Source organism: Chenopodium quinoa, unplaced genomic scaffold (assembly GCF_001683475.1).
Source record: "Chenopodium quinoa cultivar QQ74 unplaced genomic scaffold, ASM168347v1, whole genome shotgun sequence".
NCBI classification, from domain to species: Eukaryota; Viridiplantae; Streptophyta; class Magnoliopsida; order Caryophyllales; family Amaranthaceae; genus Chenopodium; species Chenopodium quinoa.
In genome coordinates, this window is record NW_018745540.1 from 1,914,204 (window position 1) to 1,986,292 (window position 72,089).

Below are 72,089 nucleotides of genomic sequence, written 5' to 3' on the forward strand. Positions count from 1 at the left end.
AATTGGGGCTTACCATGGGTAAGAACACCATTAGAAGCCCTTACAAAGATTCACAACTGAGCCCATGAAGAAAAGAAATGAAAGAGAAAGAGAGAAAAAGGATAAGAGTGAAGGAAAACCCTTAAAAAAACAGAAGAAACCAAGCAATTGTAGCTAGGAAAAATCCTCCCAAGGGAGAAACCCTACAGGGAACCAGATTAATCTGAGGGTTATTTCAACTTAAGAGAAATAGAGCTAGAAAATCCAAAGTATAGTAGATGTAAAGGGTTCCCATAAAATCGGCGAAGTACAACCAATCCATTCCCAAGATGATATTGAAGTCGCTTAACCCAATTCGATGAGATCAGACAAAAACACCTTTCCCTTGATCTCTAATGGTACACCCTTAAAGGTTTTGGAACACTGCACTATTACTCTCGTAGGAATAACTATAGGTACATCTATAACATCTACGGTGTTCAAACAGTGTGATAGTTTTGAAACAATGACTTTTGAAATAAAAGAAAAAGTTGTACCAGAATCAAACAACACTTTAACAGGAACAAAGTTAATAGAGAAATTATCAGTAATAGCGTACTACGTGGTATTAGCTTCGTGCCTATTTATCAAATTCAGTTTTCCTGGAGCTCCACTTTTAATTTCACCTAACTATTCCCATTATCGTTGCTTTTCACCCCATTTTGCTGTGGCCCTTTATTTCCTGCATAGTTGTTGCTTCCTTGAAAGTTCCTTTCAGCCCCTCCTTGATTGTTGCCCTACTTGTTTGAGTTAGGATCCTTGGAGAAGCACTCATATTCCCTATTGCCCAACTTGTTGCAAGCACGACAAGTAACCAAGTTACCGTTGCAGTCTCTACCAGGGTGATCATTCCTAAACCTCTTACAGTTATAATGCCTTGGTCCTTTATTATTTCCCTAGTTAGAGTTCTTAGCTCCTCCATTAAAGTTTTGCCCACCTGGACAATTGTTACCATGCACTAGGCGAAAACATGGAATACGCACTTGTTCAAACCCCCCATTTTGCACCGGTTTTGAACTGGCCCTTATTTGGGGGATACTAAAATCCCATACATTTTGCATCGGTTCAAAACCGGTGCGAAATCAGACTTTTCGCACCGGTTGTGGGTGAGATCCGGTGGCAAAAACTACACTTTTTGCACCGGTTTTTGCTTAGAACCGATGCTAAAAGTCTTGCGCGCCTTAAATATAAAATACTTTTAGCATCGGTTCTGTCAGTGAATCGGTGCGAAAACCCTTTTTTAAAAAACTTTTTGGCTATAAATAATTATATTAATTTTCATAATAATAATAAAAACCTGCACATCCTGCATTAATTCTACCATCAATATATTATAATAACAATAATAATAATAATAATAATAATAATAATAATAATAATAATAATAATAATAATAATAATAATAATAATACTAATAACAATAATAATATAATAATTTGTAAATTGAAATAATAACAACAATACATAGATATTAATTAATAACCCCAAATGCAATACAATGAAGTGTCATATATATTTAAAACTCCTTATAAAATAAAAAAGTGTCATATTTACAAACAATACTAATTATTAATGTAGTTAACAAGTTCAAATTAAATTAAATGTGATGAAAGACGCCAACATGTCTCGAACTTCATTAAGTTCTTTGCTCGTCAATGGATCTCCTTTCTGTACCTTGCAAACCTTGGATAAACAAAAATTATTTTAGAATTAATTACTTAGGTTATGTATGTAAAAAAAACAATTACAATTTAAGTTAGGCAAAAATTTATTACGTAGGCCTATATGACTACTACTTCACCTATTTTCTACATTTCTTGTCAAATCAACTCATTCTTTCTCATAACATGTCAATATTACTTAGATATAGGCAGCTAAGGCTTGAAATCACATGAAAAGAGCAATTGAAGGGTTGTAGGACGCAATTTGATCCAAAATGGCATAAATAAGGCCTATATGACTACGACTTTGCCTATTTTCTACATTTCTTATCAAATCAGCTCATTTTTGCTCTTAGCATGTCATTATTACCTAGTTATAAGTGGCTAAGGCTTGAAATCACATTAAAAGAGCAATTGAAGTGTTTTAGGACGCAATTTCATCCAAAATGGCCAAAATAAGACCTATATGACTACTAGGATGCCTATTTTCTACATTTCTTAACAAATCATCTCATTCTTGCTCTTAAAATGTCATTATTACCTAGTTATAGGCGGCTAAGCCTTAAAATCACATTAGAAGAGCAATTCAAATGTTTTAGGATGCAATTTCATCCAAAAATGGCACAAATAAGGCCTATATGACTACTAGGATGCCTATTTTCTACATTTCTTATCAAGTCAACTCATTCTTGCTCTTAACATGTCATTATTACCTAGTTATAGGCGGCTAAGACTTGAAATCACATTAAAAGAGCAATTCAAGTGTTTTAGGACGCAATTTTATCCAAAATCCCAAATAAGGCCTATATGTCTACTAGGATGCCTATTTTCTACATTTCTTATCAAGTCAACTCATTCTTACTCTTAACATTACCTAGTTATAAGTGGATAAACCCTTAAACCACATTAGAAGAGCAATTCAAGTGTTTTAGGACGCAATTTCATCCAAAATGGCCCAAATAAGGCCTATATGACTACTAGGATGTCTATTTTCTACATTTCTTATTAAATTAGCTCGTTCTTGCTCTTAAAACGTCATTATTACCTAGTTATAGGCGGCTAAGCCTTTAAATCACATTAGAAGAGCAATTCAAGTGTTTTAGGACGCAATTTCATCCAAAATGGCCAAAATATGGCCTATATGACTACTAGGATGCCTATTTTTTACATTTCTTATCAAATCAGCTCATTCTTGCTCTTAACATGTCATTATTACCTAGTTATAGGCTAAGGCTTGAAATCACATTAAAAGAGCAATTCAAGTGTTTTAGGACGCAATTTCATCCAAAAGCCCAAATAAGGCCTATATGACTACTAGGATGCCTATTTTCTACATTTCTTATCAAAACAACTCATTCTTTCTCTTAACATGTCATTATTACCTAGTTTTAGGCGGCTAAGGCTTGAAATTACATTAAAAGAGCAATTCAAATGTTTTAGGATGAATTTTCATTCAAAATGCACTAAATAAGGCCTACATGACTACTAGGATGCCTATTTCCTACATTTCTTGTCAAATCACACGAAAAGAGCAAATGAACTAAGTCAATGGCATACCTCATCAAGCTGTAGTGTGTCTGTACAATGACTTAGTATGTCGAACATGAATCTCATCACGTATAGTCCACAATCAACTCCGTTATCTTGTTGTGCGCACTAGCATAGGAACAAAGTACATGAATCAAACATGCATAGAAAATTAGCAACATCTTACCATTTTTTATTACGAAAATCACAATGTCATGTAGCATTACCATCGGTGATTTCCATGTGGGACCTTGAGGAGCTCGACAATTTATCTTCTTCATAACACTATAGAATAGTAAGTTCAAACTTGATTAGTATGACAAATAAATGAGTTAGGTAATGATAATCAATACTAGGTAGCTTTATTTACTTTCGCATAATAGACTTCACGAGGAGCTTTTTTGGATGAGGCAATCGAGCTGAATTAAAAAGGAATATTGTGTTACTGGAAACACAAATCACCAGCAGGTCCAATGCAAACTACATAAATTCACAATACACAAACAAATCAATAATTAGCCGTGTACAACATATAATTAGGGGAAATAAATGAATTTGACATGGTCAGACCTACTCCTCAAAACATGGGGCGAATATAAACTTGTCTCCCGCACGCACTGATTCCTTGATACCCCGTTCAACATAGTACAACACGTCAGGGTAGTTGCCTAAGATTCTAGTAGTGGAGATCTGCTCGGGGCATAACCACCCTACTTGACATGGAGAATCAATCTCAAGTAAGTGCTCCTATAGTGCTCTGCATGCATGATAATAGAATATTAGTGGAAAAATAAACGACAATCACCACTAATCTGAATAACATAATTTAAGCGGCATTGAATTACCTCATGAATGTTTGAATGAGGGAAATGTTAAGCATTGAACCACTTAGAAATTCCTTCACATCTTCTTTCCTAAGCCATGCAACTGCATCCTCATCAAAGTGGAACATTGCCTTAGGTAGTGCAACTTGAATGGGAGTGTCACTAGGCAACATACTAACACGGTTTTGTAGAAAAGTTAAATCTTCAGAGAGCGTTTGAAGGACCGTGTCAACAAGAAGTGGAGTAGCTTGCATAGCTGAACCTCTCGAAGAGTTCTTCATCGACCCTTTTTCACTCTCCGACTGTTGTTCACTCCTCTTCTTTGGCATCGGTTGATCAATGCTTTTATGCTGCTCCACCCTCCTCTTTGAAGTTTGGCTTTTTTTTGAAATCTGATAAAACAAATCACGCAATTGGTTAAAAAAGAAATCCATCTAACTCTTGTGAAGATAACCGGGCATAGAGTAAAGAGTGAACCCAAAATAATAATTACCTAGTTCATCTACCTTACCTAAGCGCATGGCCACTGCACAAAGCTACCTTTTGCTGCCCAAAGTGTAGTAAACTCATCCTCCTCTACGGGGACTGGTATTAGGATGTCCTCGAACCCGGCAATCATAGAATTGATCCCGACCGAGTAATGTTGTGGCCTAAGCAGTCGCAAATGGATCTTACCTTGTTCGGCCGGTTATGCACTACCATATGCAACCACATGCAAAGCTCCAGATTCGTCCGGGTGTAGAAGTGCACAACGAGTCTCTTCGTACACCAATTTGAAAGATCACTTATTAGAACCAAACATATCACAAGGGGTCATTTCCTACACAATAGATAATGTACCCATATTCACTAAGCTAAAACTAAAAAAATCAACTGTAAATCTGGAAAATGATGAGGTGTTGGATTATCGAGCTCCCTCGAGTCCGCATGTGTAGGAATACCACCATGCAACAGGAAATTAATTACATCCACCTTAGATCCCACGTAACTCAATATGCCAAAACTAATAGATTTGAAACTACCTTATGTATATCATCGTCTCCATGTATTTCATCTTCTCTTTCTCCTTTTTGGTGACTACATAAGTCGACTAGTGTAGTCGAGGAGAACGGCAAGCTCGGTAAGTTCATTTGCTTCGCCCAAGCATTGAATTCACCTATAAGCTCGTTGCGCACTTGTTCCTTAATTGATGCCACTGTGGCAACCAAGTCATGAGGTGAGTTAACACTTGCTCAGGATCTTCCGATTTGGTATTTTGGACCCATCACCTTTTCCCATCCTAGAAATGTCCCTCCCGCACCTACTACCCGTCCTGGATGGTAGGGCTTTCCCAAAGCCAAGGTGAAAGGGTCTTTTTTTACACTTGGGACGACCTTGCCTTCAACCAGTTCTTTAGTGTGTTCAATCTGTAGCAAAAACAAAAAGGCAACGTGAATATAGTTTTTTTTGGGTAAAAAAAGGCAATAATAGCCAAACACCAACACAAACAAGACAGCTAAACGCAACAGAACAGAAACCAACAGCATCCAAACCAACACACAGCTTCACTCAGCAGACAGGACAGCAAGCAAGACCATAGCAAACCATAAGTGATATTCATGCAAAATCTTCATAAAGTTCACAAGTTCATAGTTGCTTATGAGCTTATCTGCCATTTGTTTAGTTTCCGGAGCCTTGATGACCCACTGGTTTCCTTGTCACGCGCATGCAGAGAACAAAAGAAACCACCAGCACGACTCACCAGCGTAGTGATCGTGGAATCAGAGGGTTCTTTGGAGGACCCTAGAAGCGAAGTGGGGTATACTCCTTCGTTGACCCACGTTTCCCTCCATTCACTAAATGTCTTGTTCCCCATACATTGGGTGTATTGCTTCATCCTTGCATTTCTGGAATTTTGCTCCCTCAGTTCCTATGTAAATTAGAAATGTTAGTATCATTACTTCAAAAAGGGTATATATATTATACAATTGTCATCAGATTTACTTAACTTACAATTGATTCCTTTTTACTTTTTTGAAGAACGAAAGCTTCCCAATCATCCTTCGATACACTTGGCCATTTTTGCCATGGGAGTTGCTCTTCCTCGATGACTTCATCATCATTGCCACCTCCTTTCTTCTTCTTTGGTTTTTTCACAACTGTCTTTGTGATCCAACCACGAACTAAGGTGGTCTTGAAGCCTCTGAATCTTTCCGCTAGTAAAGATTCAAACACCTTCGCTTGGCGGCATCGTTAGGAATATTAAACAGACTCTGCAACCACAAATAAAATCGATTATTAGTTTCCCCTTTTAAATAACAATAAAGAGAAGGTATTTATAATTGTGTAGATGTGCAAACAAAACACTTTCCCTTGTATCATTCCAAAATATGTCAATCAAGCCTGGAGATACTTCCCGCCAACCAAGTGTAATCGGGATTTTGCGCGCACAAATGCCAACGTGAACAGCATATTGACGACGCCATTTTCCTGTAGGTTGGCCCGCCTTGTCGTACTCCAGGACCATGGGACCGACGGGTTTCTTGAAACTTGTCGTCGGACCCCTCACCTTTTTCTTAGTCGGTGCCTTCACCCCTCCTCCACTTTGTCCTTGGCTTTGAGTGTGGGAAGTAGGGTTCTCACCAACCATCTCAGAAACTGCACTTTCAATAGGAGGCGCTTGTTCTGCTGAAATTTCAAATTCATCAAGCCTACGCTCCAACTTATCCTGAGCCTGATCTTCTGCCTCACCCAAATCAAGCTCCTTGTTCACATCATACAACTCATCCTCATCCTCAGAGGAATCATCATCATCATCCTCTACATCCTCGACACAAATACGGTCCTGATCGTCCGCCATGAGATGTAAACACCTGCCATAACAAACATAACACATTATTAGTTGTAATATAAATAAATTTGTAAGGTAAAGTTATAAAATCAAATATAAATTGCTGAATTATAATACAAATCAACATAGAAAAATGGACAAGTGTAGGTCATTTTTATTCCATATTTCAAATGTTTTAAAAGTTACTTCATTCATTTAAAAGAAAATGTGAAAAATGGGCAAGTAAGTTAAAACTTTCATTCATTTTCACCTAACCTATGATTTAATAATACTTTCAACGCCTACAATTTCAAAATTGCTGAAAAATAGTACCTCAATATAATATTCCTTCGTTGTGGTCTGATCGCATATAATTGGCTTGGTCGTCTATGTCATTTGGTACAACAGGTCTAGGAACAGTGAAAGGTGCCGAGTCATCAAACGCACAATATTCTTCCTCATCCTCGACATCACCAATGCCTAGGATTCTTCTTTTGCCGGCTAGCACAATAAACCATTTTGAATCAGCTGGGTCAGTTACGTAAAACACTTGCTTAGATGAATGGTTCCGCACTGTCAATCAGGTGGCGAAGATCTACAAGAGTAAAGTCATCATATTTGACCCTACGCCTGATATTATCAACCCATTTACACCAGAAAAGAGCAACAGTGAAGTTACAATAATCAATCTCCCATATTTCTTGAATTCGACCATAGTATGACAACTCTGCATCAACGGGTGATTTATCCTTAGTACATGCAAACTCCCTTGATGACGCCACAAGTGTTACACCACTGTTTTGGGTCGAGGAAGATTTCAAATCTTGACGCTCAGTCCAAAAACTGTACCCATTTATGTCATATCCCTCAAATGAGCGAACATCATCCCTAGGACCATAAGCAAGCCACCTTACTATATCATTGACACTCTCATCCATTCTACCCATCACTCGATCACGAAACCAACTCACAAACCTCTTATTATGCAACTACATCAATTCCCTTTCACCTTTCGATGGAAATTCATCATGCAAACTAGCCATGTGCTCATCTAAGTATGGGTGAACATCTGCAACATGGTGCAACACATATAGGTGTGCTTGTAATAACTTATCTCGGTCAGGTGACATTCGTTTCGACCTGATTGTGCCCTAACCATCAAGTCTCCCTTCATGTCAAGAAGTAGGAAGACCAGTAGGTTCAGCAATGGCTATATAGTCGGCCACAAAATTACCAATCTCCTCACCAACGATCCCTTGAATCATACTTCCTTCCGGGTGAGCCCGATTCCTTACCTTATTTTGAAATGTACCCATGTGTCTTTCAAAAGGATAGCACCACCTCATGAACACTGGACCGCACAGTTTAATCTCACGCACCAAATGAAGAATAAGATGCACCATTATGTCAAAAAATAAGGGTGGGAAGTACATCTCAAATTTGCACAGAGTCACAACCACATCCGCCTACGAAGCATCAAGTGTACAAGGATCAAGCACTTTACTGCATATTGTATTGAAAAATGAACAGAGGCTTGTAACAGCTTCCCTCACGAGCTTCGGTAAAATACCACGTATTGCAATTGGAAGGAATACTTGCATCAGAACATGACAATCATGGGATTTCATACTTGTCAGCTTCAATTCTCCATTTAAGGATACAAATCTTTTCATGTTAGATGCATACCCTGATGGAACCTTAATGTCGTAGAGACATGCATAAAACATCCGTTTTTCTACCCTTGACAATGTGTAGCAAGCCGGAGGTAAATAAGCCTTGTCATCCTTGGCTTTTCCCTTATTTCTTCTTCGACGCATCCGTGGCCTTTCCCTTTCCCTTGCTCTTCCCCTTTCCTTTTCTCAAACTCATTTCATCTCCCTTTTCCTATTCATTTCCCTTTCTAACCTTTTCCTGAGCCCACAATTCTGGACGAACCCCCATCTTTTCCAATTCTAACCGTGCACCGTTTTGATCCTTTGCTTTGCCTTGAATATTCATCAGCGTTCCCACAAGAGCATCACACACATTCTTCTCCATATGCATTACATCAAGACAGTGCCTAACGTCATGTTCTTTCCACTACGGAAGGTTCCAAAAGATTGATTTTTTTTTAAAGAAAGCAGTTGAGTCCGCAACTTTTTCTGTTTTCCCAAATACTGTTTGCATACCCTTAACTCGAGCATAAACCTCGTCACCAATCAATGGCCTAGGCGCAGTCCCCTCATCCTCTTTCCCATCGAAAGCCTTTTTCTGCCTACGGTACGGGTGATCACGCTTGAGCAACCTTCGGGTCTGAACGTACACCTCTTTGTGAGAATGATCAAGGCGCATGCTTGGTGTGTCTTCAATACAAATGGGGCATGCTTTTTTTCCTTTGTTCTTGTACCAAGAGAAGTTGCCATATGCAGGACAATCATTAACGGTCCACATAAGAGCTGCACGCAATGTGAACATCTCATTCTTATGAGCATCAAAAACGGAAACCCCTTCGTCCCACTTCTTTCTCAAATCGTCAACAAGTGGCGCAAGATAAACATCTATGTCGTTTCCAGGTTTCCTTGGCCCCGTTATTAGTATTGAAAGCATTACATACATATGTTTTATGCACAACCAAGGAGGCAAATTCTAGATCACTAAAAGTACCGGCCATGTGCTGTGTTGGGTACTATGAGTGCCAAATGGATTCAACCATTCCGTGCACAACCGAAGCCTTAAATTTATGACTTCATCACCAAATTCCCCAAACTTCATATCAATGTTCTTCCATTGCGGGGAGTCGGCTGGATGCTTCAGCATTTTGTTTCTCTTTCTTCCCTCTGCATGCCACCTTAAGTTTTTAGCGTCTTTTGTGGTTGAGAAAAGACGCTTAAACCTTGAAATGATGGGAAGATACAACAACACCTTAGCAGGAGGTCCCTTCGTACCAGCATTGCAACTTATGCGCTTGTAGCGCGACTTCTTGCATCGTGGACACTCCTCCAATTGTTCATATTCATTTCGATAAAGAATGCAATCATTAGGACATGCATGTATCTTCTTATACTCTAAACCAAATGGACACATGAGCTTCTTTGCATAATTGTAAGACATAGGAATTTCATTCCCGTCAGGAAACATCTCACTTAACACGGTCAACAAAGAAGTAAAACTATTGTCCGTCCACCCATGCTTCGACTTAATGTTAAACAGTGTTAGCACAGCTGATAGTTTAGAGTATTTTTTGCACCCAGGATAATGACTTTTAGATATAAAGACTTTTTAGAAGCCTCCGATAATGACTCAAACACGTCACCTTCAACACCACGCATCATCTCATCCACCCCTTCATCCTCAACCTCATCCACCTGATCATCCTCAAATCCATCCTCATCACCATTATCAATAATATATTCATCATTCATGTATTCCTCGTCCACATGAATCTCATTGCTTCTATCATGTACATCATTCCCAACAACATCCCCACTGTACTCTCCATCTTCATCGTGCCAAATCCACACATGGTATTTAAGCCTAAACCCACGACAAACTACATGATCTCTAATGATATCAACACTATTGACCACCTTCACATTATTACAATCAACACAAGGACAATAGAGGCAATCGACACCCATTCTGCGCTGATAAGATAAAGCCCTCTCGCAAAACTCTTGAACCCCATCAAGGAATTGCAATGTATCACGTCTACCATACATCCAACCACGATCCTTGTCCATTGAGTAAATTGTCTCTAAACATAGAAACATATTACGAATAATGTATAATTGCTACATATATTATATATGTAAATAAAATTCTAACACACATTATGCATATAATATTCTTATAGTAAAAAAAATGCATATATGCTTCCAAAGGGTCCTTATCGCTCCAACCTAACCCATCCTTGAACGTGTATTCTCACTAGTGAATATATGTCGACTTTCTAATTTTAAGGAAAATTCGGCAGCATTTCCCCCTAGTTCTCCAAGTACACGATGTAGATAATTACTTACCCACATATGTACCCAGAGAACATGGTGAGGAAATGATATGCCAAGATGTTCCTTAAAATTGAAAAAAAAAGACATACATTCACCACCTAAGTGAGAGTAAACGTTCAAGAACAGTCCTAACCAGGGACTATTCAAGACTTCTCCTAATGAGAAAGCCTTGAACGGGTATCTAGGCATATGATGATGCAAGCATTTATATATTGTTGTATTTATTTGTCATTAAACAATACACAAGTTGTAATAGCATGAAAAACTTTCATTAAATGAATAAAGAAAAAGGAATATAGATTAGAAAAGTTTATAATTCATACCACTATAGCAAGTACAATGGATGTATTCTTTCTAACTTTCCACTATATCTACAATATGTAGTCTTCAAGCAGCTAAACTTGTACTTCAATTCACATATGAATCTATAAAAAATTAAAAACAAAAAACAAAAACAAAAAACAAAAGTTAGTAAGTAATTAACAGCTACATACATTGCTAAAGTATAATGCATAAAGGTAAGAGTGCAAACAAGATTCAATCTCGAATTTGGTAAAAAGAATCATAAAGGTAAGAGTGCAAACAAGATTCAATCTTAAATTTGGTATCAAAGCTTATAAAAGTTTACCAAATAGGTATCTTCGCTTATAGGATGTGAGTTTATACCAAACGTATAATGGACACTTGAACTACGATAGTTGAATACACTTGCATTAGATTTGGAATAATTAATCAGAATTTTCGTGACTTCATCCTTACTTATGGCTTTAAAAGCAGCCTCTCTCACCTCTCACTAAGACAACATTATTTGGGTCCTCTTTGTGAGACATTAAATGTCTTGGAGTGGCACTTTTCAAGGTACACATTATATATAGCCCCCTCTCACACATTCCTCTCATATCCGTCACACATACTAAAAACAAATCAACAAACAAAACAATAAAAAGAAACTTCTTTTCTTTTATTTAAGTTTTACCTAAGCATAAATAAAAAAAATGAAGGGTAAGTTCTTCAAAGTATCCTTAAACAAGTGCAGGAAAATGAGCAGCAAAGTTATACATTCATCAGAGTATGAATGTGAGTCTTAGCTTGCCGTCAATGGTGTTTTTGGCCATCGTTGAGTTTACAGCAAGAAGCCGAAAAGTTCATCCCTAAGGATATCCCTAAGGGTCATATGGTTAGCTGGGAATGATTGTAATCCAATAATAAAAAAACAAAAAAAAAACGAAAATCAAACGTGAAGAAGCAGACTAACCCTAGAATTATGAAATTGAAAAACAAATCAACGAAAAACCCTAGATTGCGAAGGATTCGGATAGTTTAAGAAGACCACATTACCTCGAAGCTGCTTCAATGGAGGTGAGAAAGCTCAGATTCGGCTTCAATGGAGAATATAGAGCACGATTCAATGGAGGCGGAGGTGCTGCTTCAATGGAGTGAGAAAGGTGGGGCAACCACTTCAATGGAGAAGGTGAAAATTCGGGACTTAGGAAAGAGAACGAAGGCGAAAACGAGAGGGAAATTAAAACAGAACATGGAAAGAAAGAAAGAAAGAAGAAGAAAAGACGCAGCCCCTTTTTTAAAAAAAAATTTGGCACCGGTTTGAACCGGTGCGAAAACAGTATTTAGCACCGGTTTGGTCTGAACCGGTGCAAAATCCCTTCCACCCTTTTTTTTTAATATTTCCTAATTCGCACCGGTTTTAACCGGTGTGAAAAAGATGATTTTGCACCGGGTTATTAGGAACCGGTGCGAAAAGTACCTTCCCCAATCCCGCCCATTTCTTTTCCCATCGGTTTTCAAGAATCGTTGCAAAAAGTGCGCTGCGTAATTCATTTTTTCTACTAGTGATAGAAGTTACTGCTGCTGTTGAAGTTGTTGTTGTGGTGGTATTTCTGCTTCTTAAAATTGTTCTTGTTACCTTAATGGTTCCCAGAGCTCTGTCCAATCTCCTTTCTCTTTTTCTTTCCTTCCACCTCAGCTAACTCCTTCTTTTTCTTCAATTCTAAAGCATAGAGGTGTGCAAGACCTTCCATAAACTTCATCCAAAGTTTCAAACACTTGTCCACAGAGTTTTAGTTGGAGATCAGTAGCCAACCCACTCTCGAACTTCCTAGCTTTAGCTTTTTCTTTAGAAACAAATGCTTTGGAAAACCTTGACAGCTCAATAAACTTGGTATAAAACTCAGTTACTAACATCTCTCCCATATTTAAGTTAGAAAATTCTTCAGCTTTCTGTTTCTATAGAAAACTAGGGTAAAACTTGTCCCCCACCTTCTCCTGAAACATAGTCCAATTGAAACTAGGTAGTGCCTTAATGGTAGCTTCATTTTGTTACCACCAAAGGTCAATTACACCCCTGAGGTAAAAGGTAGCACAGCCTAGTTTAGAATTTTCTAGGCACCCTACTGCCCCAAACAATTTCTCAAACTCCCTTAACTAGTTTTCTAGCACAGCTGGGTCTAACTCTCCTTGATAAGTTGGTGGCTTGCTATGTGCCACCTTTTTGAACAATTCTCCCTGAGCATCCCCATTGTTGGTCGAGTTCCTTGCTAACTATTGGGCAACCGCGACCAACTGCCTTACAACTTCACTCAGCTCACCTCCTCCATCATTATTGTTTCGACTCCCTCCTGCAATCTTCCTTCTCCTAAATTGAAACAAGGGGTCTTTATTAATTATGGTCATGGTTAGCTCTCAAATTAGACACCCATCCTTCTAGCATATACCAATCATACTTACATATTTAATTTAAGCCACTAAATTGAGGTTGCAAAAATTACAACTCTCCAATTTTGCAGCTTGATCAACACATTTTTTTATTGCTAACCAACCATACATTTAATAAAGCATCACAAAAATAAATAAAAATAATTCCCATGGTTTCCAGAGTTTAGAAATGATTTGTTGGAAGATTTCAGTAAGAAACAGATCATTGGAGTAGTGATATGAAATTTGATAACAAAATTAATTATTCGGTAGTGAAATGGATCATTTGGCAAGGAAATGAATATAAATTTTATTTAAGAATAAAGGAATGAATGGAAAATAAATAAAATGAATTTGAATAACCTACGCAAATAAATAGATTTATTGATTCACTGTGGCCATGCCACTTATTACTGTACTGGAAAAGAAATAACTGTGACTACGGAAAAGAAACTAGAAATCCTGTATGAAGAAGCGAAACTACAAAAATTTAGTCCTTTCGAACATCATCCTTCGTGTCCTTTCATTGTTTATAGCTTCCAGGATCGAATTCAGGGTCATCCTCTGCAGCCATTGGTTCAGCTGTCTTTGGATTTTGCTCTACTTGAATAAACTCTTCATCTCCTCATCGTCAGATGAAATATCAATAATGATTGGGGTTGGTGGTGGATTTGGATTTGAGATTTCCATAATGGAACTGTCAACAATATGGTTACTCTCCTCCATTATTTCTCCTTCCTCTTGCCCTCCATTTGGTCCTGGTTGATTGCCCTGTGATGGAGAAGTGTTTTCTAATTGGTTGCTTGTAGAAGGGGAATTATTCCCTGCTTGGTTATCATAATAATAATTTGGATATAGAATCTATAAGCGTTCCCAGTGATATTTCTCAACTCAAACAAGGTAAGAAATCAAGTATCCACTGTCCATAATAGTCTTTATATTTAGAATAATTGGGGATGTCCCCAGGCAAGTAGAAATCAGAGAACTTTGTCTTGATAGTAAGATACAGGGGTTTATCAGGAAGACAGTGAATTATCATGGCTGAAACATGATCAGGAAGTATTTAATAACTAAACAATAGTGGTGTCAATTTGGATTCGGGTCAAGTTCGGTGAAGACGAGTCAGGTCAAGTCTATATTTAAACCTAAATCATGCTAAATTATTGTGTTTATGTGAGGCTAAATTCAAATCAAATATTTTTCGGATTGGGTCTGATTGAATGCGGTTTTAACACCCCTACTTAACAAGTCAAAATGTATAACTTTCTGTCTACTTAGGAGTATTTCTTAACAAAGGTAGTAGTACAAATGTACAATTTCCAGAACTGAAATCGTGCGCTGTATGTAACAACTCGATCGACGACCTAGCACTTTCAGTCGCCATGCTTGACTTTTCAATTTTGATATTTCCATCATCTTTATCATAAGTCACTCCCACGTAATATCAATTAATTTCCCTATTGAGTATTGAACTATTGACTTCCCCTGCACCCTTTATAACATAATTATCCACTTCTGAATCATAATCAACTCCTTAATTTTCCTCCTCTACTTGACAACTACAATGGCTACCTTCTCCTACCACCACCTCCTCATTTTCACTCTCGTAGCCGTCACCTCCGCCGCTCCCTCGTTCCGCCCGAAAGCCCTAGTCCTCCCCGTCTCAAAAGACCCCTCTAAACTCCAATACACAATCAACCTCACCCAAAGAACTCCTCCTGTCTCCGTCCCATTAACCCTCCACCTTGGCGGCTCATACTTATGGGTTGACTGCGATCGAAACTACGTTTCCTCCACCTACCGCCCCGCTCAATGCAACTCCGCGCAATGCTCACTCGCCGACTCCAAGTCATGCGGGACTTGCAACTCACCCCCTAGACCCGGGTGTAACAACGACACCTGCGGTCTTACCCCTGACAACCCCATCACTAACACCGCCACCGGAGGCGAGCTTGCTTCCGATGTGGTGCAACTCCCCTCCACCGACGGCTCAAACCCGGGCCGAGTGGTTTCAGTACCCAACTTCCTCTTCACTTGTGGTCCCACTTTCTTGTTACAAGGCCTAGCAAAAGGAGTCCAAGGTATTGCAGGATTAGGGAGGACTAAAATCTCTCTTCCTTCACAATTCTCATCAACTTTCAGTTTTGCTAGAAAATTTGCAATCTGTTTATCCGCATCAACCAACTTAAACGGTGTCGTTTTCTTCGGGGACGGACCTTATAGGCTCCTCCATTCACCTCAATCGATAGACGTGTCATCTAGTCTTATGTACACACCTTTGATCATCAATCCTGTAAGTACTGCGGCCGCCTCATTCGCAGGAGAGCCGTCGTCTGAGTACTTCATTGGAGTGACAGCCATCAAAATCGGAGAAAAAGAAGTACCCTTAAACAAGTACAAGGCCTTATTAACCATAGATAACAAAGGAAACGGTGGGACGAAAATCAGTACTGTCAACCCTTACACAGTTATGCATACTTCTATCTACAAGGCTGTAACAAACTTCTTTGTCAATGAGTTGAAGAACGTCTCAAGGGTTAAGGCAGTTGCGCCATTCCAAGTTTGCTACGACATGAAGTCGCTCCCCAGCACACGAGTTGGAGCTGGGGTACCGGCTATTGATCTAGTGTTGCAGAATGAGAAGGTGTACTGGAGGATGTTTGGGGCGAACTCGATGGTGGCGGTGAATGGCGATGTTATTTGCCTTGGTTTTTTGGATGGTGGAGAAAATGTAAGGACGGCTATTGTGATAGGAGGGTATCAAATGGAAGATAATTTGTTACAGTTTGATTTAGCGAGGTCTAGGCTTGGGTTTAGTTCGTCATTGCTGTTTAGCCAAACTACTTGTGCTAATTTCAACTTTACTTCTAGTGCATAATCATGAATATGTATAATTAAGTGTTGATTAATTAATTCCCTCAAAAAAAAAAAAAAAAGTGTTGATTAATTAATGTATGTTTTAAAGCTGCAATAAATAAGTTCGTAATACGGAGTAATGTATTACGAGTATACATACTACGATTAAAAATGGAAATTTCTTTATTTCTCCTATTGATTAACAAGTTTTGTTTCTCATGGAATATGTGTCAAGATCTGAGAGGTTCATCCAAAATTGACAGGCGGTATCTACCAGTGAAAAACATCACATTATTTTCCAAAATGTCATTATGAGAAACAAAAGTGTTTCTCATGAGGAGAAATTGGGGTTCCCTCATTAAAAATGATGTTTGTACGAAATTTAACTATTAATTCAATAATGTTGCATTGACTAATGATATATGTTGTCAATTTGTTATTTATTTCTATTCTAACTGCTCTTATCTGTTCAAGGTAGTTTTTTTTTTTTTTTTTTTTTTTTTTTTTTTTTTTTTTTTTTTTTTTAGGAAAATAACTTCAAGATATCTATTACATTCTTGATCGTTGAGTTTTTATTTCTCATTTGAGTTAAGTTTATACATTGAAAAAAATATTACAATTAATACATTACCTACTAGGGTTGTGGGAAAGGGTGGGGATGGGTTTAGGTCGGTCGGTGAGGTAGGGGGAGGTGGTGCGCTGGTGGCTACGTCGGCGGCTGTGGATCAAGGTGGAGAAGAAGGTGGAAGTGGTGGGGCGGTGGTGGGGCTACGGTGGCTGGGTAGTTTTAGGTTTTTTTTTAATTTTATTTTTTTTTGTTTTTTTTTTGTTTTTTTTCTTTTTTGGACAATAATAAAGCGACACATGGCTTCATGGCCTCACTTAACGAACCCCTAAATGGAATCATTTAAGTGGTGGTGAAATCCATTTTTTTTAAATTTGTCTGGTTTTAAAATAATTTTTTTTATGGGGGTGTTAAAAACTATTTTCAGGTTCTTGTCTGGTGTTAAAATCTAAAATATCCAAACGTAAAACTAGATTTGCTTGAAACCATACAAAATATACTCGCTCCGTCCCTTTTTATAGTTCTCATTTGTAATTTTGACACTATTTTTAATGTGAGAGAAACTTCTAAATTACTCTTAATATATAAGACATAACATAGTCACGTTGTGTTCTATTTGATTTGTCTCGATGAATAGATTATTAATATTCAATTGTTATATTTATTTACTAATAAGCAACTGATGATATTTATTGTCAAAGTGTTGCATTGGCAAACGTGAACAGTCCAAATGAAAACTATAAAAAGGGACGGAGGGAGTAAATGAGAATATCGTTCAGGGACACATGAAGTACAAATAAAGATAAATTCAGTCCTAAATTAATACAAAGTATATTAACCTTATTTTGTTACGAAATTAAAGGAACTTTTAACTCAACAGTCTACAAAAATGTCTATTAAGCCCCATTCACTTCATCTTATTTTTACTAAACTGAAATCATTTTTACTGAACTGGAATATTTTTGCTTAACTTATATGATTTTGACTGAATTGAAATTAATTTTACTAATTCTCTGTTATATTTCCTTTATAAAATTACTGATTTTTACTGAACTGAAATTATTTTTATTGAACTGAACTTATTTTTGCTGAACTGAACTTATTTTTACTGAATTGAAATTAAAATTACTAAATAAATTTGTTTTAAGGTAAAGTGAACAGGACCTTATTTATATCTTATTTATATTGTGTTTCTTCAAGTTAAGGGGCATACATTTTGGACAAAAGATCAAAAGATATTCTTGGTGGACGTATCTCCGTACCTCCAATATTCAGATAAATCATAAATGTAATTGTAACCCAAGCACACCTAAGACTTTTCCACACTCTATTATTTAACCATATATTTTATCAATAAACAATCGTCATCAGCAAAAACAAATAATTTGGACCTACATACAGCCCATAGAACTCACAATAAACGCAAGTGCAATCATCAAAGCGTAAGTTAGTTGACCACTTGACTCGTACCTTAAACAAGTTGCCACATTTTGAAAATTCTTATCATAAAACTTCAAACCAATTTTGCCGTACGGTAGGACCGCTAATGCCTATCCACACAAGCTATTAAAAAAATAAAAAATAAAAAAAGGCAAAATTGGCCGCAACACCTGAAATATAGATTAGGTGCATTGAGCACCCTAAACTTTGCGTAATAGCCAAAACAACATCAACTATGATGTAAGGTGCGACGCGTGTCTTAAATGAAAAATTTCGGCCGCTTATTTCACTAGAGGAAGTTGTTATGTTGTTATTAAAAAAATTTCCTCCAAAATTGTATATGATATCATCATAATATAATTTTTATTTTATTTTCAGCTATATTATTATTAGTATCAATTTGAGAAAACAGTCTATTCTCTCTAACATAATAGTTTAATTTTTCTTCGTTAGGTATCCCTTTGACCATTTAATTTTTCTATCAGCTCTATTTTTTTTTTAATGAAATTAGCTCTAATTTTTTTTATTTTTTTTAATGTTTAATGTATTATTTGATTGGGAATTTTTTTATTTTTAATTTCGCTATTAAAAAATAAGCAAAGTTAGAAAATTTTATTTATTCGAATCGTGCATCGCACGAGACTAATCTAGTATATATATATATGAATGAATCAAATAAGTTTAAGTTAGATCGAAATAAATCTAAATTTTCTGGTTTTTATTGGTTGATCAGAAGAAAATTAGTGTGACAGATTTTATAATTTTGGCTTTACATAAATCATATAATCAGATGTAGTGTTAGACTAGAAAATGTAACAGATATAGATCAAAATATTCTGTATCGTACACTTCAATTATGGAGGTAGTCTATTTTCTAGTAAAGAACGTGCTAGTTATCTCTAAGCATATCTAATCTACTCTATAATGGAATGTCCAAAACGTTAATTGATATGTTGATGTTTGATATATATCAAACTAAGGACATAAGTGACACATTTGGCGTTTGTTTGGTTAAATATATACTCTTTATTTAACACGTTAGCTGATACATGATTTCATACATTAATATTTTCGATCATCAATATATACATAAATATAAATTTGGAAAACATATTGTAGAAAATTTTTTCATAAAGGTCCTTTTAAGTTGTCGATTTTGTGTGAAAAATTCTTATATAAAAAAAATGTGGCAAAAAGTTTCTTATATCTCATTTAGGCTGTCATGAGCGACCTTTGACCGAATTCCGACAATTGACTTTTATTTCTCGACCTTTTCTTTTTTTTTTTTTTTTACCTTTTCCCTCCTATTCTAGATGACCCTAATTCTCCCCCCTCCCCATTTTCCTTTCCTCTCTCTAATTTGTGATCCCTAGTCATCATGAATGTAATACCCTGTATTTTTAAGTATTTTATAAATTATTCAAGTATTTATAAAAATATATTTTAAAGCTCAAGTATTTTAATTAAATATTTCAAAGGGCTAAAGTATTTTAATTGTTAAGTTTTATAAAAGTAAATTTTATTTTGGGCTAAATGTTTATTAATTACTTGGGCTCGTTTAAATAATCGTATGTAAACAATCCTTACATACTCCTATTGGACCTACCCTATGTTATTTAACCAAGCCCAATTCCTTTATTTGAACCTTTGTAGGTCAAATATTTCATAACTCAAGCCCACTTATTTATTAAGCCAAAACCTACTCTCTATTCTCTACTCTATAAATATTCCCCAAAACCCCAAAATTTCTAACAAAAAGAGTCTCAAAAATCAAATTTTTAGGGTAAGTATTATTCTCTCTCTTTTTTTCCTTATTTTTCTTTCCTTTCTTTCTCAAAAATCAAGCCATCCAGCATGCGTGGCTCGTAATAAGTCGTGTTTTGTGCGTATTTATTAGCTTATTTTTTGTTGGCTTTATTAGCTTAGTCGAATGTTTTAGTCCATTTTGGTGTAATTTGGTTTAGTTTCGATGATTCAATGCTTTTATGGGTAGTTTCGTTGTTTTTGATGTATTTCAGGATTAACGGAGCTAATTGAGTGGAACTGAAGCAAAACGTTGATGAAATACTTGACAAATATGACACCTGTTCACTATTATGCTCATAACTTTTGATATACAAATGATAATGGAGTGATTCAAATTGCATTGGAAAGTAGACTTGAAGACCTTTCCAACAATATATTACACGCCTCAAACGGAGCTTTGGATATGAAGTTATGACTGATTTAAAATGAGTGATACGCACAGCAGAGCAGGCACGTCCGTGCCAAGCAGTCAGGCACGTCCGTGCCTGGAAGACAGATTCTGCAGCGTTTTTATTTCTAGAAAGGCACGTCCGTGCCTCCTGGGATTCTTGTGCGCCAAGGCTTAGCCGTTTTTCTTATCTTTTTAGGCTCATATAAATACTTTTTAGCCTTGTTTTTCCTGACTATTCATTAAGCCTTATTTTATTTTATTTTTTTTATTCTCTCCTTAAGAACTAGTTCTCAATTATTACTTTTCAAGTTTTTGTAATTCAAGATTCAAGCTTTCTACTTTCAATTTTTATTCAAGATTTGGTATTTATTTTTCATCCTTTGTTATTTAATTATGTTTTCATTATTTATTATTATTTTTGTTTCTTTAATCATGTGTGAGTAGATTCTTTAATTCAAGATCTAGTGTAGCCCAAGTATTATTGATGCATGAATTAAATCTTTAAATTCTTTTTTAACTTTAACAATTGAATTGCTAAATTGATTGTGATTATGCCAATGCTAGGTTAGACGTAACTATAGTATTGCGATTATTCCATTGTTTTTATCACAGCGAGAGTTGGGTATAAACAGATTTGAGTAAATTAATTTAGGGTTTGATTCATAACACGAGAGTAGTTATGTTTGATAATTGGTAAGTGAGAGTAACGTGTTTAATGTCTTTAATATGCATGATACCATGAGAATAGGATTGATTGTATGTTAGGGAAGCCATTGATACTCGAGAGAGATCCTTGGTAATTATTAGGGTTTACTTTTCCCCGTTCGATTGATATCGTATGTTAAGGGTAGAATTACAATTGCATCGATAATAATTGTGGTGAAACTAGATCTTGGATGTTTTAAGTACTTGATTTAATCATCTTTTCGAATTCTTCTCGTACTTAGTTCCTTAGATAATTGATTATAATTGATTCTTGCTTAGTAGAAATTCGAGTCCATTTAATTATTCGTGAACCTTAGTCTCTTCGGATCCGACCCTTACTTGCCAGTCTACATTAGTATTGGTCAGTTAGGTTATTTTTGATAGGTACGCGACACGCCTATCAGCTCGCTAACAGCACGCATGCTGGGCCTTGCATGGGTGTCTCGCACCATCGCAAGCCCTAGCACAAGCGTACGCACTATCGCATGGCTAGGCCAGTGCGTGTGTGCGTGTGCGTGTAGGGCATCGCAGCAGCAACACTAGCCTCTCTCAGTGCGTATGCGTGCAAGCCATCGCAGCATCACAGCACCAAGCTTCGCATGCTTGTGCGTGTGGCTGGCGAGGCAAGGGGCCAGCATGCATGGCTCGCTAGCAGCACACGTGCTGGCTATGCGAGTGTGTGCGAAGAGTGACTAGGCAGCAGCACTACGCAACAGCTAGCCTGGGCTTGCGTGTGCGTGTGCGATGGCGAGGGAGGCAGGGGCCAGCACTTGCTAGCAGCGCCCGGCACCTAGCAAGCAGCATCGCAGGCATCACCCAGCACAGCAGCATGCAGCGCGCATGGCTGGCTGGGCTGATGCTTGCTGCCTTGTGCTGGCTAGCTGGGCTAGCTGGCAGTGCTAGCTGGCGTGCTAGCTGGCAGCAGCCCAGCAGCCCCTTGATGACCGATTTTGTGAGGAGTAGGGACCAAGGCTTGGGAAAAGCCTTGGGGAGCAAGGCAATGGTCCCCTCCCCCCACCTATTCATGGTCCTCACCTAACCCTCTCTCTCCCCTTGACACTTGTTGCATTGTGATTGCACTTGATTAATTATTTAATTTAGAATTAAATAAATTATCAAAATTGCACATGATCCTACATTGATCATGAACAAGGGTTTCAAGTCCCTTTTCCCTATAAATACCAAAGGTTTGGCTTTTGGGAAAGAACACTTGAGTGGAAAAGTAAAGGCAACTTCATTGTTGAGTATACCTTGAAATTCGTAAAACTCCAAGTTTATATTTTTTCGGGCCTCGACTAACCTTCGAGGCTTGGGACGCTCGGGTCGGGTTCGATGGTACGATCCCATCGGAGGCCTTGTATTTTCGGGGTTCAAGTAAGAGCTCATAGTTGAGCGAAGCACGCGTCAAAGGTATAATCTTTTATCCTTTATTATGCTATTAATTATGTTTTGCTTGTTAATTGCATTTATTATGGGGGCGGGTCTTGGCGGGTTTCATTCCGCGTAGTGTGGGTCACTACGAAACCCAACATCTCTCGCACGCACTGATTCCTTGATACTCTGTTCAACATAGTACATCACGTTAGGGTGGTTGGCTAAGATTCTAGTAGTGGAGGTCTGCTCGGGGCATAACCACCCAACTTGACAAGGAGAATCAATGTCACGTAACTACTCTTGTAGTGCTCTATATGGATGATAATAGAATATTGATGGAAAAATGAAGGATAATCATCAGTAATCTGAATAACATAATTTAAGCAGCATTGAATTACCTCATGAATGTTTGTATGAGGGAAATGTTAAGCATTGAACCACTTAGAAATTCCTTCACATCTTCTTTGCTAATCCATGCAATTGCATCCTCATCATTGTGGAATAATGCCTTAGGTAGTGCAACTTCAATGGGATTGTCACTAGGCAACAGACTAACACGGTGTAGAAAAGTTAAATCCTTAGAGATCGATTGAAGGATCGTGCCTCCAACAAGTGAAGTAGCTAGCATGGCTGAACCTCTCGAAAAGTCGTTCCTCGATGCTTGTTCACTCTTCGACCGTTGTTCACTCATCTTCTTTGTAGGTTGATCAATGCTTTTAGGCTTTCCACCCTCCTTCTCTTTAAAGTTTGGCTTTTATTCAAAATCTTATAAAACAAATCACGCAATTGGTTAGAAAAGAAATCAATCCAACTCTAAGGAAGACAACCGCACAACGAGTAAAGAGTGAACCAAAGCAGCCGAGACCGCAACTGCCCAAGCCGTAGCAGCCTAGACAGCAACAGCCCATGCCGAAGCAGCCCAAACAACCGGAACCCAGGCCGCAGCAGTCCAGGCAGAAGTTGTACATGCCATAGCAGCCTAAGCAGTAGCAGCTGCCGAGGCCGCAGTAGCCCAAGAAGCAACAGCCCTGGCCGCAGCAGCCAGACAACGGAGATGGGGGCCGGGGAGTCTTGAGTGAGTGCAGAATTTTTGTAATTTTTTTATTTTTTTTTAGGAAAAGTGAGTGTGCATATTAGTTATTCAACACAAAATCTAAAAATCTTACCTCGTTGATCAACCTTACCCAAGCACGTGGCCATTGCACAAAGCTACCTTTTGCTTCCCAAAGTGTAGTAATCCCATCCTCCTCTATTGGCACTGGTAGTCGGATGTCATGGAACCCCACAATCACAGAATTAATCCCGACCGAGTAATGTTGTGGCCTAAGCGATCGCAAATGGACCATATCATATGTCGGTTGTGCACTAGCATACGCCACCAAATGCAAATCTCCACTGTTTGATAGCCCCGGGTGTAGAAGTGCACAATGGGTCTCTTCCTACACCAATTTAGAAGATAACTTATAAGAACCAAACATATCACAAGGGGTCTTTTCCTACACAATTGATAATGTAACGAGATTCACTACGCTAGAACCAAACAAATCACCTGTAAATCTGGAAATTCATGAGGTGTTGGATTATCAAGCTCCCTCGTGTCTGCATGTGTAGGAGTACCAACCTGCAATAGTAAATCAATAATGCCACCTTAGATCTCACGTAACACAATATGCCAAAACTAATAGATTTAAAACTACCTCATGTATCTCATCTTCTCCATGTATCTGATCTGCTCCTCGTCCTTGTGGGTGACTACATGAGTCGACCGGTGTAGTCAAGAGGAACGGCAAGCCCGGTAAGTTCATTTGCTTCTCCCAAGCATTGAATTCGCGTACTATCTTGTTGCGTACTTAATCCTTAATTGATGCCACCTTGGCATCCAAGTCATGTGGTGAGTTAACACTTGCTCAAGATCTTTCTGATTTGGTGTATTCTGCACCCATCACCTTTTCCCATCTTAACAATGTCCCTCCCGAACCTACTACCCATCCTGGATGGTAGGGCTGTCCCAAAGCCAAGGTAAAAGGGTCTTTCTCTACAATTGGGACGAGCTTGCCTTCAACCAGTTCTTCAGTGTACTTAAGCTGTAGCAAAAACAAAAAGGTAACATGAATATAGTTAATGTTTTTGTATAGTGATATTTATGCAAAAGCTTCATAAAGTTCACAATTTCATAGTTAGCTTACAAGTTTATCTGCCATTTTTTTGGTTTTCGGAGCCTTGATGACCCATTTTCCGGTTTCCTTGTCAAGCGCATGCAGAGAACAAATGAAATCTCCAGTACGACTCACCAACGTAGTGATCGTGGAATTAGAGGGTTCTTTGGATGACCCTAGACGCGAAGTGGGGTATACTCCCTCCTTGACCAACGTTTCCCTCCATTAACCAAATGTCTTAGACCCCAGATGATGGGTGTACAGCCTCTGCAATGCATTTTTTGAATTTTTCTCCCACAATTCCTACATAATTAGAAATGTTAGTATCATTACTTCAAAAAGAGTCAATATATTATACAATTGTCATCAAATTTACCCAAACTTACAATTGCTTCCTTTTGACTTCTTTGAAGAACAAAAGCTTCCCAATCATTCTTCGATACGCTTGGTAATTTTTGCCACAGGAGTTGGTCTTCCTCGATAACTTCGTCATTTCCACCTGCATTATCCTTTCCCTTGCAAGCTTTCTTCTTCCTTGGTTTTCTCACAACTTTCTTAGTGATCCATCTACGAACTAAGGTGGTCTTGAAGCCTCTGGATCTTTCCACTACTAAAGATTCAAACACCCTTCGCTTGGCGGCATCATTAGAAATATTAAACTGACTCTGCAAGCACAAATAAAAGCGATTATTAGTTTCTCCTTTCAAACAACAGTAAGGTGAAGGTATTTATAATTGTGTAAATGTGCCAACAAAACACTTGCCCTTATATCATCCCAAAATATTTAAATCAAGCCTAGAGGTACTTGCCGCCAACCAAGTGTAATGGGGATTTTGCACGCACATATGCCAACTTGAACAGAATATTTTCGACGCCATTTGCCCGTAGGTTGGCCTACCTTGTCATACTCTAGGACCATGGGACCAGCAGGTTTCTTACAACTTGTCGTCGGACCCCTACCCTTTTTCATAGCCGGTGCCTTTACCCCCCCCCCCCCCCACCACCTATGCTGTTCATTTGACCTTGTCCCTCGCTTTGAGTTTGAGGAGCAGAATTCTCACCAACCATCTCAGAAATCGAATTTTCAATAGGAGGCACACGTTCAACTGAAATTTCAAATTCATCAAGCCTACGCTCAAACTCATCCCCTGAGCCTGATCTTCCAGCTCACCCAAATCATTCTCCTTGTTGACATCATAAAGCTCGTCCTCATCCTCAATGACATAATCATCATTATCCTTCATATCCTCTACACAATTAAGGTCCTCATCGTCCTCCATGAGATATAAACACCTGCCATTACAAACATAACACGTTATTAGTTGAAATAGAAATAAATTTTTTAGGTAAAGTTATAATCAAATATAAATTTATGAATTATAAATACAAATCAATATAGAAATGGGCAAGTAAGTTAACATATAGGTCATTTTTATTCCATTATAACCAAAATGACTCTCTAAGTCACCTAACTTGTGATTTTATAATACTGTCAACACTTAAAATATTATATCCTATCATATTTAACATGTTTTCAGAGTTACTTCATTCATTTAAAAGAAAATGTAAAAAATGGGCAAGTAAGTTAACACTTTCATTCATTTTCACCAAAATAAATCTTTAAATAACCTAACTTGTGATTTTATAATACTTTCATCGCCTTCAATTTCAAAATCACAAATAATAGTACCTCATTCTAATATTCCTTCGTTGTGGTCTGATTACATATAATTTTCTTGGTCGTCTATGTCATTTGGTATAACAGGTCTAGGAACAGTGAAAGGTGCTGAATCATCAAACACATTATATTCTTCCTCATCCTCAACATCTCCAATATAATGCCTAGGATTCTTCTTTTGCCAGCTAGCACAATAAACCATTTTGAATCGACTGGGTCAGTTACGTAGGACACTTGCTTAGCTTGAGATGCAAGGATGAATGGTTCCGCACTATCATTCAGGTGGCCAAGATCTACAAGAGTAATGTCATCATATTTGACGTTACGCCTGATATTATCAACCCACTTACACTGGAAAAGAGCAACCGTGAAGTTACAATAATCAAGATCCCATATTTCTTGAATTCAACCATAGTATGAAAACTCTGTATCAACGGGTGATTTATCCTTAGCACTTGCAAACTCCCTTGACGATGCCACAAGCGTTACACCACTGTTTTGGGTCGAGGAAAGTTTCAAATCTGGACGCTCAGTCCAAAAAGTGTACCCATTTATGTCATATCCCTCAAATGAGCGAACATCATCCCTAGGACCATAAGCAACCCACCTTACTGAATCAATGACACTCTCATGTCGAGAAGTAGGAAGACCAATAGGTTCAGCAACGACTGTATAGTCGGCCACAAAATTACTAATCTCCACACCCACGGTCCCTTGAATCATACTTCCTTCCGGGTGAGCCGGATTCCTTACTTTATTTTGCAATGTACCCATGTGTCTTTCAAAAGGCTAGCACCACCTCATGAACACTGGACCGCACAACTTAATCTCACGAACCAAATGAAGAATCAGATGCACCATTATGTCAAAAAATAAGGGTGGGAAATACATCTCAAATTTGCACAAAGTCACAACCACATCCGCCAGCAAAGCATCAAGTGTACAAGGATCAACCACTTTGCTCCATATTGTATTGAAAAACGAACAAAGGCTTGTAATAGCTTCCCTCATGTGCTTCGGTAAAATACCACGTATTGCAGTTGGTAGGAAAACTTGCATCATAATATGACAGTCATGAGATTTCATACTTGTCAGCTTCAATCTCCATTTAAGGATACAAATATATTCATGTTAGATGCGTACCTTAATGGAACCTTAATATCGTACAGACATGCACAAAACATCCGTTTTCCTACCCTTGACAATGTGTAGCAGCCGGAGGTAAATAAGCCTTTTCATCCTTGCCTTTACCCTCATCTGTCTTCTTCGACGCATCCGTGGCCTTTCCCTTTTCCTTTTCCTTTCCCTTGCTCTTCCCCTTTCCTTTTTTCGAAACAATTTCATTTTTATTTTCCTTTCCCTTTTTAACCTTTTCCCAAGCCTACAATTCTAGACGAACCCCCATCTTTTCCAAATCTAACCGTGCACCCTTTCCATCCTTTGTTTTGCCTTGAATATTCATCAGCGTTCCCACAAGAGCATCACCCACATTCTTCTCTATATGTATCACATCAAGATAGTGCCTAACGTCATGTTCTTTCTAGTACGAAAGCTTCCAAAAGATTGATTCTTTTTTAAAGAGAGTAGTTGAGTCCGCAGCTTTTTCTGTTTTCCCAAATACTGTTCGTAAACCCTTAACTCGAGCATAAACCTCCTCACCAGTCAATGGCCTAGGCGCAGTCCCCTCTTCCACTGTCCCATTGAAAGCCTTTTTCTGCCTACGGTACTGGTGATCGTGCCTGAGCAACCTTCGGATCCGCACGTATACCTCTTTGTGAGAATGTTCAAGGTGTATGCTTGGTGTGTCATCAATACAAATGGGGCATGCTTTTTTTCCTTTGTTCTTGTACCCAGACAAGTTGCCATATGCAAGAAAATCATTAATGGTCCACATAAGAGCTGCACGCAATGTGAACATCTCATTCTTATGAGCATCAAAAACGGAAACCCCTTCGTCCCACATCTTTCTCAAATCGTCAACAAGTGGCGCAAGATAAACATCTATGTCATTTATAGGTTGCCTTGGCCCCATTATTAGCAGTGAAAGCATTACATACTTACGTTTTATGCACAACTAAGGAGGCAAATTATAGATCACTAAAAGTATCGGCCATGTGTTGTGTTGGGTACTAAGAGTGCCAAATGGATTCATCCCATCTGTGCACAACCCAAGCCTTTAATTTCTGACTTCATCACCAAATTTCCCAAACTTCATATCAATGTTCTTCCATTGCGAGGAGTCAGCTGGATGCTTCAGCATTCTGTTTTTCTTTCTTCCCTCTACATGCCACCTCCAGTTTTTAGTGTCTTTTGGTGTTGAGAACAAACTTTTAAACCTTGGAATAATGGGAAGATACCACAACACCTTAGCAAGAGATCCCTTCGTACCAGCATTGCAACTCATGCGCTTGTAGCGCGACTTCTTGCATCGTGGACACTCCTCCAATTGTTCATATTCATTAGATAAAGAATACAGTCATTAGGACATGCATGTATCTTTACTCCAAACCAAATGGACACATAAGCTTCTTTACATAATAGTAACACTTAGGAATTTCATTCCCGTCAAGCAACATCTCACTTAACGCGGTCAACAAAGAAGTAAAACTAGTGTCCGCCCACCCATGATTCGACTTAATGTTAAAAAGTGTTAGCACGGCTGATAGTTTGGAGTATTTTTTGCACCCAAGATACAAAGGCTTTTTAGAAACCTCCAATAATGAATCAAACACGTCGCCTTCAACACCATGCATCATCTCATCCACCTCTTCAACCTCGGCCTCATCAACCTGATCATCCTCAGCTCCATCCTCACCATTATCAATAATATATTCATCATTCCCGTATTCCTCGTCCACACGAATCTCATTGCTTCTATCATGCACATCATTCCCATCAACATCCCCACTGTACTCTCCTTATTCACCGTGCCAAATCCACACATGGTATTTAAGCCTAAACCCACGACAAATTACATGATCTCTAATGATTTCAACACTATTGACCACCTTCACATTATTACAATCAACACAAGAACAATAGAGGCAATCAACACCCATTCTGCGCTGATAAGATGAAGCCATCTCGCAAAACTCTTGAACCCCATGAAAGAATTCCAATGTATCACGTCTACCATATATCCAACCACGATCCTTCTCCATTTAGTAAATTGTCTCTAAACATATCAACATATTATGAATAATGTATAATTGCTACATATATTATGTAAATCAAATTCAAACACACACATGCATATACCATTCATATATTGAAAAATGCATGCTTCCAAAGGGTCCTTATCACTCCAACCTAACCCATCCTTGAACGTTTAATCTCACTAGTGAACGTATGCCGACTTGCCAATTTTAAGGAAAATCCGACAACATTTCCCCCCTGTTCTCCAAGTACACGATGTAGATAATTACTTACCCAGATATGTACCCAGGGAACATGCTGAGGAAATGGTAAGCCAAGCTGTTCCTTTAAATCGAAGAAAAAAAAAGACATACATTCACCACCTAAGTGAGAGTAAACGTTCAAGAATAGTCCCAATCGAGGATTATTCAAGACTTTCTCCTAATGAGAAAGCCTTGAACAGGTATCTACACTAGTAGAAAAAATGAATTAGGCACCGCACCTTTCGCACCGGTTCTTGAAAACCGCTGACAAAAGAAATGGGCGGGATAAGCTAAATGACTTTTCGCACCGGTTCCTATAAAACCGGTGCGAAATCATCTTTTTCGCACTGGTGCAAACCGGTGCGAATTACAAACGAAAAAAAAAAGAAAAAGGGAGAAAAGGGATTTGCCACCGGTTCTAACCAAAACCTGTGCGAAATGTTAAAAAAAAAAACGATTTAAGGCTTTCTTTCTTCTTCTTTCTTTTCCCCCCTGCTTTCCCTCTTCGTTCTGCTCCTCTTTCCCTCCCATTTTCTCATCTCCTGCTCTTCCTCCCAGCTTTCCCTCTCCGTTTTCGCATCTCCCTCTCGTTTTCGCATCTCCTTCTGCACTCCGTTGGAGCAGCTTGCTCTCTCTCCATTGAATTGGTTTACGCGCATTCTCACTCCATTGAAGCAGCACCTCCATTGAACCAGCTCTGGCCTCCATTGAACTCACTTCGAGGTAAGATTTTTCTTGTGGTTGTGCAAATTCATTGATTTTCTTTCGCAATCTAGGGTTTGTCGTTGATTTTCTGTTCAATTTAGTAATTTTAGGGTTGTGGTAATATAGGGTTGGTCATTGAAGCGCGCACGGCTACACCTCCACCCTAACGGCCTCCTTGTCACGGCTACACCTCCACCGATTCTGAGCTTTCTCACCTCCATTGAACCAGCTTCGAGGTAAGATGATGGTTTACCCTTAGATAGGCGGACTAGGTTTAGACTATATATGTTCGGATGTTCTGCAAAGCATTGTTGTTTTAACGGAGTTTGATCTGCATTGATAATGTGTTCTTCTTGGCCCTAAACTGATTTTTAATCTTAAGAAAATGCGTTATCTGTTTCTGTGCATTACAACAAGTTTTCGATTTCTTCTATTACTTTCTTGCCTCATGGAGAGTTGACAGTTAATTTTGTGTATCAAGTAATCCTCCTGTAGTTACTGTCATATGGAGTACATCTTTTCCTTTGCTTACAGAGAATTCCCACATATATGAGGCTGATGAGGAGCATGGTTAAAATCTACTAGTAGGAAGCTAAGGATTAGCTCAACTTCAAAATTTCTCCCGGTTAAAACCGGGGTGGTCAGACTGGTGACTGATGAGATTAATACAACTCCATTAGCTCAGGGTCCCTGATAAGTTTAAGGCGAACCTGAACTTAGAGTGTGACAGCGACCAATTAACTACATGCATTTATTTTGTAACTATATTACTGTATATAATCTTGCTTTTAATTCTTACAATACTTGTCCATGATTCATGATTGTATATATATTAATCTAAAACTTGTATGTACTGTCATACAAATCTCAAGTCAAACTTCTCTTTCTTTTAATTATTTAAGATTATTTGGGGAAGAACAGAAAGAAGAATGGAGGTTCATCTTCCTAATTTTCCAAAAGATTTTAATGCGTCAGATTTTATCCCTAATCTTTACTCTGCAAAAACCATTTTGGGTATTTTTGCTGCTGCTTTAATTGTTGTTTTCTACTTCACATGGATTCTCTCAGGTATTATTTTTTTTCTACTCGATTTACTCTGTTTACATTCTATCATCACGCCTCCTTATATAAAATTTTGGTTCATATAGCCGACTATCATTGGGATTAAGGTTCTACTTCTTATTATTGATTTACTCCTTCAATATATAGTAATTACTTCAAATGATTTAATCTTTGTTGATGGGTTATTTGTTTTGTTATCTAATAAGGGGAACAAGTGTAAAAAGGAAACAATCGAACGTGAAACATAGTAAAAACTCCGTAACATAAACGAATGGATGTAGTAGTTGTTATTGTTGATTGATCTAACAAGTAACAACATGTCTGTAATTCTACAAGGACAAGACTAGATCCATTTTCCCCGAATTATGTAATTCTCTTGCTAATATCAATTAATTCAACTCCTTCAGTTAGTTTAAAGGGTGATTCTCACTTCACTATAATTTGAATACATTACCTTTTTTTTTCGATTTGCTAATATTTTTTATTTTATAGGGAAAGAGTACAGCAAGGGTGATTCCAGATATTTGTCTCTTGATTCAACAACAATAGCTCTTGAAGCAATTTCAATATTCGTATTTGGTCCAACCAACCTATTAGCTGCGTAAGTAACAATTAAGCAACATTTATCTTCTATCTGCTACGTAGTATACTTCTGTGGGTGTGGTCGTATGGAGCGGATATTTTTATTATTTTGTCTATAATTAATGCCGTGTTTTTAAACAGACTTTCACTATAGCTAACTTAAAAACTCATGCACATGCTATTTTCATCAATTAGTTAAATATTATATAATGTAGGCTAATTTAAAATGAGCGTATCAAATGGATGAAGTTAGTCTTAGCACGATATATGTCGTATTTTCTTGATAGTATGATGGGACAAATGGACAAAAAATCAATTTAATATTACCCGTTATTGTGGCTCCCTGAAAAAAAAAAAAAAAAAAAAAAAAAAAACCATTCTAGTCCAACTTTGTAGGTTGGATCCTTCTTGGAGGAGCTCAAGGCAGAGGAAAGGGTAGGGAAATATGAACACATGCATTCTTAGTAATTTTAACTTTGATAGATTCCTAGTCGCGATGAACTTGATTCGAATTATGCAATCAACCAACTAGACTGAGCTTTGCTACTGAATAATTCTTAATGGTATAGTCGTATGGTAGTTAGAGGTGTTAATTCGACCAGAAACCTAGGTCAATTTTATTGTTAATGCGCGATTTATATACTGCCATTTATTCAAATCTTTATGAATTGCAGTGGAGATGTGGATTCAGTAGTGCCAGTAACAGCTACTAGGTATTCTCTTGCACAGTTGAAGTTGAAAGTTAAAATCCCATGGTATCCATGGTATGTCAAGAAACAGGTTCGTAAAAAAAACGCGCTCTAACTTATTTCATAATCCGCATATAACAGAATTCCAAGTAAAAAATATATCATATGATATGCCTAATTGTTCTGTAATGTGTTTTTTTTTCAAGGTTGGAGGATGGACAGAGGTATACGAGGGGCTAACATTTGCGACTGTAAGAGGAGCAGGGCACGAAGTGCCGTTGTTCAAACCATGCTTTTATATATCCATGCTTTTATAGGATATCATTGCGATCGGAGGGACTGATACAAATGTTGTTGTCTTTGATCGACCTTCTGGACAGATTGTGTCTACACTAAGTGGTCATTCAAAGGTCTTTCTTATGCGTGGTTTTGCAATGCAAAAGCCATATGGACTAGTAAATGTTAAACTATTTACACTTCATTGCTTTTTTTGCAGGTTACCAGCATTAAGATTGTTCCACAGGATGAAAGTTCAATTATAACCGGATCTACAGACAAGGTACTATTCTAACAGTTGTGATACACACCCTTTAAGCATACATTACTTCATAAGTGCAGAGAGTCTCTTACAGTCATTTTATTAATGTAACATGTATTGCTTTAACTTTTAGTGATTTTATTGTTGTATAATTTTATATTACGAGATTTTTTTTTCTTTTTTCCTTGCACTTCAATCTTTTTTCAATTGTATCCTTCAATTTCTGATTTTTTTGTTGCCATTCTGATTGGAAGACACTGTAGTTGTGTGACTTGTTGAAACTGCAATTAGTTTAGTGCTTCTGACAATGTTTAAATTTCACTGCTTTGTAGTTGTCTTCCCTTAGCTTTAATCCTTTAATTCATTTTTCCTCTTTAATTTTTTGTTTCTTTCTATTAATTGGTTATTATTTTTAAATCCCTCCCTCCTTTGGCTCCCATTTGTTAGCTAACTTCTATAAAGCTGCGTTTATTTGTGATAGAAGTATTTTGTGATTTTTGTGTGGGTGAGTAGTTAGCTCCAGGAGATGAATATTAGAATTTATTCGTTTAAAAACAGAAATTGATTAAGGTATTATTTAGCATAATGTAATAGACTAACCCAGGGGTGGAGCATTATAGAAAATGACAATAGAATTCTGTTATGAGGTAGCTTGGGGAATAATTTGAGAATAAATTATAGTAGAGAAGGAAAGAAAGCAGATTATACATATATAGTAGTGATCAAGGAGATTGAAAAGAATCAGAACATTGCATTACCCCTACTAATCCAAGACTATTTGGGAGGCCATTTTTGGATGAACCAATAAACAATTTAATTTTGTTGTTTCAGAATGAATATGTTTACAAATTTTCTAATCATAAGGGATATGATATGTTAGCTAATTTTTTTGTTCCTTTCATGTAGGCAGGTTATGCCATTGTAGGTATAGGAGCACCATGGATAATTCATGGAAGAGGGATCATTGCAAATGGTTGTATCAGCTGAAGATCAATGCTCCTGTGTAGTTGTTTCTGTTCTGTTGATGTTAGCTGTCAGGCTGTGTCTGCTCAGCTTCTGTTGCTGTGAGCTGCTACAGTGTTGTGTCTGCTGTGCTGTGATGTCGAGTTTTCCTGTGTTGATGTGATGTGATGCGCTGCTGTGTTGGTGTTGATGTGTGCTTCCTTTTGCAGTGCTGTGATGCTGGTTTCTGGGGTGCTGTGATGTTGAGTTGATGTGCTTGCTCTGCTGCTTTGGTGTTGCGCTGTGTTTTGTTATTTTTGTAGCCTGTTGAGCTGCTTAGTTTGGGCTGTTTAATTTAGTTAGATGTTTGCTGTTTATATTGTTCATTAGAACAGGTTTTTGGAGTATTAGAAGTAAATTTCTGTAACTTTATATATATGTTAGTGTTTATATATCAATTTAAGTGAAAAAAATGCAAACAAAAAATAAAATAAAAAATAAAATAAAAAATAAAAATTAATTTTTTTGGGCATTTTTGGCACCGATTTTGGAAAAGAATCGGTGCTAAAAGTTTTTTTAAATTTTTTTTGGGGACTTTTGGCATCGGTTCTAAGTAAAATCGGTGCGAAAAGTTCAGTTTTTGCCACCGGTTTTCCCTAAGAACCGGTGCGAAAAGTCCTTTTTCCCACCGGTTTTGAACCGATGAGAAATCTATGGGGTTTTAGCACCCCCCAAATACAACTCGGTTCAAAACCGGTGGGAAAGGGGGGTTTGAACCGCTGGGGAATTCGTTTTTTTCGCCTAGTGCTAGGCATATGATGATGCAAGCATTCTATATATATATAGTTGCATTTATTTGTCATTAAACAATACACAAGCTGTAATAGCATGAAAAGATTTTATTAAATGGCCTGGATAAAGAGAAAGAAATATAGTTTAGTAAAGTTTATAATTCATACGTACACGAAAAGAGCAAATTGGCAACGGTTCAAACCCCTCCAAAGGCAACGGTTTTGAACCGTTGAGTATTTGAGGGTTGCCAAATCCCAAAATAATTGGCAACGGTTCAAAACCGCTGCCAACTCAAGCAATTGGCAACGGTTAACCGTTGCCATTAACCATGACGCCCTTTTTTTTTGTTTTTAAAAATAATTGGCAACGGTTAACCGTTGCCAATTGCTTGAGTTGGCAACGGTTAACCGTTGCCAAATACAATGGCGCGCTTTTTTTTTAAAAAAAAAAAATATTGGCAACGGTTAACCGTTGCCATTGACCTGTATTTTTTTTTTGCTGCAATATTTACCTGTATTTTTTTTTGCTGCAATATTGACCTGTATTTTTTTTTTGCTGCAATATTGACCTGTATTTTTTAATTTTTTTTGCTGCAATAATATTAATATTAATATTAATAATAATAATAATAATTATTACGATAATAGTAACAATAATTAGTATTATTAATAATAAAACATAAATAATAATAACAATCGCAAGAGATGATATAAATTAGAAAAATGTTTCATGTATAATACATAATAAGTAAGCTAAGGCTAGGATTGATGTAGTAGCTAGCTAGTAAACGATATTTACAAATTAAATGTGATGTAGGTCGCCAACATCTCCCGAATTACATGGACTTCCTCGCTCGTGTATGGTTGTCCCGTTTGCCCCTTGCAAAACTTAGAATACACAAAATGTTGAAGCACCGTGTCTTCAACTAATGGAGTAGCTTGCGTAGCTGAACCTCGTGAAGGGCTCTTCATCGACGCTTTTCCACTCACTAAGCCATGTTCACTCCAATTCTTTGGCCCCTCCACCCTCTTCTTTGGAGTTTGGCTTTTCCTCGATGGCTAATATGAAAAATCACACAAATGGTTAGAAAAGATTTTCATCCAACTCTTGGGAAGAAAAGATTAAAGCGTGAAATCTAAATCTTAATTACCTGGTTCATCAACCGTATCCAAGCAGATGGCCATTGCACAAAACTACCTTTTGTTGCCTAGAGTGTAGTGAACTCATCCTCCTCCACGGGCACAGGTATTAAGATGTCCTCGAACCCGGGAACCACAGAATGGATCCCGACAGAATAATGCTCAGGCAGGAGAGGTCGAAGATGGACCGTACCTTGTTCGGCCGGTTGCGCACTACCATAGGCAACAACATTCAAAGGTCCATCATATGATTCGCCCGGGTGAAGAAGTTCACAACGGGTCTCTTCGTGCACCAATTAGGAAGATACTTCATTTAAATATTCATAACTAAGTATCTTAGGTGTAATATAGGAGTTAATTCAAGCATTGAGCTAAAATCATGAAAAATGGGCAAGTTAGAACTCATTTAGGCCATTTTGAACCATAAATACTCTAAATGAACCTAAAACTTGTAAATTTTCTTTTCTTATATTGTTTCAAGCCATAAATATTCATAACTAAGTTTCTTAGGTGTAATATAGGAGTTAATTCAAGCATTGAGCTAAAATCATGAAAAATGGGCAAGTTAGAACTCATTTAGGCCATTTTGAACCGTAAATACTCTAAATGAACCTAAAACTTGTGAAATTGTTTTTTTTTATGTTGTTTCAACCCATAAATATTCATAAATAAGTATCTTAGGTGTAATATAGGAGTTAATTCAAGCATTGAGCTAAAATCATGAAAAATGGGCAAGTTAGAACTCATTTAGGCCATTTTTGAACCGTAAATACTCTAAATGAACCTAAAACTTGTGAAATTGCTTTTTTTATGTTGTTTCAACCCATAAATATTCATAAATAAGTATCTTAGGTGTAATATAGGAGTTAATTCAAGCATTGAGCTAAAATCATGAAAAATGGGCAAGTTAGAACTCATTTAGGCCATTTTGAACCGTAAATACTCTAAATGAACCTAAAACTTGTAAATTTGCTTTTTTTATGTTGTTTCAGGCCATAAATATTAATAACTAAGTTTCTTAGGTGTAATATAGGAGTTAATTCAAGCATTGAGCTAAAATCATGAAAAATGGGCAAGTTAGAACTCATTTAGGTGTAATATAGGAGTTAATTCAAGCTGCTGCAGTGCTGCACAGCTGCTGCAGCCTCCTCGCGTGATTCCCAATGAGAAAGAGAATGAGAAGGAGAAGGAGAAGGAGAAGGAGAAGAAAGAGAAGGAGGAGGAGGAGAAGGAGAAGGAGGAGGAGAATGAGGAGAAGGAGGAGGAGAATGAGGAGAAGGAGAATAAAAGAGGAGGAGGAGGAGGAGGAGTAGGAGAAGGAGAAGGAGAAAGAGAAGGAGGAGGAGAAGGAGAAGGAGAAGAAGATGGAGAAGGAGAAGGAGGAGGAGAAGGAGAAGGAGGAGGAGAATGAGGAGAAGGAAGAGCAAACAACAACAACACATCACATCAACAAAGCAACACCAACAACACAACACAGCTAAGAAACACCATTTCACAACCAACTTAACCATTTCATAATACAATCCAAAAACCAATATCATTATCCAAACAAGTAAGTAAAAAATCACCTGTAGAATAGGAAAGTCATGAGGTGTCGGAGTATCAAGCCCCCTTAAGTTCGCATGTGAAGGAGTACCAATCTGCAATAGTGTATTGATAGTGAAACATTAATTAGAACCGTACCCACGAAACTCAACATATCAAAACTTATAGAGTTGAATTCTAATCACGTACCTCCTCGCGTGCATTTATCTCCTGTTCTCCTTCTCTTCGTGGGTGGCTACTTGAGTCGGCCGGTGTTGTCGAGGAAAAGGGCAAGGTCGGCAAATTCATTTGCTTCGCCCCATGCATTGAACTCTTTGCGCATCTCATTGCGCACTTGTTCTTTAATTGATGCCACTGTGGCATCGAAGTTCTGTGGCGAGTTCACCCTTGCTCGGGATCTTCCAGATTTGGTATATTCGGGACCCATTACCTTCTCCCATCCTAGCAAGCTCCCCCTAGCACCTAATACCCGTCCCGGATGGTAGGGCTTTCCCATAGCCAAGGTGAAGGGATCCTTCTCTACCGTCGGGACGAGCTTGCCTTCAACAAGCTCTCCAGTGTACTCAAGCTGTAGCAAAAACAAAATGGCAACATGAAGTAAGTGTTTATATAAAGTGATATACATGCAAATGAATAAAGTAGTTCACTAGTTCATAGTTGCTTACTAGCTTATCTGTCATTTCTTTGGTTTCCGGAGCCTTGATGGACCATTTTCTGGTTTTCTTGTCCCGCGAATGCATAGAGCAAAAGAAATCCCCAGCACGACTCACCAAAGTACTGGTCATGGAGTCAGATGGCGCTGTGGAGGACCCTAGAAGCGCAGTGGGGTATACTCCTTCACTCACCCACGTATCCCTCCATTCATCATACGTCATTGCTCCCATATGATGGTGGTATTGCTTTTGCAATGCATTCCTGGAATTCTGCTCCCTCATTTCCTACATAAAAAGATATGTTAGTTTCATTACTAATAAAAAAGACGATAAATTACAACACAATTTTCATCAGAGTTCTTTAAACTTACAATTTCTTCTTTTTTACATTTTTGAAGAACGAAAGCTTCCCAATCATCCTTCGATATGCTAGGCCATATTTGCCATGGGAGTTTCTCTTTATCGATGACATCATCATCACTGCCACCTCCTTTCTTGTTCTTTGGTTTCCTCACAAGTTTCTTTGTGATAAAACGACGAACTAAGTCATACTTGAAGCTTCTGAATCTTGCCGCAAGTAAGGATTCAAACACCCTTCGCTTGGCGTACTCATTTGGAATGTGAAATAGACTCTGCAAGCACAAATAACAAACATTATTAGTTTTCCAATAACATAAGAATAAATTGAAATTGTTTATAAATAATCACATCAAAAAAAACTTACCCTGGTATCATTCCAAAACGTGTCAATCAAGCCTGTAGGTACGTCGCTCATACGAAGCGTAATGGGGATTTTGTGCGCACAAATCCCAACTTGACCAGCATACTGACGACGCCATTAGGCTTGCCCTACCCTGTCATACTCCAAGACCATAGGACCGACAGGTTTCTTGAAAGCCGTCGTCGGACCCCTCAGCTTTTTCTTCGCTGGTGCCTGCACCCCCCCTCCACTTTGATCCTCACGAAACGGCTCCATAATGGCATTATCGATTGGAGGCGCTTGCTCAACTGCAATTTCAAACTCATCTATCATTCTCTCCAATACATCTTGCGCCTGATCTTCTGGCTCACCCAAATCAGGTTCCTTGTTCACATCATACAGCTGGTCCCCATCATTAGATGAATCATCATCATTAGATTCAACATCCTCAACTCGAACACGGTATTGATCGTCCGCCATTAGATGTTAAAACCTGTCATTACAAACATAACACGTTATTAGCTGCTGAATTGTAAGGTAAACTTATAATCATATATAAATTGCTGAATTATAATACAAATAAACATAGAAAATGGTGAAGCAAGTTACTTTATACATTTAAAAGAATATAAGAAAAATGGGCAAGTAATTCAACAATTTCATTCAGTTTCACCTAAAATGTGATTTTTTAATTCTTTCTACGCCTGCAATTCAAACTAACAGAAAATATACAGTACCTCAATCTAATATTCCTTCATCATGGTTTGATCTCATGTAATTGGCTTGGTCGTCTATCTCATATGGCACAGCAGGTCTAGGAACAATGAAAGGTGCCGAGTCATCAAAGGCATCATATTCTTCCTCATCCTCGACATCTCAACGCCAAGGATTCTTCTTTTGCCGGCTAGCACAATAGACCATTTTGAGTCGGCAAGGTCAGACACGTAAAACACCTGCTTAGCTTGTGATGCAAGGATGAATGGTTCCGCACTATCCTTCAGGTTGCCAAGATCTACAAGAGTAAAGTCATCAAATTTGACGTTACGCCTGATATTATCAACCCACTTACACCGGAAAAGAGCAATCGTGAAGTCACAATAATCAAGCTCCCATATTTCTTGAATTCGACCGTAGTATGACAACTTTGCATCAACAGGTGATTTATCCTTAGCACTTGCAAACTCCCTTGACGATGCCACAACCGTTACACCACTGTTTTGGGTCGAGGACGATTTCAAATCTTGACGCTCAGTCCAAAATGTGTACCCATTTATGTCATATCCCTCAAATGAGCGAACATCATCCCTAGGACCATAAGCAAGCCACCTTACTGTAGCTGTGACACTCTCATCCATTCCACCCATCACTCGATCACGAAACCAACTCACAAACTTCTTATTGTGCAACTGCATCATTGCCCTTTCACCTTTCAACGGAAACTCAACACGCAAACTAGCCATGTGCTCGTCTAAATATGGGTGAACATCTGCAACATGGTGCAACACATAAAGGTGTGCTTGTAAGAACTTCTCTCGATCAGGTTACATTCATTTCGACCCGATTGTGCCATGACCATCAAGTCTACCTTCATGTCGAGAAGTAGGAATACCAATAGGTTCAGCAACGGCTACATAGTAGGCCACAAAATTACCAATCTCCTCGGCCACGGTCCCTTGAATCATACTTCCTTCCGAGTGAGCCCGATTCCTAACTTTATCTTGCAATGTACCCATGTGTCTTTCAAAAGGATAGCACCACCTCATGAACACTGGACCGCACAACTTAATCTCACGCACTAAATGAAGTATCAAATGCACCATTATGTCGAAAAACGAGGGCGGGAAGTACATCTCAAATTTGCACAAAGTCACAACCACATCCTCCTGTAAAGCATCAAGTGTGCAAGGATCAAGCACTTTCCTACATATTGTATTGAAAAACGAACAGAGGCTTGTAATAGCTTCCCTCACGTGCTTTGGCAAAATACCACGTATTGCAATTAGTAGAAAAACTTGTATCAGAACATGACAATCATGGGATTTCATACTTGTCAGCTTCAATTCTCCATTTAAGGATACAAATCTTTTCATGTTGATTGCGTACCCTGATGGAACCTTAATGCCATACAGACATTCACAAAACATCCGTTTTTCTACCCTTGACAATGTGTAGCAAGCCGGAGGTAAGTAGTCCTTCTCCTCTTTGGCTTTTCCCTCATTTTTCTTCTTCGACGCATCCGCGGCCTTTCCCTTTCCCTTTTTCGAACCCATTTCTTTTTCCTTTTCCTGTTCCTTTTCCTTACTAACCCTTTGCTGAACCCACAATTCTGGACGCACCCCCATCTTTTCCAAATCTAAACGTGCACCCTTTCTGTCCTTTGTCTTGTTTTGAATATTCATCAGCGTTCCCACAAGAGCGTCACACACATTCTTCTCTATATGCATTACATCAAGACAGTGCCTAACGTCATGTTCTTTCCAGTACGGGAGCAACCAAAAGATTGATTCTTTTTTAAAGAGAGTAACTGATTCCGCCGCCTTTTCAGGTTTCCCAAATACTGTTCGTACACCCTTAACCCGAGCGTAAACCTCCTCACCAGTCAGTGGCCTAGGAGCACTCCCCTCTTCCACCGTCCCATCGAAAGCATTTTTCTGCCGACGGTACGGGTGATCGCACCTGAGCAACCTTCTTGTCCTCAAATACACCTGTTTGAAAGAATGATCAAGGCGTCTGCTTGGCGTATCATCAATATAAATGGGACATGCCTTTTTCCCTTTATTCTTATACCCAGACAAGTTGCCATATGCAGGAAAATCATTAACGGTCCACATAAGAGCTGCACGCAATGTGAACATCTCATTCTTATGAGCATCAAACACGGAAACCCCTTCGTCCCACATCTTTCTCAAATCATCAACCAATGGCGCAAGATACACATCTATGTCGTTTCCAGGTTGCCTTGGCCCCGATATCAAGAGTGAAAGCATTACATATTTCCGTTTCATGCACAACCAAGGAGGCAAATTGTAGATCACTAAAAGTACCGGCCATGTGCTGTGCTGGGTACTAAGAGTGCCAAAAGGATTCATCCCGTCCGTGCACAAACCAAGCCTTAAATTTCTGACTTCATCACCAAATTCCCCAAACTTCATATCAAGGTTCTTCCATTGCGGGGAGTCGGCTGGGTGCTTCAGCATTCTGTTTTTCTTTCTTCCCTCTGCATGCCACCTCAAGTTTTTAGCATCTTTTGGTAAAGAGAACAAACGCTTAAACCTTGGAATTATGGGAAGATACCACAACACCTTAGCAGGAGGTCCCTTCGTACCAACATTACAACTCTTGCGCTTGTAGCGGGACTTCTTGCATCTTGGACACTCCTCCAATTGTTCATATTCATTTCGGTAAAGAATACAATCATTAGGACATGCATGTATCTTCTTATACTCCAAACCAAATGGACACATGAGCTTCTTAGCGTAATAGTAAGACTTAGGAATTTCATTCCCATCGGGCAACATCTCACTTAACACGCTCAACAAGGAAGTAAAACTACTGTCCGTCCACCCATGCTTCGACTTAATGTTAAAAAGAGTTAGCACGACTGATAGTTTGGAGTATTTTTTGCACCCAGGATACAAAGGCTTTTTAGAAGCCTCCGATAATGACTCAAACACGTCACCTTCAAAACCACGCATCATCTCATCCACACCTTCATCCTCAAATCCCTCCTCAGCACCATCATCAACAATATGTTCATCATTCTTGTATTCCTCGTCCACACGGATATCATTGCTTCTATCATCATGCACATCATACCCAATAACATCCCCACTGTTCTCTCCTTCTTCACCATGCCAAATCCACACATGATATTTAACCCTAAACCCACGACAAACTACATGATCTCTAATGATATCAACACTATTGACCACCTTCACATTATTACAATCAACACAAGGACAATAGAGGCACTCGAAACCCATTCTGCGCTGATAAGATGAAGCCGTCTTGCAAAACTCTTGAACCCCATTAAAGAATTCCAATGTATCACGTCTACCATACATCCATCCACGATCCTTCTCCATTAAGTAAATTGTCTCTAAACATGGCAACATATTACGAATAATAATGTATAATTGCTACATCTACTATATATATAAATCAAATTCAAACACACACCATGCATATAACTTTCATATACATACACAAATGAATATATGCTTCCAAAGGGTCCTTATCACTCCAACCTAACCCATCCTTAAACGTTTACTCTCACTAGTGAATGTATGTCAACTTTCCAATTTTAAGGAAAATCCGGCAGCATTTCCCCCTATTTCTCCAAGTACACGACGTAGGTAATTACTTACCCACATATGTACCCAGAGAACATGGTGATCGAGGAAATGGTAAGCCAAGATGTTCCTTAAAATCGAAAAAAAGACATACATTCACTACCTAAGTGAGAGTAAATGTTCAAGAACAGTCCCAACCAGGGACTATTCAAGACTTTCTCCTAATGAGAAAGCCTTGAACGGGTATCTAGGCATATGATGATGCAATGCAAACATTTCATATATTTATTGTTGTATTTAGTTTGTCCTGGAAAAACTTTTATTAAGACAATAAAGAGATAGATATATATATATAGCTTATTAGAGAAGTTTATAATTCATACCAATACAATGGATAATGTATTCTTTTTAACTTCGCACTTGAGGTATATATGTAGTCTTCAAGCTTAAACTTGAACTTCAAATCACATATGAATCTATAAAAACGCAAAAAGAAAAAACAAAACAAAAAACAAAAGTTAGTAAGTATGAGAAATGGATAATAAGAAAAGATAGGGCCATATATATAATTAAGGAACTAGAGAGAAAATGGGGCCACACCAACCACAAAAGGTAAAACACAAAAAGGACAAATATAAGCTACTTCAAACAATTTCTATATTAATTAGGGCAAACAAATAACCAGAACTTGGGACATATTCCCCATAGGAACATCATCAATGGAGAATTTCAATACTCCTAGCCTCAACATTGAGGGGCACTACCTAGCCTCAAACAAGAAGGGACCTTCTAGGAAGGGTACTTCGAGCAAGGACTAGGACATTAAAAACACCCAAAACAAGAATAAAACAAAACCAAACACCAACCAAACAGCCCACAACCAAGACAGCAGCTGGACAAAAACAGCAGCTACAGAAAACAGCACGTTTAGCATAAAGGCAGAACCGAGACAACAGAAAAACAGCACAGCTCAAACCAAAGAAGCAAGCATAGCAGCAGCCTGCAGCAACCTCAGCCCACCCACAGCAGTCTGCAGCAACCTCAGCCCACCCACAGCCAAACCAACCAAAATCTCTCCATAATAATACTATGAATTATTCAATCAAATAAAACTTTCCATCAAACCTTTTTACATTGAACAAAACATGCTATAAGCTTTTTACCTAAACTTCATTCACAAATACCACACACGCAAGCATTCTAAACTTATCATGCACTTTCGAGTATTGTCTGCCAGCATTTTCTACCAATCATGCACTTCTGAGTATTAATAATCACTGGTCAAGCAAATTTAGGCAAGCTTTGAAGAACGAAATTCAAATTACTTGACATAAGAACTTACATTTCCTATACCCAAGTATATATGTGGATGGAGGGTCGTTGTGGAGGAGGGCCGTACGTGCGCTTGTAGTTGAGAAACCTTATATTTCAACATACTAATTACAATTACTAAAATGCAAAACAAATCCTCAAAAAAAGGCATGAATGTAAAGGAATTCAATGGAGTAATTGAAACCTAGGTATACTAGGTAGCTTACCTCGAAGATGCTTCAATGGAAGGGCGGCAATTGCGTATGGAATTGAAGGTACTAGGTGGTGCGTATGGCGGCAGTTGCGTCAGGTGCTCCAATGGAATAGCAAGAAGAGGGAAGCAATGAAGAGGGACGAAGAGAAGAGGGACGAAACAGAGAAGCGAAGAGGGAACGAATTGAATGAAGAGACGTTGGAATTGAATGAAGCAGTATACCCGGTTTTTTAAAAAAAAAAATTGGCAACGGTTAACCGTTGCCAACACTTAACATTTTATTTTTTTATTTTTTTTAATACCGTTGCCAACTCTAACTTTTTTTTTTTTTAAAAAAAAAAAAATACTCAATTGGCAACGGTTAACCATTGCCAACTCTGAAATTTAAAATGGCGCTCATTTAAGTTGGCTAAGGTTTTCATAAAACGTTGCCATAGGGGGGTTGCCTATCTCTTTTTTTCTACTAGTATACCAATATATCAATTACAATAAATGTACACTTTCTAATTTCCCACTTGAACTAAATATTAAGTCTTCAAGCTAAACTTGTGCGTCACATATGAATCTATAAAAAAACAATTAAAAAAAAAACCAAAAGTTATTAATTAATTAATACCTACATACATTGCTAAACTATAACACATCATTCATCATACTAACAATTACTAATCACTAATTTGTTTAAAATTTAGAGTAATTCATGTAATTTCACTAATTTATTCGCTAATTTTTAACACAATTGCTAATCACTAATATATAACACAATTGGTAACCACTAATTCATACAAAATCAGAAATTCGGGAATTAATATAATTTTTTTAAGCTAAATTCAACCACATTATATTTTACATACCAAAATTCAACTAACTAATAAGGTTTATAATTGTTCCACATTAAAATTCAACTAACAAACAAGGTTTATTTTACATACCACATTATATTTTATATACAAATCTCTAATTTATTCAAAATTACCCATTAAAATCAATTAAAATTCACAAATTTGGGGTTAAATTATAAGGAAACCCTTACTTTTAGTTTGCTCATATGCCCAATAATTGTTCAAAATGCAAAAGAAAATATAGAGAATTGAAAATAATTGTTCCAAATGGCAAAAATATTACCTACTTACCCTAGGTGGAAGAGGTGACAATATCCACCATAATTGGAAGTGGAAGTGGAGGAGAGATTGTGGGCAGAGGACGGCGGCCGGTGGAGCGACGAGGAGCGGCGACTGTGGTGAACCTCGGGGCTGCTCCTATGTCGCTGCTAAGAGGAGAATGAAGAGGTAATTGGTCGCGCTCTGGTGCGGTGGTGGAGGGACTTCGAAGATAGGTGCGTGGCGGCTCTGGTGGAGGGGGTTCCGGTGCAGGTGGCGGCTCAGGTGGAGGGGGTTCCGATGCTGTGAGAAGGGAGAATGAAGAGGAGGGAACGAGAAAGAGAAAGTGGGAAATTGGAAAATGAATTCCAACAGGAACAAAGAGAAAGAAGAAAGGGCGGGGGTTTTTTTTTTTTTGCTTTTTTGTTTTTTAAATTCGCACCGGTTTGGTTTGAACCGGTGCTATTGCTATTTTATTAAAACCTGCCTATTTTTTTCGCACCGATTTTTAAAAACCGTTGCCAATTCCTCGGTGCTAACTTATGATTTTCTGCTAGTGATAAGAAGGGTAAAACTTCTCCCTCAAGGCTTCCTTAAACTCATCCCACCCAATGTTTTGTCTTTTCAGCAACTCATCCTTTCTTTGGGCCCACCATAAGTCAGCTTCCTCCCTCAGATAGTAAACACCATTGTTCGCCCTCAGCTCGCTTAAGCAATTGATAGCATCAAACAACTTGTCAAACTCCCTAATCCAGTTTTCAAGACTGGTCGGGTCCTCTTTCCCCAAGTAAATAGGTGGTTTGGCTGAAGCAACTCTCTAAAAAACTTCGCTATAAGAGTTAAGGTTAGAGTTAAGGTTTCCTCGGTCCGGTCCGGGGAATCTTCCGGGGACCTGAATTGGGTAATTATGAGGACCGGGGACCGGACCTGAATTAACAGGTCCGGTCCGGGTTTGGACCTGAATGGACCTGTTTTGTGTCTTTTTCGTTTTTTTTTAATACAAAACCTGTTGGACCTGCATATGGACCTGCATATGGACCTGTTTTGTGATTTTTAGATCTGTTGCATAATTTAATAATTACATACAAACCAAAATTATCAATTACAAAACTACATAAAGTCCATAAAGTCCCGATTCTCAAACACCAAAAATACAAATGAGTCCACCGAAAATACAAATAAGTCCACGAAAACTCATAAAATTACATAAATTCTCTTAAGTCTCAACTCTCAAGTACTAGGAATACATAAATTCTCCAACAAGTTGTTTTCCCTTTGATCGCGTGATTCACACTAATGAGTCCACGAAAACAACTTCATCGTCTATATCGTTAGATTCACCACGTTGCACCTCTAAATAAAATACAATATAGAATATATTAATGATTGATAACAATGAAATAATAAATTTGGTGTAACAAAATTTCAAATACATAAAATTATTACTACCTTTCTCTATTTCTTCTAACTCTTTCAAATTTTCTTCCACATCAACAATTGGCACTTCCTTAGCTCTAAGCCAATCTTGTGTGCAAAGTAACGCTTGAACCATCTTCAATACAAAAATATTACACAAATATGTATAAACAAAGTCATATTAAGATATAAACAAACTTGATTTTATAAAATAAAAAGATAACGATGCATTACCTTAGGAGTTAAAGAACTCCGAAATGGATCTAGAGTACGACCTCCCGTACTAAAAGCAGATTCCGATGCAACGGTCGACAATGGGATGGCTAGTATGTCACGTGCCATGCGATTAAGAATCACATAACGCTGGCCATTCTTACCCCACCATGTCAATGCATCTTGTTCTTCCTCCTCCGGCCCTAATTGATCATTTAAGTACCTATCCAACTCACTTATCGCATACCCACTTGTCCTCTTCAATCGTTTTGCTCTTTCTTTTAGTTTCCTCACATAATCGGAACCCACTCCTTTACTATTATCAATATCCATTGACATATTATCTCCACAATCTGGAATATTAGAAGTTGCATACATTTTTCTATATTCCTCAAATAAAGAGTAAGCGAACTCCTTCACATCATTAGCAAGTTTTGTACCCTTTTCCGGTCCATGCATAGAAGCAATTTCTCCTAAACCTTTATTAGCTGTCACATAATGGGAACCAGAAATTCGTTTAGTTAACAGATAAAACCCCTCTAGAAACAAAACCAACCTCTCCACTTTTTCCCAATCTTCGGGTTCGGGAGGCCTTTCATTGTCATTCAAATCCTCTCCATCAGGAAGAGATAACCCACTAAAAACACGTCGAAACTTCAAAGCCGTTTCCAACATTATGTATGTGGAGTTCCAACGAGTGGGGACATCAAAGGATAAAGAAGATTTTGAATCTATGTTTGCTTTTTGCACAAGATCTTTGAATCTAAGTATTCTTGCAGGGGAATTCTTAACATATTTCACAGCATTTCTAACTCTATCAATGCACACACCATGTTCTCTAATACCATCCCACACAATTAAATTAATGATATGAGCAATGCATCTAACATGAAGATTTTTTCCATCATTTATACATCCTGTTCTTCTAACCATTCTACTCAAGTGTGCACAAGCAACATCATTTGAAGAAGCATTATCAACAGTGACAGTAAAAAGTTTATCATCAATACCCCAATACTCTAAACATGCCTCAACTGCTTTTCCAATAGCCTCTCCTTTATGACTAGAAATTGGACAAAAATTTATGATCTTTTTATTCAATTTCCAGTCATTATCAATGAAATGAGCTGTAAGACACATATAATTAATTCTTTGTATTGAAGTCCAAGTATCAGTGGTCACGGAAATTCTTTGACATGTCTTAAACATTTCTCTCAATTTCTCTTTTTCACTATAATACAACTTTAAACAATCACGAGCAATGGTAACACGAGATGGAATGTGAAATTGTGGACATGCAACTTGCACAAAGTGCCTAAAACCGGGTTTTTCTACATGCTTAAATGGTAACTCATCAACAATAATCATGTGATTCAATGCCTCTCTAACATCATTCAAGTTAATAATCCTACTCCCACACTTTAATTCACTACTCTCATGTTCTTGATCAAAATACAATTTAGTTTGCTTTTCTTTGCCCTTTTCTTTTTCTATATTAATAGGATTACCGAGATATGATTCTGCATGGTTTTTAACATTTTTTGAACCATTAAGATTACCATCAGCAGCAAAAGTTTTAGGACAGAACTTACATTAGCTCGTAGTTTTCCATTCTCGACGTACTCTAAGTAATATTTCCAATACTCAGCTTTCCTCTTACTTTTTCTGTTCCATATATATTCCCGCCCCGCTTTTAGCTTCTTATCAGGAGGCAAAGTAGATTGCAATTCTTCCATATCCTTTTCAGAAAGTGGTTGTGACGTTTGTTCAGAAAAAGAAGCAGACCGTTTGGATTGAGAGCTCTCCATCTACAATATAATTATATACAATATAAGTAATTTTAAAGTAACAATTATATACACATACCATTTTATAAAAAAATTTAAGAGCAACTTACATTGCAAGAATAAGAATCCGTGGTTCCTTGACTTCCTTCACTCCCTGCAAGAATAAAAACAAAAATAAGAACCCCTGAACTACACACAGGTTAGCCAACTTATTTAATCTTAATAATCTGAGTCCATACTTTTAGCAGCCTAGCAGGAATAAACACAAATTTTAAAGTATAAGTTAGCTTAAAAAGTGTCCATATATACACATTAGAAATATCAATACACATTAGAAATACTTTCAACTTTCTGAAATTTATGTTAAGAAAAAAATGAGAGAACATTATAAACCTTTAACTTCCATTTAAAAGGTTTCAAAAAAAAAAAAAAAAAAAAAAAAAAAAAACTACAGTGAAGAGGGTTTAAGTATTTCATACAAGTTTTTCAAATGTAAATAGAGTTTCTTGTCCAATTCTCCTTGAATTCATACCTTATAAATTAGTTTAAATTATTTGAACTAATAATGTTTATTATGATCTATTGGAACAGGATAAGGAGAATCCATCAGGAAATTTCAAGGAGATGTATAGACATATTTGTAAAGGTGCATGGACTTTCTCAACACTAGATCACGGTTGGCAAGTCTCTGATTGTACTGCAGAGGGGCTCAAGGTAATTGAATACACATTTTCTATCATAAACAATACTCATCTAGCCATTTCTTAACCCTCGAGTTTTCATCTTTAGATGAGAACACCTAACAACGTAGCAAAATTAAAACAGCCCCATCCCTAACCCTTACCCTACCCAGATCCACCACTGCCCACACAATACAACACAACCAGCTTCATTGGCAGCCCCACCCCTAGCCGCCTTCCCTGACACTCCAACCATGGAATCCACCCCACAAATTCCATTCCCGCCGGAATAACCTCACTCAACCACTCCAAAACCCCCTCCAATCCAAAACACCACCCAGCCACCCCGAAAACCCATCTCCACTCTCGATGACCCTACCAGCCACCACGAAAACCCCATCTCCACTCCCGACAACCCCATCAACATTCACAATTTTCCATCCAGCCATCCCAAAAACCCCAGCTCACCACCCCAACCCACCCCACTGCCACCCCTTAACCCTTAACCCCCACACACCAGAACCGTACCACCGTAACCCCACCATAACCCCATCCCAACCCACCCTACCACACAAATTTTCGCACTAAATTAATCTTAATAATCATAATAAACACAAAATTTCGAACTAAATTTCGCACTTGAACCCTAAACCCTAAACTTCTTAATTCTTATGAACCCTAAACTCAAAAAAACCAAAAAAAAAAAACAGAAATTCGAAAGAGATGAACTAAAAATAAGAAATTCAACATGCAAACATCAAACAATCATTAAAAGCAATTGAAAATTTGAAACAAGAATAAACATATAAATTCTCACACTTAATTTATTATTTCGAATTAAAAATACCAAAATTATAAGCAAATACTTACCAGATATTATCGGTGTGCATCGCCTGAGAGAATGAGGGAGGTGTCGGCAGTGGGCGGTGGCCGGAGCGAGTTGGGACAGCCGGACAGCCGCGTTGAGAAGTTGAGATTGAGGGAGGCTGAGAGAATCAGTTTGGGCTTAGGGAGTTAGGGTTAGAACTTAAAAATATGAAAGAGATTGAGGGAGGCTGAGAGAATCAGATATTTTCTTGTTTTTTTTTTTTTTTTTTTTTTTTTTTTTTTTTTTTTTTTTTAATTACGATTTTCCCGGGTTTCAGGTCCGCACCTGAAAACCCCGGGTTTGACCGGGTCCGGACCGGGACCGGGAACCTGGATTTTTAAGAACCGGGACCGGACCTGAATCAACAGGTCCGGGTCAGGTCCGGTCCGGTTCAGGTCGGTTCAGGTCCGGTTTCAGGTCCGGGCCAATTTTTGTACACCCCTTATAGTTTTACTGTATACATTAAATACAAATTTTTAAAAATTACATGGCTACCAATCTACACAACAACAACAACAAAAAAAAAAAAAAAAAAAAAAAAAAAAAAAAAACAGCAATATCGCCCCGGAGCAACAACATTTATGAGAAGCAACGACTCAAATCGACTACATTAGCCATGGATTTTCCTGCTAAACATAAAAGTACAATAAACAAAAATTGATTAGAAATTCCTTTAAACATAAGTAAAATTGAACAAAAAAAGTACCAAAATCTGACGAGAATGAACTTGAGTGCTCAAGGTTCAAGTTTTAATGAGAGAAATACACACTGAATTTTACTATGAAATCCAACAGCACAACATGTGGATTAAAAGAGCAAATATTTCTTCAAACAATAAAAAATCCAAGGTCAACAGCTACATATCTTAGAATGTAAGATTAAAAGGCCAAATGCAAGTGACATGGATTTTGTTGAGAACAAGTTTAGATCAAAGAATACATCAGTCCTAAGAAACTGTTGGAACAGGAAAGTATGTCTCTCAGACAAAGTTGAGCTCAATAACAATGATACACCTTGAGATTTTATCATATTAGAAAGATTAATGCAAACACAATTACACCGTCTATTCCACGCCTAAACTATTATACATGATCAGGGTAATTGCCAAAAAACTAGTCAACTAAACATGGTGCTCATATACGCGACATCAATAAAACCTTGATCCAACTCCAACTAAAGTTCACTTAATAAAAGTATGTAAAAAGACGACATTTCTTTCACTAAGCAAAAATTGTTTAAATTTCTTCTATTAGAGAATGCATAAATATCATACAAGGCCGATATCAAAATAAGATACTAAACTCACTGTTTCTCAACCAGAAAAGCACAACCCTCTGACTGATGACTAGTAGAAGATCCAACTAAAGTATATATTGGTATAATGCAAAAGAATCCAAATGACTAGCCTTCTCCTAAAAGTATCAAATAGCATATGCTTGGAAGGATGAAGAAATGTAATCTCATTTTGTATGTGTGTCATGATGATTCCATTTAGAAAAACAAGTACAGTTAAAATGTAAACCACATTCTCAAGCACACTTCTACTCTGATCATAATAGGAAAAGCCACATTGGATACTGTTACTGTTAATTCTTGATGCCTGGAATTTGAAGTAAGAGACCTATTATTAATAACAAGGCAAGAAATAATGAGAACAAAAAGAGAAAAAGAAATGAAAATACTTACAACAGCAGAGTCAGAATTAATAAAATGACCATTGTCAGAAACATAACCCCTAGGGGAACCGCCTTCTTCAAAGCCTTCAGGAACTAGCGAAGGCGGTTGGCGTGGGGAATTGTAGAGCACTCTGCATAATAAGAAAAGGAACCCTAGCTTATATCAGAAGAAGAATCAAATAACCAGATCTGTAAAATTAAGAAAGAATGAATTGTAAAACTGAAATAATAATATTGATTTTGATCATTGAGCAAAGAACTTGTTGTCTTGGGGAGCGTTGAAGCTAAATTCATACCCAACAAACTGATACATCAGCAAAATCAGAAACTTAAGTTAATAGCAATAATAACACCAAAAAAAAAAAAAAATAAATAAATAAATAAATCAGAAAATTTAAGGACAGAGTCAATTAATTTTGTAATTATTGCATTACTTGAGTTCGTGGCAATTTTACACATGAATGCTAGATTCTGACCTTGATATTCTCCGCTAGTTTATCCACTGCATTCTCACCAAGGAAAAATGGCTGTTATGTGACAAGGAAATAGAAAATAAGGATAAACAAGAAGAGGATCATGGAAGCAAGAAGCAGCAAGTATACACTTCATAATCTACCAAAAGACCAACCTGCCCACAAAGAAGTTCTGCAAGAATACAACCAGCACACCAGATTTCAATTGATGATGCACATTCTGTAGCCCCGAATATCAGTTCTGGTGCTCGGTAAGTTGAGCAATAGGAGATGCACAACATATGTGATATGTCAATGTCAGCATGTCATTCAAGCATCTGTGCTTGCATATGGGTTCTTCACTGGCTGACCCCGGCAAAAAACTCATCATACCTAGATCAATCTCTAGCTAGCTACAAATTTCAAATAATTGGCAAACAAATACAAGATCACCTTTATAGCCATCATATTATATACTCCAAGAGCACAGTGTGACTCGTGACAAACCTAGGAGTCTAAGCATTGGGCAAAGTTACTGGAATGTATCTTTTAAGTGATTTGAGGACAAAAATATCATTTAACATCCGGAAACAACTTATTTCAACTTGCTCATAAAAGAAAAACAGATGCAATAGAACAAATGAAACTAGATTCCTAAAGAGGAGAAAAAAAAGGTCATTTTTATACCTGATATGTGTATAATTTAACAATAATGCAAATTTAAATTATAGCAAACCCTAAAAAGTTGGAATTGATAGTCGATGATGAACAAAAAAACAAAATAGCAATTTACTTGAGAAGCAAATACAATGGACAACACAAAGCTCGGAAGCTGCTTCAATGGAGAGGAGATGGAGAAAGAGTGCGGTGCAGTGAAAATTGAGCAAAATGGGCACATCATTCTAAACACTAATTAAATCCTACTGCCACAATGAATTAAAAATCGAAACAAATCGTTTATAGTGAAATTAAAAACTTAAACAAATCAATTACAAATCATTACCTAAAATTAAAAATTATGAAAATAAAATTAAAAGCAAACCCTAGATTGTGAATTGATAGTCGATGATGATTTAAGAGAGAGAAAAAAAAAACAACAATGTACCTGAGAATAAAGCTGATTCAATGGAGAACAAAAGGCTCAGAAGTCGTTTTAAGGGAGAATTTAATGTACGGCTTCAATGGAGAATTATGAATACGGCTTCAATGGAGAATTCAAAGTACGACTTCAAGAAAGGAGAGGATTCAGAATATTGCTCCATCGGATAGGAGAGGAAAGGATTCATAGTGAGGCTTCAATGGAAGGCGGGTTCTCGAGGATGGAGAAGGCAGGTTGCAAAAATGGGGGAGGTTGGAGCGAAAATGGAGAAGCTGCAAGGCATTCCTTTATGTTTTTTTAATCCAACGAGAGAGATGGTCAATAATATAGAATTTCCAATCGACTTGTTTTAGTAGCGGGCCTCTCAATGTCTGTTGCGAATAAATGTTCTATTATTAATTAAATTGTTATTAGCAACGGGCCTATCTATGTCAGTTGTAAATGGAATAATATTTGCAGCTGGCATTTATTAGGCTAGTTGCTAATATAAAATTTTACTTTTACACACCAATTATTAGCAACGCATATAAATATGGCAGTAGCTAATAACATATTATTTGCAACTAATATTATTTTGGCCAGTTGTAATTAGTGTTTTAGTAACTAACATATTTAACGCCAGTTGCTAATAAGGTGCCGCTAATAGCATTTTTTCCATTAGTGAACCACTCGTAGGTCTGCTTTGTTCAATGATTGGGTGAATGAGTTGAATTTAATTGAAGTTGAATTTTCTGGCGCGGCTAATACATGGGCAAGGGCCGGATTCCAGAAACTCGTCTTGATCGAACTCTCTGTAATGCTTCGGTGGGCAGTAAGATTTGAAAAGGCATCAATGAAACATCTTACTGCAATTCATTCTGATCACTGTCCAATCTTTATATCTCCAAACGATTTTGCTCCGCTACACTCTATTCATCGCCCTTTTCGCTTTCAGGCTGCTTGGATGTCACATGAGAACTTTCTTGACTTTGTTAATAAGTCTTGGGATAAAAATATTTCTCTCATGCCTGCTCTCTCAAACCTTTCTAGTAAACTTCAAAACTAGAATCGTGATACTTTTGGTAACATTTATAAACATAAAAGGGTGTTATTGGCTAGAATAGGTGGAATACAGAAAATTCTAGCTACTCGTATGGACTGTGGCTTGATCAAACTTGAATCAAAGTTAAGAAGAGGTCTTGATAAGATACTTGAGAGGATGGAAACAATGTAGTATCAAAAATCCCGGACTGAGTGGTTAAAAAATAGGAATGGAAACACTACATTCTTTCATCTAAGTACTATTGTGAGACGTTGGAAAAATAAAGAAGCGGCCTTGAAAGACAATGAAGGGCAGCATGAAATATCCGAAATTAAGGATCATATAGAGGACTATTTTACCACTCTTTTCACGGAAGAAGGTGAGCCTGATAGTTTTGATGTCCCATATGATATATTCCCAAAATTATCTTCGAGGGATTGGACCTCGTTGACAAAGTATTACTCAAAATTAGTGATCGATCTTGTGGTTAAAGTGATGGCAGCCCTCAAAGCTGCCGGACCAAATGGGTTTCAAGCACTTTTCTACAAGAAAAATTGGGAGCTCATTGTAGACACTGTCTATGATACAATTCTTCCTGTTTTGGAAGGAAAAGGTTTTCCTAGTAACCTTAATGACACCTTTATTGCTTTAATACCGAAGGTGGATCACCCTGAGTTAGCTTCCGAATTTCGCCTGATTGATTTATGTAATGTTGCTTATAAAATCATAACCAAGGTGATAATCAATCGGTTAAAGCCCGTACTTCCTGTTTTGATCTCTAATACTCAAGCAAGTTTCGTTCTGGGGCGGCAAATCACAGATAAAATTGTTATAATGCAAGAGGTTATTCACACAATGCGCCAGAAACAAGGAGTTAAAATATATATAGCTATCAAAATTGATTTTGAGAAGGCATACGATAGACTCAAATGGTCTTTCTGAAAGGAATGGTGTCCTTCCAACAAGTGTATCATTCTGATAGAGGGTTTAGAATTATTACAGAGCTAATTCTTTAGTAAGGTCAAGTGATCGGAATGCCTAGGTGGAGGCCGCTTCCGATCATTAATATTAAGGTATAATTAATATTACAACTTAATCTTAACTGAACCATTCGGGTCGAACCCAATCGAACAACCGATCCGAGACGACGAATTAATCCGAAGGATTTAATGAGTCGACGGAGTTTTACGAATACAGACGTCGGATATCAAGCCTAGGGCGTCGAAACCGAGCGTCGCAAAATCACAAGCGACAAGTACGAGCATAGCCGTAGCTAGGCTAGGCTAGCTCATCGCAAGCTTAGGCGCACCATGTGTGTACTAGGCGCACCATGGTGTGCTAGGCGAGGCATGAGTGCCTAGGCGCCATCGCAGCCCCAGCACCACGCACAACACCATCGCAGTGCTAGGCACGTACGTGTGTGCGTGTGCGCGTGCACCATCGCCCAGCATGCGTGGCTCGCTAGCAGCACGCATGCTAGGCCTTGCTTGCGTGAGGGGCTGGCTGGCATGGTTGTGCGTAGCATGCGAGTATTTGTGAGGCAATGCGTGGGAGTGATAGGGCCAGCATCAGCATAACGTGCTAGCAGTGCCTAGCACTAGCACGCACCAGCGCCTAACACTAGCACGCACCAGTGCCAAGCATCGCCCAGCAGCAGCACGCACTGCCTGGCTGGGGATGTAAGGCTGCTGGCTGGTGCTAGCTTGCAGCGCTAGCTGGCAGCCAGCACAGCCCTCCTTGAAACCGGTTTGTGTGTGGTTGTGAGGACCAAGCAAAGCCTTGGGGAGCAAGGCTATGGTCCCCCCTACCTAACCTTGGGCGTCACTCATTAGCATGTAATTGTGCCACTTGTCGCGTTGTGATTGATTTAAATATTTATTTAATTTGGAATTAAATAAATTGTTGAATTTACCAACTCTCCCACATTGGTGGGACATTGGAAATCAAGGGTCCATTTCCCTATAAATACCATAGGCATGGGTATTAGGAATAAACATCCTTGAGTGGAATTAAAAGGCAACTCTTGATTTGAGTAAACCTTGATTCTTAAAACTCATAGTTTTATTTGTCCGGGTCTCGACTAACCTTTGAGACTTAGGACGCTCAGGTCGGGTTCGAGGGTACGATCCCGTTGGAGACCTCGTGTTTTCGGGGTTCAAGTAAGAGCTCATAGTTGAGCGAAGCACGCGTCAAAGGTATAATCTTTTATCCTTAATTATGTTTTAATTATGTTTTGCTTGTTAATTGCATTTATTATGGGGGCGGGTCTTGGCAGATTTCTTTCCGTCCAGTGACGGTCACTACGAAACCCAACAGCGGTGTCGGAGTCACGCTCCTTTTAAGTTTTGCAATTATTGATTAATTAAGGTGTTTAAAAGTAAGATTTAAATTCTGGTTTTGCTTTTCTAATTAGATTAGAAACTCGTTTTAATTAATTTTAAAACTCGTATTTTTTATCGATTTGGCTGTCGAACCCTGATTTTGGCTCAAAATAGTGATTTTTGGGTGGAATAGACATTCTGAAACAGATTCAACCCACTTCGAGAGCTGTCCAGAAGCCAAATTCGAACCAGAAACCCAAGTTTTTGGGGTTTTTTTCGTTTTTCAACGAAAATTTTAAATCTTTTTAAGCCTTGATTAATGCAAGCATTACAAGGTTAGATTAAATGCATTATTGCTCCCTAATCTACTGCTATTTTAATTATCCTTAAGCATAATTATGGAGTTTTAATTAGTGCTTGAGTTGATATGCTATTTTTCGCTCAAACTTGTTTTTTCACAATTATGCAAATAAATTGCATCAATGTGTGAATGTTTGATGTGAATGTGTAATTTTAAGTTCCCAAGTATGTTAAAGTTCTAATCTTTAAAGGTTTAAATGATTGGAACTCTAACCCTAAATTCCATATTGAACTAAGTTTGGATTTTTCATTTTTGGTTGATTAAAATCCATGAAGTTCAAATACTTGTGAGTAAAATTTTGATTAATCTTCATATTGGAAGATGTAATCTTGGTATTTTACACAAGTATGAAAGTTGGAATTTTTTTTTTTTATCATTAGATGGTTAATTTATTTTTCCAACTCCCATTTGTGAAATCCATTATTAATTTGCATATTGGCTAAATTAATTATGGACAAGCTATTTCAATTTTAAGCATAAAGGAAGACCTAAATTATTTCAAAAATGAATTTTTGGATAATTTAGGCTTGTGCATCGTTAAAATTGAATTTAATTAAGTTGGACTTATTTTATTTTCATTTTTGCCCTTAAATTAATTCTAAAATAAATTTAGATTAATTTTATGTCACACGTAAATCGGGATTAAAATCCCGAGAAATGGCACGCAAATCAAGGCAAAAACACCCAAGCGCCACCAAGGCTAGCCGGGCTGCCTAGCAGCCCACATGTGGCTACCTATGGTGCGCACAGGGGTGTGCCTTGAGGGGCTGTTGTGTGGCAGTGGGACATGCGTGCTGCCGTAGTGCTAGGTGCATGGCAGGGCTGCTGGAGTTGCTTGTGTGTGCTGCTGGGCAGCGAAGCAGCAAGCCCCAGCCAGCCTGCCACACGCTACCATGCACCAGCTAGCAAGCTAGCATGCGCAACATGCGTAGCAAAGCTGCTAGTGCTGGCTGGCGCAGCATGCTACGCTGGGTGGATGCTGGCACACAGCACAGCAAGCGCAGCACATGGGCTGCCTAGCAGCCATGGTGCGCACCCACCAAACAATTGTGTGGGCTAGTTTGCTTGATTTTGAGCTATGTAATTTTTGCAAAAATTTTGCCGTTTTAATTAACTTGTGTAATTATTTTTACGAGGTTAAACCTCGATTTTTCCGGCTTTTGCAAAATTTTGATTTTGACAAAATTATGGGTTGTGCCGACTTAATTAATCGGATTAATTAAGTATGGATGCGGAATTTATTGGGAGCTTAGTTAATTACGTGAGCAATTTGCTTTTAGAAATAATGGATTAAACAAATTTGACTAGTTTTAATTAGGCGCGTTAATCGGATTAACCACCTAAGTTAGTTACTAGTTTTGCGTGTTTAATTGTGTATTTCGTAAAATGCATGGGCCATTCACAAATAGTGAATGGGTGAATGAAAGATTGTTTTCAAAACAGGTTATTGAAAATGGCAAATAGTGGGTTTCGACTAGGATAGAAAATACGGACTGCATTCCGTTATGTATTTTGGTAAATCTAAATACGGTCTGCGAACCGTTAAGTAATTTTGTACTTTAGTTTAATCTTAGTCGTACTAGCTAATTATTTTATTTTGGCCAAAATGTCTCAAGACGACGTTTCGATGAAGACGAGCCAAGATGAAGACCCATAAAAATTGAAGATTTCAAGGGGTCATGCTAGTTGCCAAATGCATCAATTTATGCTTTATATATATATATATTATTGTTATATATGAATGTTAGATGCATGTCTAGGATTTCTACATGTTGCGACGATTAGTTAAGTTCACTTAAATCAAACCAACATAGAAACCCTAGGTCCCTTAATAATATTGAGCTGAAATTTGTCGTTCCAAGAACAACACTTACCGAACTAATGCACGTATGTGATGGGCTACGCCAAAGCAAGGCATCACTACTTCCCTAGGAACGTAAGGTATACTAGGTATACAAGTTGTCTTGGTTAAGCTCAACGATATTAGTAAGGAGTCCTTAGATGTCGTGGCAAAAGAGATAAAATGTCAAGGATGCATTAGATGCGACATTTAATCAAACCGAGAGTATCTTGGAGCTATTAGCAATTGGATTGCTTACCTTAAGATATTTAATGATTAAGACAAGCCAAAGCATGCTTAACCATTTCTTGATCTTTGGGATCTCGGAATCATTTTATTCTCGCCTAAAAGGGACTATTTATTAATGCGTGGATAAAATGCTCAATAAGATTGAAAATATGCATGAACGCTCTTAAATTTTAACTTATTGATTTATGAATGGTTTTTCATTTCAAATTCTTTCAATTGTAGAAAAATGTTTGCAAGTAACTCAAACAACAACCATGTGTGCCCGGAACTCCCCGAAAAGTTAGCTATCAAGCTTAACTTAACAAACCTTGAAGAATGGGAAGAGGAACTCAGGAAAACTCTCCGGAGTTGTTCCAAGGAGTATGTTCTGGATACTTCCCTCCTAACCCTATGTACCAAGAAACACTTGAGTGAAGAAACATATTGTGCATGGTCCAATGATTTCAAATTAGTGTCACAACTCATGGCTAACTCCATCCCGGAAGAATGGAAAGAAAAACTTCCATTCTCTTTTCCGGACTTATTCCTTGGAGGACTAAGGGATGTTGTGGGTGTGAGATTCTCTAAGAATTTCAATGACAACAATGATGGACTCTTGTTTGAAGTGACTAGGTCACTTGCAGACATGAATGTGAAGCCATCGGATCAAGGTTGTCTTGCGAAAGAGAGGTACCATCTTTGGTCTACTTTCTGCAACACCAAGTTGAGACCGGGTATGCCCCTGCGACCCTATGTGGCAAGAATGACTAGGCTCTTCAAGCACATGGAACTCCTCGGAATTCCATTAGAAGATGGAATGGCTGGTCATATTATGCTCACTTCACTCCACTCAGGATATGATGCACTAAGGGCATATATTTCTGAAAGAAAGGAGACACATTCTTTGAAGAATGTGGTGGAGCTACTTTACCGAGCCAACTCATTTGGGGCAACCAAAAGACCATCAAGAAGGAGGGATTTCAAGGTTAAGGTAAAGATGCGTTGCTTCTATTGTGGTGGGCAAGGCCACTTCAAGAGAGAATGCAAGCTCTTTAAGGAAGAAGAGGAGAGGAATGGAGCATCTGCCTCAGGTATCTTCCTAAACACTTGTGAATTAAGCTTATCAAGTGAGAAGTTTATCAAGTGTTGGTGCATGGACAAGTAGACGACGAAGATGGTTTTTCGGTCGTGCTTGCATGCACTATTTTGTCTATGACATGTAATTAAACTAATCTTAGTTTTTCATCATGCTTTTGAACATAATATGATCTATGGTGTTGGACACCTAGTTATTTTGCATGTAAGACTTTGACAATAGTTGTTTCAAAATTGTCTTGCAAATATATGTTCAATGGAAATTGCATGTTTTTACATATGATTAGACAAAAGTTGATACCGATAACTAAGACATCTAAGAATTCAACTTCGTTAACAAACATTAGTAGATATGGCTATTTCTACTTAATGTCGAATAAATCTGAATCCTTTGACAAATTCAAAGAATTTCAGAAAGAAGTTGAAAACTAACTTGGCAAGAAAATTAAAGCACTTCGATCGGATCAAGGTGGCGAATATTTGAGCCATGAATTCGACGATCACTTGAAAGAAAATGGTATTCTTTCAGATTTGACACCTCCCGGAACTCCTCAATGGAACGGAGTATCCGAACGGAGGAATCGAACCTTGTTAGACATGGTTCGATCAATGATGGGTCTTAGTGAACTTCCTATCTCTTTCTGGGGACATGCGCTACAAACCGCGACACTAACACTGAATTGCGCTCCGTCAAAAGCTGTTGAAAAGACTCCATATGAATTATGGACTAAGAAACCTCCTAGGTTGTCTTTTCTCAATATTTGGGGATGCGAAGCATATGTCAAGCGATTAATTTCGGACAAACTTCACCCCAAATCGGATAAGTGTTTTTTTTGTGGGATATCCAAAAGAAACCAAAGGGTATTACTTCTACAATAAATCCGAGAACACCTTTCCAAAATGACAAGTGGGAGGAAAATCGAACTCGACAAAGTTCGAGAGGACGAGCAACAGTGTCAACCTGATAAAACTAACAATCTAAGTGATTTGGAAGCAGCTGAGAAGATTGGTCAGAATCAAACAGACAATGTAAATGCTCAACCTATTACCCTTCGTAGGTCGCAACGGCAAAGATCTCAACCAGAAAGATACCTTGGTATTGTCTTAACCGATGATCAAGACATCCTAGTTATGGATGGAGATGAGCCAGCGACATACAAGCAAGCTATGATGAGCCCCGACTCTGCTAAATGGCAAGAAGCCATGAAATCCGAGATGGACTTGGTGAATTTGCCCGAGGGTTATACACCCATTGGTTGCAAATGGATCTTCAAAGTGAAGACAGACAAGGATGGAAATGTATCAATATACAAAGCTAAACTGGTGGCAAAAGGTTACAGACAAGTCCACGGGATTGACTATGACGAAACTTTTTCACCAGTTGCAATGCTAAAATTCGTCCGGATCATCCTAGCGATTGCTGCATATTACGATTATGAAATATGGCAAATGGATGTCAAAACCGCCTTCCTTAATGGGATTTTGGAAGAAACTGTGTACATGACACAACCAGAAGGTTTTGTCGATCCGAGCAACGCTGGAAAGGTTTGCAAGCTTAAGAAATCCATTTATGGACTAAAGCAAGCCAGCAGGAGTTGGAATCTGCAATTTGATGAAGCTATCAGTAAGTTTGGTTTTATCAAGAATCCAGATGAATCTTGTGTATATAAGAAGGTCAGTGGGAGTGACATCGCATTCCTAGTCCTGTATGTCGATGACATACTGCTCATTGGAAACATCACAAAATTACTGGAGTCCATAAAGGGCTGGTTGGGAAAGTGCTTTTCAATGAAGGACTTAGGAGAGGCACAATACATACAGGGATAGATTTAAGAGGATGATTGGATTGAGCTAAAGTACTTACATTGATAAAGTACTGGCATGATTCAACATGGAGAATGCCAAAAGAGGGCATCTACTCATGTCCCATGGCGTAACTCTCAGCAAGAAACAGTGTCCACAGACACCTGTTGAGAGAGAGAGAATGGATCAGATTCCATATGCTTCTCTAATTGGGTCGATCATGTATGCTATGATATGTACCAGGCCAGATGTCTCGTATGCCTTGAGTGCTATGAGCCGATACCAATCAAACCCAGGAGAGGCGCATTGGACTGCGACCAAGAATCACCTGAAGTACCTGAAAAGGAACAAGGATAAATTCCTGTTTTATGGTGGCCATAAAGACCTGGTTGTTGAAGGTTACACCGACGCTAGCTTCCAGACTGACAAAGACGACTTCAAGTCACAGTCAGGGTACATATTTTGTATAAATGGAGGAGCGTTTAGCTGGAAGAGTGCCAAGTAGAGCACAACTGCAGACTCTACAACTGAAGCCGAATACTTGGCTGCTTCGGAAGCTGCTAAGGAGGCTGTTTGGATTCGCAATTTCATTAGTGAACTTGGTGTTGTACCCTCCATCAAGGGTCCGATAGATCTCTACTGTGACAACAATGGAGCTATCGCTCAGGCTAGAGAGCCAAGAGAGCACCAGAAGGTCAAACACGTCCAAAGGCGATTTCACATGATAAGGGAATGGAAATCCGAAGGTGAAATCAGAATTTGCAAGATCGGCACGGATGATAATGTGGTCGATCCTTTGACTAAACCTCTGCCTCAAGTGAAACACAACAAGCACATTGAGGCAATGGGAATCAAGAACGTTGGAGACTGGCTTTGAAAATTCCCTGTACATGTGTTTTAATTAAACTGGTTGTTTTAATGTAAGACACTGTATTGAAACCATTCATTAATGGAGTAATCAATTTTGTGCAGAATTATTTTTCACTCCATTGCTATTTAATTGTGGTTTAGAATTAAATAATGAGTCCAATTGATTTATGGAAATATTCAAAACAGGGTATCAAGACCATGTCTTGGATAAAGAAACACCTGTTAAGTGAACATTGAATATTTAAATCGAAAATTATCCCTAATCGAGGTCATCTAACTGATGGACGATTGATGACCACCAGAGATTAGTGTGTAGTATGATTTACAGCACCGTTCCTTGTGCTGCAAGGACATGATGGTCATAAATCATTTGCACAGGTGCCAGTTTGGAACTGCACTGGATCGACCTATGAGAGTACTTTAAGAGATTCACAATTGTCATAAGTACATTTCTCATTATAGCTATCGGAACTCGTTTCCTCGACCATGAGTATTGTGAAGTTTTCTTGTTTGAGTACTAGTCTCTTTGATGTTTCCTAACGTCTGCCGTAACTGGGGATCATAACGGGAACACTCGGGAGATTAGGTCCTCTTAGTAAGAGAAACTTACAGTACAAGACTGGGAATTTCCCCCTATCAAAAATAGGGAATATGTCTTTGTTGTTTACAAGGCCTCTCGAAGAATGAGACTGTGAAAATGCATGGCCGTGCTCAGATGGATTTTAGAAATCATCTGCTTATTGACAGTTGAACTCGGAGATCGAGAAACACTTCTGAACGTAATAAGGATGACGATGAATCTTACCATATAGTTCATGAAGAAACATTAAGCGACATAGGAAATGGGCTGTACACTATATGCACACTTGTCTAGAAGGACAAGTGGGAGATTGAACGGAATGGTGTCCTTCCAAAAAGTCTATCATTCTAATAGAGGGTTCAGAATTATTACAGAGATAATTCTTCAATAAGGTCAAGTGATCGGAATGCCTAGGTGGAGGCCGCTTTCGATCAGTAATATTAAGGTATAATTAATATTACAACTTAACCTTAACTGAACCCTTCGGGTCGAACCCAATCGAACAACCGATCCGAGACGACGAATTAATCCGAAGGATTTAATGAGTCGACAGAGTTTTACGAATACAAACGTCAGATATCGAGCCTAGGGCGTCGAAGCCGAACGTTGCAAAATCACAAGCGACAAGTACGAGCATAGCCGTAGATAGGCTAGGCTAGCTCATCGCAAGCTTAGGCGCACCATGTGTGTGCTAGGCGAGGCATGAGTGCCTAGGCGCCATCGCAGCCTTAGCATCATGCCTAGGCGCCATCGCAGCCCCAGCACCACGCACAGCACTATCGCAGTGTTAGGCACGTACGTGTGTGCGTGTGCGTGTACAACATCGCCCAGCACCAAGCCCAGCATGCGTGGCTCGCTAACAGCACGTATGCTAGGACTTGCGTGCGTGAGGGGCTGGCTGGCATGGTTGTGCGTAGCATGCGAGTATGTGCGAGGCAATGCGAGGGAGTGATAGGGCCAGCGCCAGCATAACGTGCTAGCAGTGCCTAGCACTAGCACGCACCAGCACGCACCAGCGCCTAGCACTAGCACGCACCAGCGACAAGCATCGCCCAGCAGCAGCACGCACTGCCTGGCTGGGGATGCAAGGCTGCTGGCAGGTGCTAGCTGGCAGCGCTAGCTGGCACGCTAGCTGGTAGCCAGCACAACCCTCCTTGAAACCACTTTGTGTTTTGTTGTGGGGACTAAGCAAAGCCTTGGGGAGCAAGGCTATGGTCCCCCCGCCTAACCTTGGGCATCACTCATTAGCATGTAATTGTGCCACTTTTCTTGTTGTGATTGATTTAATTATTTATTTAATTTGGAATTAAATAAATTGTTGAATTTACCAACTCTCCCACATTGGTGGGAGATTGGAAATCAAGGGTCCATTTCCCTATAAATACCAAAGGCATGGGTATTGGGAATAAACAACCTTGAGTGGAATTAAAAGGCAACTCTTGATTTGAGTAAACCTTGATTCTTAAAACTCATAGTTTTATTTGTCCGGGTCTCGACTAACCTTTGAGACTTAGGACGCTCGGGTCGGGTTCTAGGGTACGATCCCGTTGGAGACCTCGTGTTTTTGGGGTTCAAGTAAGAGCTCATAGTTGAGCGAAGCACGCGTCAAAGGTATAATCTTTTATCCTTAATTATGTTTTAATTATGTTTTGCTTGTTAATTGCATTTATTACGGGGCGGGTCTTGGCGGGTTTCTTTCCGCGTAGTGAGGGTCACTACGAAACCCAACACTTTCATTCGTGACACTTTGGTGGAAATGGACTTGCCAACGATGGTGGAGGTTATTATGGAGTGCATTTCTACAGCTTCTCTTCAAGTCTTGTGGAATGATGAACCCTCTAAAAGCTTCGAACCGAGTAGAGAGATTCATCATGGTGATCCCCTCTCTCTGTATTTGTTTGTTATATGTATAGAACGTTTCTACCAAGTAATCGAGGAAGCGATCATTATTGGTACTAGAAACCTATCAGGGCTAGTAGGGATGGTCTAATGCTATTGAATTTATTATTTACAGATGATATTATCTTATTTGCAGAAGCAAGTGTACACCAAGCAGAGCTAGTCCTTAAACAGTAAATCTCTGTTACTCACTGTGAGAAACGTTTTTGTTTCTCACAGTAGCAGTTTCGTAAATAAAATGTACCACCGTGACTGAAGTGGTACATTTTATTTACGAAACTGCCACTGTGAGAAACAAAAACGTTTCTCACAATGAGTAATGGCGGCGCCCTCGTCCTTAAATGCTTGGACCGTTTTTGTGCAGCATCGGTTAAAGGGTTAGTTTGGCTAAATCGAGAGTATACTTCTCAAATAATGTGGAGGGCAACTTGCAAGAGAATATAAGTTCAGCCTTAGGCATTGGGAATGTACCTCGGCATACCTACATTAACTAGTCATGTGACGAATGACACATATAGCCATTTGTGTGAGAAGATTGATCGAAGGTTCTTGGGTTAGAAGACAAAATATTTATCCCTAGCCGGCCATATCACTTTAGCTAAATCGACAATCTCAACCATGTCCTTTTACTCTATGCAAACTGCTAAAATCCCACGCTCAATTTGTGACTTAATTGACAAAAAGACGAGGAGATTTATTTGGGGCGAAAATGAAGATACAAGGAAAGTTCATCTCCTTTCGTGGGAAGTTCTACAAAAACCAAAGGAGTTAGGTGGGATAGGTATTTTTTTGGCCAAACAAGCTAATGTTGCCTTCCTAACTAAGTTAGTATGGCGTGTTCTTACAAAGCCTTAATCACTTTGGTCTAGAGTCTTACGAGCCAAGTATTGTAAAGGGCGTTGTGATGTCGACAAGCTCGAGCCTAAGTCAGGAATGTCAAATGTATGGAGCGGAATTACAAAAAAACGCCAAATTATTGAACAAGGGAATGAAGACTGACGTAGGGAATGAAATTTCTACACTATTCTGGGATCATATTTGGGCTACTGATCAACCACTTAGCAACTTGGTGACCCAACCTCTACCTATGGAACTTGCGGGAGCAATTGTAGCTGAGATGAAGGAAGAAGATCAGGGGTGGAGGTGGAACATTTTCAGTTCCTACTTAGATGAAAGTACTCTCGAAATTATACAAAGCTATGAAGTGCGTGTTGACCCCAATGTAGGTGATTTAGTCTACCGGAAGGAGAATTCTCAGGGAAAATTCAAAATAAAATCTATTTTGAGCATTATGAGGCACGAAACAAACACTTTAGATGAGGAGTGTTGGAATATTGTGTGGAAGGCGCCAATGCAACAACGCATTAGAGCCTTTCTATGGTTGGCTTGCCACGACTGTTTTCTAGGAAATCTGAACAGGTACAAACGCAAGATAACTGATAGCCCCAAGTGCTATATTTGTGGAGCTAATGAGGAGAGTACCTTGCATATTCTTTGAGATTGATCGCCTGCAAAAGTGGAGTGGCGTAATATTTTATCTTATCCTGTGTTTGACTTGTTTTTCCAAGGGTCTTTGAAGGAGTGGATCATGAAGCATAACAAGAACATGGATCACTTAGACACCGAAAGCTGGGGTACATATTTTGGGACTGCAACTTAGTGGATTTGGAGATTGAGGAATTGCTTTGTGTTTAATCGGCAAGATGAGATTCCAATTAACATAGGAGCATTTCTCCAAATTCATTATGATGAAGCAAGACGCAACATCTTGGGACTAATTGAAAACCAAAACAAAATTGCATCAAGGAAGCAAATTCATGTGACTTGGCTTCTGCCTAATGTTGGTTGGTATGTGTTAAATTGCGATGGTGCTGCTAAGGGTAGTCCAGGGGCAGCAGGTGGAGGGGCAATCATCCGAGACCATCTAGGGGGTTTTGTATCAGCTATCTCTACTAATTTTGGAGTATGTAGCGCTTTCAGAGCTGAAGTCCTAGCCCTCACCAATGGCTTAAAGATTGCTCGTAATCTTCAAATTCAGCAATTAGAAATTCAATTGGACAATTTATCATGCGTTCAAATCCTTCAAAAAGATAATATAAGCAGAGGTCAGTGCTTCCATGAGCTTACTCAATGCCAAAGAATGCTCCGAGATGCTAGTTAGAAGATAAAAGTTGCTCATATATATAAGGAAGCCAATAGCGCGGCGGATTGGTTGACCAACCGCGGAGTCTCTCAAGACACCGAAATATTTTTAATTGAGTCGGTTCTGTAAGAGCATAGTAGGATTTTGGTGGGGGATGCTAGGGGTTTGGCTCTTCCACGCCTAGTCCCCCCTTAGTTTAGTTTGTAGTTGTTTGCTGTTTGTTTAATTTTCTCTTGTTTTCGTTTTCTTTTCTTTTGGAATTTATTCCTCATTTGAATCGAAAAAAAAATGTTTTTATTCTCACCCATATATTATTGGAGTTGAGTCAAGAAATTAGTTTATTTATTTATTTACTCACTTATATAAGTTAGCTAGGGTCAAGTCAAGGAATTTAGTTTATTTATTACTCACTCACATAAGTTGAGATTGAGTCAAGGAAACTTATTAGTGCATCTTATGCACCAAGGTAGTAATAGTGCAATTTTGCGCAAAAAATTAGGCAAGGAACCTTAATTAAAATAAATTGTATGTGCTCATTAATTAATTTAAGAATGAAATGGAAGCATATGTTAATTATTGTTATGTTTGTTCTTGATTGATTGGTTGGAGTCATCACAAGTTAAATTGGTAAATCACGTAAAGTGTAAGAGGATACACACCAAAACTCTTGGAACGTATATACCTTGAGTATGAACACGTGCGGGGAGTTATGTAACTTTATATTTGATCATAGATTCTACGGGGGTACATGACGCTGTACGTTCTTTTATTATTAATGCGCTGGAATTACGTCACAAGTGTGACATAGTAGGTGCCAATTGGGGTAGCTCCCTTATTGGAAGCTCAATATTTTAATGGGATTTTTTTTAAGGAAGGAAATCCGTTCGATGCATTATCCAAAACTATTTATTAATAAATTAAAGTAGTGTCATGAGTCAAAGGTAAGTTGACTTGTGTTGTATGACAAGCATGTTTTATTTATTTATTTATTATTTATTGATAGGAGATTCATGGTAGTGTGATTGTTCCTATTGGTGCATATGTACTCAGCTTTTGCTGATTCATATTTTGTTGTTTGTGTTTGGCTTTTCTTTGTATTGGCCCTACTATGACCCATTTTATATGGCGATTAGTGAGGTTGAAATAAATACACTAACATATAATTATTGTTTTAATGTTTTAGTTTGGTTTTAAGGGCCTTTAATGATTCCAAGTTACTTGTTTAATGAAAGTTGGTTTTAAAGTTTAAGTTTGATTTTATAAAACTTTATTTTATTTGAGTTTTTGAAAGGTAGTCTTCCGCTGTATTGTGTGACTTTGAAAAGCTTTAGCCGTTATCACGGTGGCGGTAATATTTTGGTTATTTTCTAAGTTTATATTTTTATTTTAGACAAAAAGGGTATTTTAAAAGAAGGAAACTTCCATGGTATTATAGTGAACTCGTGAAGTAACTTGTTCACATTAACAAATTAGAGAGTTAAAGGAGAAATTAGGGGGAAAGAATTGGGAGTAAGTTGGAATTGGAGGGAAAAGGTAGAAAAAAGACAAAAAAAAATAAATTTTTTTTTTCTTAAAGTCACGTGATGGTCAATGGCCGGAAAATGAAGTCAATTGCCGGAAACTGATCAAAGGTCCCTCCTACTACCTAAATGGAATATAAGGACTTTTTTTGCAACTTCTTTTTATATACGGATCTTTCTCACAGATCCGACTACTTAAAAGGACAATCCTAACGAATTATCCTATATCATAAGATAAATCTTACAATATTCCACGTGGTTATATTTCTTCCAAAATATGTATCTTCAAAACAATCAAAATTTTTTGAATAGTGTATCTAAAGTCAAAATGTGATAACTAATATATGATATGAGGAAATTATTAATTACTTAATTTGTTTTTAGAAAAATTAACTTGGTTGATGGTGGGATATTTAACTTCCTATATATATGGTATAAGGGAGTTTGCTTTCACTTACTTAAGGAGCTTAGATAAATAAATTCATTGTGTAGGAGGTTTAATTCACCATTATTTTTTCAATCAAACAACACCTTCCTTTTTACCTAGACTTCCTAGCTCACTCCCATATTTAAAATAAAAAACTTCTTAATAAACAAATTCAAATAAACATAGATAAGAGGTGTCAAAAATTGACGTGACCTACCAACCCAACCCAATCTGACCTAGAAAAAGTCATATATAGATATTGATTCGTATGGACACAATAATTTAACATGACTCATCTTTGAAATAGACATGACTCGACCTCACCAAACCTGACCCAACTATCCGAATTGAAACCTCTATGTATAGTGATCTCTTGTGCATGCACTAGTCTTATCTAATATACTTCTACATATCATCATCTCGTATTATTAAATTTGCACCATTTTTCTTCTTAAATAGTGTCAAATTAGTTGTACTTACAACTGGTATTAAATGAAATTGACTTATTGTTTATTTCTAGCTAATGTCTCTTTCACTTTACTTTGAACTGTAATTAATTATGATAATATAACACCCCGTATCTACTAAAAACCATAAAATAATTCTACATCTAGTATCCTCTATCTATAATAAAATATAATCACACTATCGACCAACGTTTAAAAAAAAAAATCTAAGGCCATGCTTGGATTAGGGGTAATATATTAAGAGGGGTAATTAAAGTCAAATTAAAAAAAAGTGATTAGAGATATTGTGATAGCTAGGGGGATAAGGTGTTTATAAATAAAATAAAGAAGTTGTGATATGAGGAAAATAGGTAAATGGAGGAATCATTATCCTCATAAGGGTAATATTTATCCCCCAAAATGAGGATAATAATTCCTGTCTTTCTTCACCTCCTCGAGGTTGTTTGAATCAATAATTTCTCATGTATTCAATGAAATAACAAAGTTCTGTTGGTATTTTTAGATTTCATTTTGGTATAATTACTATACCAATATGAGATCTAGATGTACCAACAAGATTGTTGGTATTTTTTTACTTTATGTTGGTATAATTATTATACCAATATGAGGTATAAATGTACCAACATACACTTGTTATTGTCATTCATGATAACAGTAATTATGGACATGGGCTTCCCCTCCTCTTTTCGTATATTCACTTCTGTTCTCTTAATCCAAGCATGACATAAGAAGTAACGAGGATGAAAGTAATGAGATTAATCCAAGATGGATAGAGTATAGCATATAATTTGATAACATTATTGTCGGCGAAAATAGAGAATAGGATCCGAGTAGAAAACAAAAGGAGAGATCGTGACATATTATGTTTGTCAATGAACAGGAATTTAAAGAAACGAAGCTTTAATTTGAGTTAAAATAAAATGACTCATCTAAAGACAATCAATTGCCATAAAAGTAGCGAAAGTCCTAGATCATGAGGCGGCCCGTCAGGTTACCCATATTTGACCATAATATAAGTCCTACGACAAATAGTCCACGTAATTGCATTCTAATAATGCAGTAATAATACTTAAAATAAAAAAAATATTGCAATAATAATATTAATAATTAATAGAAATAATAATAAAGCAATAATTCAACCAAGACCCCATCTCCC

At 38.0% G+C, this 72,089-nt stretch overlaps 4 protein-coding genes across 9 annotated transcripts in view; 3 read left to right on the top strand and 1 right to left on the bottom strand.

Annotated features, from left to right (window-relative positions):
* The first annotated feature begins 14,984 nt into the window (after positions 1–14,984).
* On the top strand, positions 14,985–16,839 carry LOC110716020 (basic 7S globulin-like). Its single transcript, XM_021894653.1, has one exon. The coding sequence runs from the start codon at positions 15,099–15,101 to the stop codon at positions 16,410–16,412; it is 1,314 nt and encodes a 437-aa protein (XP_021750345.1). The 5' UTR covers positions 14,985–15,098; the 3' UTR covers positions 16,413–16,839.
* Positions 16,840–30,370: 13,531 nt separating this feature from the next.
* On the top strand, positions 30,371–34,895 carry LOC110716058 (serine carboxypeptidase-like 25). Of its 4 annotated transcripts, none has more exons than XR_002510372.1 (7): positions 30,371–30,626; positions 30,710–30,844; positions 32,163–32,271; positions 32,927–33,032; positions 33,148–33,351; positions 33,438–33,500; positions 34,386–34,895. XR_002510372.1 is itself a non-coding variant. In XM_021894692.1 (6 exons), exons 1-4 carry the CDS (start codon positions 31,538–31,540, stop codon positions 33,256–33,258), a joined length of 465 nt encoding a protein of 154 aa, XP_021750384.1. In that variant the 5' UTR covers positions 30,857–31,537; the 3' UTR covers positions 33,259–33,351; positions 33,438–33,500; positions 34,386–34,895. The 4 variants fall into 4 exon arrangements, 2 of the variants coding, with proteins under 2 accessions (XP_021750384.1, XP_021750385.1); XR_002510371.1 differs by having other exon boundaries at positions 30,735–30,844; XM_021894692.1 differs by lacking the exons at positions 30,371–30,626; positions 30,710–30,844 and adding an exon at positions 30,857–31,676.
* A 16,619-nt stretch (positions 34,896–51,514) lies between these two features.
* Positions 51,515–54,675, bottom strand: LOC110716063 (shaggy-related protein kinase eta-like). 3 transcript variants are annotated; one of them, XM_021894700.1, is made up of 6 exons: positions 54,365–54,675; positions 53,436–53,672; positions 53,284–53,334; positions 53,104–53,111; positions 52,818–52,938; positions 51,515–51,757 (listed from the first exon to the last, which is right to left on the bottom strand). In XM_021894700.1, the coding sequence occupies exons 2-6, from the start codon at positions 53,559–53,561 to the stop codon at positions 51,737–51,739; spliced, it is 327 nt and encodes a 108-aa protein (XP_021750392.1). In that variant the 5' UTR covers positions 53,562–53,672; positions 54,365–54,675; the 3' UTR covers positions 51,515–51,736. The 3 variants fall into 3 exon arrangements, with proteins under 3 accessions (XP_021750392.1, XP_021750390.1, XP_021750391.1); XM_021894698.1 differs by having other exon boundaries at positions 51,515–52,938; XM_021894699.1 differs by lacking the exon at positions 54,365–54,675 and having other exon boundaries at positions 51,515–52,938; positions 53,436–54,300.
* A 17,199-nt stretch (positions 54,676–71,874) lies between these two features.
* The window catches only part of LOC110716048 (basic 7S globulin-like), a 1,794-nt gene continuing 1,579 nt past the window's right edge, over positions 71,875–72,089 (top strand). The window contains exon 1 of the mRNA XM_021894683.1: positions 71,875–72,089. This exon is cut by the window's right edge and continues 1,579 nt beyond it. The gene's annotated coding sequence lies outside the window, so the exon portion shown is untranslated.

Coding starts and splice junctions, on each gene's coding strand:
- LOC110716020 (XM_021894653.1), top strand. CDS start 15,099: ATGGCTACCTTCTCCTACCACCACCTCCTCATTTTCACTCTCGTAGCC.
- LOC110716058 (XM_021894692.1), top strand. CDS start 31,538: ATGGAGGTTCATCTTCCTAATTTTCCAAAAGATTTTAATGCGTCAGAT. Junction 31,677..32,162: donor CTTCACATGGATTCTCTCAG/GTATTATTTTTT, acceptor TTTATTTTATAG/GGAAAGAGTACAGCAAGGGT. Junction 33,033..33,147: donor CATGGTATGTCAAGAAACAG/GTTCGTAAAAAA, acceptor TTTTTTTTCAAG/GTTGGAGGATGGACAGAGGT.
- LOC110716063 (XM_021894698.1), bottom strand. CDS start 53,561: ATGTTGTGCATCTCCTATTGCTCAACTTACCGAGCACCAGAACTGATA. Junction 53,335..53,435: donor CAGAACTTCTTTGTGGGCAG/GTTGGTCTTTTG, acceptor GTCACATAACAG/CCATTTTTCCTTGGTGAGAA.